We start from the raw sequence: 72,089 nt of genomic DNA on the forward strand, positions 1-72,089 counted from the left end.
TTGGAACTTTGGGGCCAAAGGGGTCCAAAGAAATAAGTTTTCTCATTAGAAGTTTTGGAAACCAAAGCTTACTATTAGATTTTCTTTCAAGTTCCACAGAGCTTTTACAAGTTAATTAAATGGTTGGCTTAACCACTGGTTCATGTTTCCAGCAGATGAAGTGGAGTGAGATGGGGGAGGAAACAATTGTATAAATGCAAACTTGGTAGCAAGATTTGTCCCAGAAAACAATACCTTATCAGTAACATCAGAGATTTCTCTTTAAATTATCAGGGTGAACAAATAGAATTTGCGTTTCTATGGAGCGCTCTCCTTTTTATTGTTCCCACTGTGTTCTCACAACACTCCTAAGAGTTAGGGCACATTTTATTGTCATTTCACAGACGGAAAATCCATGAAATAAAGTGAGCCGTGATTTGGCCAACATCTCATGGCTCGTGTAAGAATCAGAGGCCAGGCCCCCCGACTCTCAGCATAGGACTTGCTCTCCACTGGACCTCCCAGGTTGAGATGGGTTCAATGTGGATGACAGTCCCCTGGGAACCAAGTCGAACTAACTGCTTTTGAGCCCAGTGTGGGTAACGTTTCATGCTTGGGTATCTTACAGGGTAAAAAGTAAACTAAGACACAGTCCTACAGTCCAACAACAACCAGAACACCAAGTAGGCTGGATGGAGGAATTGGGATTTCAGAAAAGAGAGTAAAATTATGTAAGAAAACTGTCTTATCTGCTCAGCACCCCTCCCTTATTCTTCTGAAAATATATTCCCCTTTCTTCCCCTATTCCAGTCATTTGAGATTGATTCTGGATATGGCTGTTAGTGATAGCATCCTACACCTTGGCCATTAGTGGGCATGAGACTTGTTCTAGCCAATTCGAATCCTTAGTGGGGAAAAAAAGAACTGGAACTAAGAGAAGGAAGCAGTCCTGCTTGCATGAGACTGCTGGTGGCCATGGGGCTTGCTTCGTGGAAGAGATTGACTGCGAAAAGGCAGCTGAGATGAGTGATGGGGCAAGAGAGTTCTGGTGGCATTGGGAATGTGGTTCCAGCTGCCTCTGCCTCAGTGGTTGCATTGAGCTAATCATTCTCTTTTCCAGTGGTGGTCAAGTGGAGCTCGGGTCACTGGCAAACCTAGTCTTGCCTAAGGCAATAGGTAGAGAGGGGAGGGGAAGCCACCCTCTCTTAGGCAGAAGCTACTAAAGGAGTCTACAGGGAAAGTGGGAAGATGCAAGACTTCTTTGGGAACATTGAAGAAGGCAGGGTCTCTAGGGATGAGGATCTGCATAAAGACAGAGTGAGATACCAAGCTCTGAGCACATTGAATTTGAGACTAGAGTGGAAAGTGTCCATGGAGACACTGAACAGGCAACAGGATGTGGAAGTGGGTCTACAGGGAGAAATTAAAGCTGATGCAACTCTAGTGAAAAGAGTGCTGCACTCAGAGTCAAAAAGCCTTCAAGGATAAAGGGCTTTTGTGCTGATTAAACCGGTTCGTGAATTTAAGAGAATATTATTAATTTGGGAGCTCTCTGCATGGAGGTAACAACAGGAGTCATAGATGTAGAAAATTCTCGAGGGAAAGAAGGGAAGAGTCTTGGATAAATGCTCACAATTAGTCAATACAATAAAAGCATCAAAGAATTAAGAGAAAGCAGGGTGACAAAAGCCAAGTAAGCAAAGAGTTTAAAGAGGAAGAGGTGGAGCAGTAGTGAAAACGAACCAGTGACGCCAGTAAGGAAGTTGGTGAGAGAGAAGTCTGTTTGAATTGGAGGGGCCGGAAGTTATTGGTGAAGGAACTTCAATATGGCAGAATGCCAGCCAAATGGTGGAGCGAAGTTATGGGTAAGGTCTTCTGCTGCCAGTGCCCACCCCCATTCCTTTCATCTTCCATTGGGCTCCTGCTGACTTACCCGTGTGGAATCTGCATCTCTGAGTCTGAGGGATCTTTCCCCCAGAACCGCAGAAGGCTACTCTGCCTGTGAGGCAAGCCAGAAGTGGTAGGGAATTAACAGCTCTTGGAAGCAGCCCTTGGACATAGAGTTGGTGTATAAACACCCCACCTCTCTTGCCTTGCACCAGGGGTGGGGCGATTCTCAGGCTTGGATTTTGCACCATTTCTCAGTTTCCACCAAGATTAAGCTCCAGGTGCCCACTGTGGTGGCTGGCTTCACAGTGCGCTCTTTATTAGCTGTGCTCTTTTTCCCGTCTTACTTCTCTAGTCCCCGAGCAGCATGGTCCCTGCATTTCCCAAGAAAATGACTTGTACTTGAATCCTCGTCTCAGCGTCTGCTCTGAGGGAAACTGAGCTAAGACAGGAGCTCGTGTAACTTATAGCCCGAACTAGGACACCTATGAAGAGTGAAAAGGAGGGGGCGAGGGGGAACACTGTTAATAATGATGCTGGAACAAATGGGCAAAGAAGGATTTTGCATACCTGGAGGTCTGGCCCCCTGGTTCCCTGCCTCTCCTTTGAGAAGATGCAATTCAAATGTTAATTCTTTAGAATAACAGGGAGTGAAGATGCCTTTTCTTTAGTGACCATTTGTGCTTCGTGCCCCTTTACCTGGAGGGCTCTGGAAAAGAATATGTCAGCTCGAGAGTGGGAAAATATCTCAGGAGGAGAATGGACCATGAGAAGTAGGTCAGCGTCTAGCCCCCAGGAAAGCGAGGCTTGTGCATTTCGGTGATGCTGGGCTCCAAGGCTGCGAGCAATCCTGTCAACTGCGGTCCGCAAGATGCTCACCTCCCGGCATCACTGGACACCCCCTTCTTGCTTCCTCTTGCCTTCCATTAGTCATGTCAGTGCGCTCCTCTCTGCAGCTGCACAGATGGACAAACCTCCTCTGACAGCGCCTCAGCGCCCTTGCTGCTGGTGCCCACAGCCCCGAGGATATCGTCTGGAAACCTGGATCCTTTAATACCCCAGGCCTTCCACTTCACATGCTTCTACATCTACCCTTTTATCGTGTCTCCTCAAAAAAGAGATTTTTTTTTTTCTGCCAGAAAACCTTTCAAGGAAGCCACTCCATTTTCTTGCATGTTCGAAGAGCTGCTGGATGTGATAGTGTGGGAAAAGGACAAGACACCAACATTTTTTCCCTGCCCTGTGCACAAATTCATCCCATGCCTGGATTCCCGATGGGAGTTGCTGCGTGAGGTCAATGGCACAGGAGAAGTGTCTCTGCACGGGAGGGCGTGGGCCCTCCAGGGCCAGGTGTGGAGCTGGCTGCTTCCTGTGCTCTCAGGACACCCCTTCCCAGGAGATGCAGCTCATCCCTCTGGATGCCTGTTCTTGACAATCTGGCTCCCAGCTGCCCCGCTTGAATTTGGAGTTGATATATAAATAGATAGATCAACACGTGCCGTGCTAGGCCCCTTCTAGATGTTAGCTCACTCCATCCTCGAGATTCCATGAGGCAAATCTCGTTATTCATTCTGGGTTACAAGTGAGAGCAGAGATACAGAGAGACTAAGTAGCTTGCCCGAGCTCTCAGATAGTCAAGTTTGCAGTTTGAGCATCAGAAAACAGAAAAGCCTGTGGGGTATTCCATTAGACAAACAGGTAAGATGGGGCTGGTCGGCTGGGTTGGCTGAGGAAGGGACTGCTCTGTGGGGTCTCTGTGCCACAGAGTTCTCATTAGCTTCACAGATTAAAATCCTGTTCTGTAGCTACACTCCTATCCTAGACCTCGGGCCTGGGGTTGTGATCCCCCATGGACAGCCCAGGGAGAGTTTATCAGGACACCAGATTGTGCTCCTTGTCTCCAAAATGCAGCTCCTTCCCTACTCTCCACCGCAAAGTGGGTTTTTCTCCGGAGAAAAGCTGCCCACTTGTGGCACAGACTAAATTCATTACCTCCTCAGGAAGGACCCTGAAGACCCTTCCACCCTCCCACTGCCCTTAGATCTTACACACCTGCATCCTTCTCTGCTTGTCTTTTGCACAGAATTTTGCTTGTCCTCCATCATGGCAGACGGTAGACCATGGGTATCTCTCAGCTAGACGAGCACTAGATGAACAGGCTGCTCACATCTCTATTCAGAGGGCTACTTGCTGAGCCAAGCTCCTCGATGCTCCTAAACACACTCGTAATGTCCTGCCTTGATGGCTTTGCTCATGCTGTTCTCTCTACCACGAGTGACTCTTCTCTGACTGCCCATCTGATAAGCCACAGTACCATGTAGCCCCTGCTTGATGCCTTCACTGAGCCCCTCGCTGGACGGCCTCTGAACCTCTCCTGAAATGCTGTAGGCTTTTGTCTGTATCCCTCTCAGCTCACGCACGTGCTGCCTTCTTCTCTGAGATATGCATATTTATGTTCATCTTTTCTTTTCCAGGCTATGGGTTCATCAAAGGCTAAACCACAGTAATTCAACTGTGTTTCTTCAAATTTGCTTAGCAGAGAGCCTGGCATGTGGGGTGTTTTTGAATGAAAGAAAAGGGTAGACTCACACAGACAGGGAAAAAAAGCAATGTCTGGTTAAAAAACCTTTGGAAATTGCAAATAACGTATTTGCCGAATAGATGATGTACCAGATGCATCAAATAAAATAATATTTATATTCCAATTCCTGTTCTTTGGACATGGGGTCCAGGGTAATTCTGAGAACCCAAACAGATCAAATCTCCACTTAAAAGAGTAGTTCTATCAGGCGCCTGGGTGGCTCAGTCGTTAAGCGTCTGCCTTCGGCTCGGGTCATGATCCCAGGGTCCTGGGATCGAGTCCCACATCCGGCTCCCTGCTCTGCGGGAAGCCTGCTTCCCCCTCTCCCACTCCCCCTACTTGTGTTCCTGCTCTCGCTATGTCTCTCTCTGTCAAATAAATAAATAAAATCTTTAAAAAAAAAAAGAGTAGTTCTATCATTTAATTATATTAGTCACGAGAGGGGGCTTGAGAGAGGTTGTCTCGGGTGGACGTCCTTAGCTTCTCTCCTCACCTTCTATCTTCCCGTGGAATGTTGACAAACCAGCTCCAGGGTTTCATACTTTCTCGGTAATTTTTCTTTTAAAAAGAGTCTGATACTGAATTGGAGACATAAGATTTATAGCAGGGTCTTCTTCATTCCTTACTTTTTAGAAGCCGTGTACCTTCTGAGTAGATTTGGAGGTTGTATCTAGTAATGATCATAATGAGAGTACCAGTAGCACGGTAATAGCTGTCAAGCTCTTTACAGAACTCCTCGCTCAGGGTATCTTTGGCACACTCATCCACCAGCCACTGTGAATGTTGGTTACAAACAGTGCATAGCTGTCCCCTTCTCCAAACAATTGGCCTCTGCCAACAGGAGTCTCCTCACCTGGGGGGTTACCCTCCACCTCCCAGCAGCCCAGGGCCAATGACTGACTGCTTTGGGGGTCAAAAAAGGCCAACCAACTTGCCTCAAGGCAGGATTTGCTCTGGAGTGCAATTCACACCCACAGCCACTAGGCTGAGGTTAGACCCCTGCTGAGAAAGCATCTTAGCTCTTTCCCTGACCCATCCTGCTTCCCTCACTTCCTTCCAGATTTCTCCTGAGGGCACCAATAATCCATATGCCAAGAGGCCCCACCTGAAGCTCTGTTTCTAGGGACCCCAACCTAAGACCAAATGGCATTGGGAAGCCCACAGAACTGAAAGAGGACAAGACCTACAGGAGCCCTGGGGGGCTCTGGAAAAGGAACTGAAGTCTGATCTCTTCAGTCTGCATGTCTCAGGATGAATCGACTCCAACCATTTTCAAGTTTTTTTTCTGCCTGTTGAAGATTCAGATTTAAAAAAAAATCCATATCCTGGATCACATGCCCACCTTAGTGCAAGGGTAGAACAAGGCATGTCCTTTAGTTGTCCTCCCAAACTATCCAGTTTCCTGGGTATTCTGGTACCTTGAGGTAACAAATACCATCTCACTCAGTCCTTAGAACAGGTGTGAGGTAAATCTGTCATCTGTATATCTGTATATCTGAAGAAACCGAGGCACAATTCAGGAAAGACCAAGGAGCACATGCAAAATTTTTTGATGCAAAAATCCTACTTTGTAGAGTTGACTTCCCAGTATCTATTCTATCCCCGTGTGGGTAGTAAGCCCATCATGGCAATCCCATCCCCCTTGACAGTTACTGGTTTAAGATTGGGCATGTGTCTGTGTCCCAGCCAATGAGACAGGAGGGAAAATTTTCTGGGCGCTTCTGAGATATATATATCTCCTTGTTCCTTAAAACAAGACCCAAGAAGAAACCATGCCCAACTCTTCCTCTGGACATTGCTAAGTCTGGATCCAACAGCCAAAAACTTCCTCAGCCACCTTGTTCACCTCCCAGCAAGACTGAAAGACTCACAGAAACATGAAGCCAGTCTGGAGTCTGCTATCGTCCGGTGTCTTTGATATATGACAGAATAAAATTCCCCTATTATTTAAGATATATAGCCCAAGCTGGGGATTTCTGTTCCTTTTAGCCAAATGCAACCCAACTGATGTACTCACTTCCGTGGACTAGAAAGATGCCAAAGGAATGAGGACATTTTCAAAGATAAGTCCTGGGACAGCTCATGATTTTGAGAATTGCCATTTACTAACTGTGTAACCTTTGACTAGCTGTCTAACCTCTCATATGTAAAATAGAGATAATACTTGCATCTACTCCATGGTATGGTCATAAGGATTAAATAGGGTCAGGTATTTAGAAGGAACAACCTACCACCGGGCACATAGTGGGTGCCCACTAAATACTTGGCTATTAGATATGCTCTTGAAAGAAAAGTTGAAATAGAATAAAAAATTAATTACAAGGGGCGCCTGGGTGGCTCAGTCAGTTAAGCGGTTGCCTTAAGCTCAGGTCATGATCCCTGGGTGCTGGGATCGAGCCCCACATCTGGCTCTCTGTCAGCGGGGAGTCTGCTTCTCCCTCTCCTTCTGTGATCTCTCTCACTTTCACTCTCTCTCAAATAAATAAATAAATTTTTTTAAAAATTTAAAAAAAAGAAAATGAATATTGATTGCTTTTACATAGCTGGTGAATATTTAACAATTTTTTTCCTAAACTCCCTCCAGATGGTTCCTGATGTTTATCCACATGCGGACCTGACTCAGCCACCGCATCCTCTCCTGTCACACAGGATAATGCCATCAGTGTGCCCACTGACAGGTTTGTTCATATTTGAACTGTGAACTTCTAAAAGGCAAAGAGTCCTCCTGCTCTGTTTATTTGAATAACATTGTTCCAGGAACATGGGAACACGATATAGTCTTAGCTCAGCAGTTTCTAACCACAGGTCAGAAATCAAATGGGACTGCATTGGTTCTTAAACATTTTGGGATCATGAACCCATTTCGGGAATCAAATGAATGTTGTGGACCAACTCCCAGACAAATAAACAACCAAGCAAAATGTCTATACACTGCTCATCTTCTCCTCCCCCGGGCCTGAGACTCCCTGAATTAAAGTCTTTAAAATAAACCAAAAACAAAATAGTTAATAAATACTGCCTTGGGCCAGGAGCTTCACAAACCACATCTTATTGAATCTTTGGGAAAAATGCCAAGGTGAAGGGCTTCCTCCAGCCTTCCATGCAGGTTCAGAGATGGCAAGTATCCTGGGTGAGGTCACACAGCTAAGTGTTCCACAGTCCTGGTGTATAGACCCCCCTCGTTCCTTCAAAGGCCTGCCATAGATCACCAACCAAATTTGTAGGCAGGAACAAACATTTTCACGTCAGCTCCACTGTGAGGAAACGGGGGCATTCTGAGGAGAAGGCCTTGTGGGACGTAGAGGTAGTAAGATGAGATCCACCTAGGTCACCTGGGTTCTCTCCTTCCTTCATTCTCTCAGACATTGGAGCATTGGAGGTGCCAGGCACCGTACCAGGATCTGACACATGCAGCATTATAGAAGGGAGCCATGGCAAGTAGGCCTGGATCTGGATTCTATCTCCAGCAGTTAGTTGCTGGGTACCTGGAGGGATCTAATTAATGCTCTGAGCCACAGTGTCCTTTTCTGTAAAGTGGGGTTAGTGGTGGGGGTTGTCCTACAGATCAAGGGGACCTGTGTCAGGAAAGCAACCTGCCCAGGGCCTGCACATTGTGCATACTGGACGGAGGTCACTTGCAGACACGTTGGATCTATTTTAGAGTTGTCAGATGAGAAGCCCTTAGAGGAAAAATAAATAAATAAAGTCCTGCCCAAGAGAGGGACCCAGTAAAAAGGGCAGAGCAGGGACCTGCACAGACACAGGGAACATTAGCTTCCTCTTCTCTCCAGACCACTCAGCTGACACGCCTCTTTGTTTTCATGATGCAAAGGGAAAAATATTTTCCTGGCAGCTGGAAGCAGAGTTTTTCCATTAATCTTCCCTTTGCATGTTGTTTCACCAAGGTCCAAAGTGACACAAAACAAACCCCAGAATTTCACACCAAGGAGGGTGGAAAAATACACCCTTGCCAGGGCTGGACACAGCTGGTTCCAGGCGAAGGAGCAAGGGGCCATTTCATCAGGGGAATTATCAGCACCCCCAACAGCTGTACCCCAAGAGCATGCACAAAAGCAGCTTCCCACAGACCTCCCCAAATATTTGAATGCAGTCTTGAAAGAGTGCTTTAGACATTTCTGGACATCTAAATAAAAATGACATGCCTAGGCAATATGAGGACTGCCACTGGGGGGCCAGCCAACCACATGAGTCCTGTCTTCTGGCCCAAAGTCTCCATCAGGGGCTAGACCTCAATTTTTATATTCAGGGGCTCATCGGTTTCCTTCCAGCCATGCCAGATGGTATTTAAAATGGATTCCTGTGGGGTGCCTGGGTGGCTCAGTTGGTTAAGCGACTGCCTTCGGCTCAGGTCATGATCCTGGAGTCCCGGGATCGAGTCCCGCATCGGGCTCCCTGCTCGGCAGGGAGTCTGCTTCTCTGACCCTCCTCCCTCTCATGCTCTCTGTCTCTCGTTCTCTCTCTCTCAAATAAATAAATAAAATCTTTAAAATGGATTCCTGTGGCCAGTCCAGTCTGATATCCTGTCCAGATATGGGCACCCAGATATGGAATGGATCCCTGCCACACATATAGAATGAAATAAACAAGGAGAAGAAAACCAAGCCAGATGCTGGCCCAGAATCTAACCAAGATTGACTAGAATATGCCTTGAAGTATTCTCAGTGTTTGGCAGAAAATCAGCCTCCTTGATCAAGGGGATGGTTGTTTTGCCACTGAATAGCTAGCTATTGATTGTGCCAATGGGTCTTTTCTTTCACACCAGGGTGGGGCTGGGGTTGGGAAGGTCAGTCAGTCATCTGGATATGAGCGTCTTGGCTCTGGACACCGTCCTGCTACTTGGAGGTTGCTGGGTCAGCAGGGGAATGAGGGGAGGGAGTAAGATGCTCCTAACTTGTGCATCTCTCCCTCCATGGTCACGCGGAGTGGTGGAGCTGGTTCCTGTCCAGGCTCTATAGCTCATGGCTGTGTGTGTTTGGGATGGAGGAGGGGGACAGACAGCAACACAGTCTCTCTCTGGTCCATCTTGAAGACCCCTCCCAACCCTTTCCAAAGAAACTCATCCTTCTCCCTCCTTCAGCCAAAGAACAAAACCTTTGTGGATATTGACCCAGGGATAGGCCTTCAAGAAGTCACAACCTACCAGTTCCACAAATAGCCAGACTCGAATCCCAGTGTAGGCTCCGCTGGAACACCCCATTCTCTTTGAACCCGAGCCACTGCCTACCGTGGTTGAAAGCACAGCTACTGTTCACATTGATCCCTTCATATGCATCTCTCCATTTAATCTTCACTCCCACCCTAAGAATCTGAGGAGGAAACAGCAGTAGGAGGTTGATAACTACCCCAAGGTCACTTAGCTAAGAAGCAGAGAGCAGGGATTTGAACCCACCACAGCTGAATGCTCTCCCAACATGTTCTGCTGCCTCCCACTGGCTGGATGAACAAATGGCCCCTCTGAGGTGCAGTTTTCTCATCTGTAAAATGGGTTATTCTGACACTTGCATGAGTTAATGTTTGTAGAGCCTCACTTTGTATGTTGGGTTCATAAGGCCTTTTTCTCCAGCCAAGTGAGTGTGTGAGAAGTGGTGGAAGATGCGTGTTGAATAAGAAAATTTTCAGGAAATTTAAGTATGTGAGATGGATCTTTTCTGTCCATAGATAGCCGGCCTTTTGTGAACACATTTTACTGGTCCCTCTCACTGCTCACTACCCTCTCCCCCTAGATGGCCAGCATTTTCCTGTATCCTGCTCTCCTGTCACAGAGGGAAACATCTAAGATGTCAATCCTACTGGGGGTTGGAGAATTGTGCCATGTAGGAGGTCTGGGACATTTGCATTCTTTAAAAAGTCATAAGGAGAAGAATGCTTCATGTAACAGATATAATTACTTGTGGTGGGATTTGAGGCACTGTGGTATTTGGGGTTCTGCCATTTAGATGACCTATTCATAAAGTTGATCCTCCAGCAGCCGCAGACCAGAAGCATTACTGCCCAAGAACCAGCAATGGCCACTGGTGAGGCGCACACATCCAGATAGAAAGAAGGGTAGAAGGGTTGGCTCTAGATTACAAAGCCACCCCCACTCGCAATTAGTAAAGATTCCAGGAAGGGAGAGAGAGAGAGAAGTGGGACCCATCCCGGGCCATGAAGCAGAGGACTTGGGTTCAAGTTCTCCGTGCCTACTCCAGCCTGCCAGGTTCTCCACGCAGTGTTGCACTAACATCACACATCCAGCCTCACCTCACCCCCACCAGCCTCTCCTCTTGAATTGTCCCCAGCACCCCCTGACGGACTGATCTGGAAGCCCCTGAGTCATCCCTGGCTCCTTCCGGCCCTTGGCCTCCCCATCTTACATCCACAGGGTCTCAGACACATTCAGTCACCTGTTCCCTCAGCGAACATGCAATGAGACCTAACCACAGTAGTGAGGGGCACTACTGTGACTCTCCCTGCCCTCCCTCCCCATCAAGGCCCGTCTTGAGCGACAGGTCTCCCCACCTGCATTCTGTCTGCTCCTTCTCATCTGCCCTGCAGCTGCCGGGGTCGGGGAAGGGGGAAGAATCTTCCTAAAGAATTGCTTGGATCATATTACTTGCTCCCTCCCTCTCAGTCCCAACATTATTATCTGTAAAAACTCAGGATAAGCACCCTCACAGCACTGCAGTGAGGAGTGAAGGAGATCATGTGATGTAAAAGCTCTCAGCCACACAACAGGTACTCAAGAACAATTTGTTGAACTGATCTGACTTGTTTGGCTTTTGCCAGGTTAGCTAGCTACCAGTTACCGGGGGACTATCTGGACTCCAGACACTGAGCCAGGTAATTTATACACACCCTCCTTTATCACCTTCTCATCAACCCAGTGATGAAGGGTCTTTTATTATACCCATTTTGTGGCTGAGGAAACTGAGGCCCAGAGAGCTGAAGTAATCTGCCCATGGTCTCTTAGAGGAAGGGCAGAGCAGAGACTAAAATACGGGTCTAACCGTCATGCCATAGAGCCTCTCTCAATGGTTTCCTTCTTTGTAAACACAAAGCTGGGTGTTCTCCCCTCCTCACAGAGATACTTGGAGAACCAAATGAGTGATAAACCCAAAACAGTAGGCCTGGGAGGGCCCTCAGAGATCATCCTGTCCAACCTCCTCATTTCATAGATGAGGAGACTGAGGTCTAGCCGGGAAACTCAACTCAAGACCCAATAGCTATTGGCAGAACCTGGAACCACAGGATTCTAACCACTCTTTCTTTCCTTGTGGGAAGAGAGCCTGCATAGAGAAAATAAAATGGCTTAATGAAATATTTAAAATGAACACTCTTGAGGGGCGCCTGGGTGGCTCAGTCGTTAAGCGTCTGTCTTCAGCTCAGGTCATGATCCCAGGGTCCTGGGATCGAGCCCCGCAGCGGGCTCCCTGCTCCATGGGAAGCCTGCTTCTCCCTCTCCCACTCCCCCCTGCTTGTGTTCTTTCTCTTGCTGTCTCTCTCTCTGTCAAATAAATAAAAATTTAAAAATAAATAAATAAATAAAATGAACACTCTTGAATCACCAGTCATGCCAAAAAATAAAACATTCCAGCACACCAGAAAACCCCCTCTCATGCCCCATTCCCCATCTCCCTCTTAAAGATAACCACTGTCCTGATTCTTAGGAGAATCATTTACTTGCTTGTCTTTATAGTATCATCACTGACGTATGCACCGCTAAACACTGCAGTTAGTTTTTCCTACCATTGAACTTAATAATGTAAGATTACAGGACATACTCTTTTGTGTCTAGCTTCTTTCACTAAATACTGCATTTGAGAGTCTTGTCCATATTGTTGCATGTAGCTGTAACCCACTCATTTTCACTTCTGTATCATATTTGTATGGGGTAGAACACTGTCTCCCAAAAATTCATGTCTACCTAGAACCCCAGAATGTGACCTTTCTCTGAAATAGGGTTTTTTTGCAGATGTAATCAATTAAGATTAGGTCATACTGGATTAGAGTGGACCCCAAATCCAGTGATTGGAATCTTTATAAATAAGAAGGCCATTTGAAGACACAGAGCAAAACAGGAGAACACAAGTGAGGACAGGCAGAGACTGGAGCAATGCAGCTACAAGCCAAGGGACGCCAAGGATTGCTGGCAACCAGCACGGGAGAAACACAGAACAAATTCTCCCTCAGAGCCTTCAGAAAGAGCCAACCCTGCAGACATCTTGATTTGGGACTTTTAGCCTCCCAAATTGTGAGAAAATAAATTTCTGTGATTTTAAGCAGCCCAGTTTGTGGTAACTTGTTATGGTAGCCCTAAGAAACTAAGATAGTATTCCAGCTTGCTTATAAATATACCACCATTTCTTGATCCATTCTGGAGTTAAGGTAGTTTGGATATTTCAGGTTGGAAGCGATTATGGATAATGCCTCTAGGAACATTGTTGATCATATGTCCTGCTGTAAAAGGACATGTGATTCTCTGGATGGCGTGCCTCCAATGCACCCTACGGCTACCTGAGTGGTCATCCTTCTATGGCTATGGCAGTAGAACTTTCTGGTCCTGGTCAGATGAAGGCAAATAGGACAGCAGTGCAATCAGCAGAGCTCTACTTGTGATGCACCCTCTAACCTGCCCCAGCTCCAGTCCAAGCTTCAGAATCAGGGGCCTCTCGACCTTTCCTGCCCAAACCCTCCCCCATGCCTCCATCCCTGACATTGCTGTGGCCCTGACCCAGTCATCACTTTCTGTGTTCAGGAACACCCCCCCACACTGACTTTGGCCTTTTTGGCCTTGCACCTGTCCCCAGCCAGAGTCTCTGAACTCCCTTCTGGTCCCTTTCTTCTTTTGCTGGTTGACTGGGTTTAAGACTGGACCCTACTCTACTCTTTGTTGTCCACTGGGCTCAGCCAATGCATCTCAGACCAAAAGTCCTTAACCATGGGCCCTCCATGCAAGGGGAGTCTTCTGAAGTATTTTCTTTCCATCTACCAGAAATCCATTGGCTTTGGGGAACAGCTACTCCTAAGGACAGAGAAAGGTTGAGGACAGAGAATACAGACATCATGGGGCAGAAGAGGTAAATGGTGTATGTACTAGAAACAGAGATGCTGGTGTATATGGCTGCAATAGCATCTTCCAGTGGCAAAGTCACAAAAAAAAAAAAAAGAATGTTTGTGTCAAACTCCAAAGGGCTGAGGCAAACGGTTGCCTTCACTCGGTGCCCATTCCTCAAGATGAGTCACTTCCTAAAGTTCCAGTGCTATGAGTACAATTGTTTATCTGACACGAACGTTGAGCTTGTTTTCATTGCTGCAATACTATCCCAAAGCATATTGGGTTGCCTTGTTTCTGAGTAACAACATCCCCTTATTATGAATTCTGTATTTCATTTGGACCTATCTTCATAGCATTTGTATTACTCTATACAACTCGTTCTGGGAAATTGTGAAAATAGCAATTCTAAGGTGGATAGAATTCTTTTTTTTTTTTTCTTTTATTTTTAGGGAAATCCTATTGCTTTGATTTTGAAATCTGATGACAAATCTGTGGTTAACTCCACCCATCAGTGCTCTGAAGCCAAGAGTTGAATGTTTTGTTTTGTTTTGTTTTTTTCTGTGAGGATTTCAGCAGCCAATATTCATTCACTCTTTCTCAAAGTCCTTCTACAGAGAAGTTCTGGGAAGGTGGTGGGTGAAGGGGAGGTGCAGTTGAGAGCCAAAATGCCTATAGTTAGGGTAAATGCAAAATTTTTAAAAAGAACCATGACTTTTCAGTGATGCCAATGTCTTCCCTCCCAACTCATAAGTTAATTGGGAGTTGAAGGTATATCAGTAAAGGTTCAATCAGGGAAGCAGAACCTTGATGAGTAATGCAGAAAAACACAAATTTGGTATAGGGGTTAGACCTTGAGTAATGGTGAGAGCTAGTGAAGATGTCTGTGCAGAGCTATTATCTCTCATTTGGTGGGGGTCAGTCCTGAAGTCGCTGTAGGTTGGCAGGCCTGGAATGGAAAGAAGGTAGGACATGAAGTGGAGGAAAGCAAGGGCAAGATTACTATAACCTCTGGAAACAAACAGTAATCTACAAGGACAATCTGAAATCCATGAAGACCAACGGCACCACATATCTGTCTCCCATCATCTCAACTTCTACTACATGGAAGCTGGGACCCTTCATCATGGAGCTGCACACACACCTGGCCAGGGTTCAGAGAAGCTGCAAGAGGAGGGCCAGAGGGAGTGGGGGACATGCAGGCCCACTGCTGCCCTGCACCAGCTGAGTCAGCCTGTAGATCAATAAATGAGCTACAGCAACACCCTACACTAACCTTCAGAGCATGGTGGCTGAAGCTTCACCTCCAGCTTCCAAATCTCATGCAAATTTTTCATATGGCAGTTCTAGCCCAGACCGTATAGGAAAAGGGATTCTGGGAAATGTGGTTCTGGTAGTTAGGTTAACATAATACAAAACCATCACAGAGGTGCAGTCAGAAATACCAGGCAGATGTTAACTACGGTGCTCCACTGGGGAGGCACCACTCAGCTAATATCTCCGTACTACTTAGTGCCAGACACTCTTCTAAGCATTTACATATATTGATTACATATACTCACTTAAACCTTTCAACAACCCTATGAAGTAGTTGCTTTCATTATCCTTATTTCACAGATGAGAAAACTGAGTTCTAGAGAAAATCACAAAGCTAGTAACTGAGAGGCAAATCCTAACACACAGCAATAATGCTAGGCAGTCCTTCATTCATCCTTATTTTTCTATGACCTGCCATTCGTTAATCCTGAATCCTGCTTTTGTTTACTTTTCTTTTTTTTTTTTTTTTTTGAATATATTTTTCCCTCTCTCTGAGAACTGAAGACCTCTGACTGTGGTCCATGAATGTATTATCCTGGTATGATTATAGCTCTCCTCTTCTCTGCAAACCATCTAAAAAAGAAACCTATGTATTTTCTCATCTCGTCTTCATTCTAGGGTAAAAATTCTTTGCCTGAGAAGAACTCACCAGAATATTAACCAGGTTCATTTCTCAAGGTTATATAAGGAGGTGATTAAGAGTCCAGAATTTGAATTCCATCTTCACTGATGGTACCAGCTGAGTGACCTTGGACAAATTATGGGCAAGTTGAGCTAATATTATTAGTAGTAATAGTAGTAGGAGTATCAGTTAGTTATTGCTGCATAACAAATTAACCCAAATAGTGGTTTATTTCTTTTTAAAGATTTAGTTTATTTATTTGACAGAAAGAGAGCACACAAGCAGGGGGAGCATCAGGCAGAGGGAGAAGCAGGCTCCCTGCTGAACAAGGAGCCCGATATGGGACTCGATCCCAGAACCCTGAGATCATGACCTGAGCCAAAGGCAGATGCTTAACCAACTGAGCCACCCAGGCGCCCCACCAAATAGTGATTTAAACAACACTGATTAATTTTTGCTTGTGTATCTGTGCGTCTGCAGATCTAGGCTGGCATCAGCTGGGTGACTCTACTTCAAGCTGAAGATCCAGCTGGGCTTCAATCTTCACTGATTTGGGGCTTATGTCTGTTGCATGTGTATTGTGTTGCTAGGAGGCAACTACTGAGCACAAGCTCTTCTCCTGGTAATGGAAGAGGCACAAGAAAAACAAACAGAATCTGGCACTGGCCCTTTAGACCTAGACTCAGATCTGTCATACCATCATGTTTATTCACATTCCATTGGCCCAAGTGCAAGTCAAGGTCAGGGAAGTACAAATATAGATGGCAAATATAGATGGCAGAGGGTATGGACAAAAAGAGGGGAAAGAACCAGAGCCAATAATTTATCATATTTAACAATATTATTATTATTATTAAAAAGCAAACAACTCTTCTTAAGTTCTCCTTTAAATACATTTCTAGATCTCAGAAATTTAACGTTCAGAAGAAAAGCAGAAGTGAGTGGATATTTCCAATTTGGACAGTTGACTAAATGGACAGCATTCAGAGGAGAATTTCAGGCTTGTTTCTCTGCTCTCCTCCCAACACCTCTAGGTCAAATTCTGCCCCATGATATCCATTGTAAATTCCTGTGATCCACGGGCATGGGTCCATTGGTTGATGTCATCTCCATATCGGGATCCTTCCCAGCATCAACTGCAGGCCTCAAACATGATTAGGTGAACTTGAAGCCTGACCTAGTGGACAGAGGGCCCACTCCAGGGTCTCACCGTCTCCTCCGTTTCCATTCTAAACATCTTACCCAAGGACATTTCATCCCCGACATATAAAATTAGGGCCATGATTCTCAAGAATTCTAGGCACAGATCATGCCTCCAGGGAGAAAAGTCTGTTCCTTCTTTGTGATTCAGTTACGGCAGAGGTACGCAGCTCGAACTTCCTTGCTTCTACATGTCTGTATCCAGTAGCTTCTTATCTGCTTGTTAATGTGGCATTTGTTTAAAAAAAAAAATGTTTTGTTCCCATGGTGGGGAGTATCATCCATATTGACTCTCCTGGGTGAGCTTTCTTCATTTATTTCTTCTGGAAAAAGAATAAAAACATTTTTTTGGAGCAGAATGAACATCAGTCAGCTGAGTTCCCTGTAATTGGGGCAGCCTTCCCCCGGAAGAAACTTTTACTTGCAGAAGTCTTAACAACAACAATAGCACCAAATCAAAACCGACTCCCATTGCCAATTCCCCACCATACTACAGACTCCTTGAAGAAAACAAGTCATGTTGTCTTCATATTTAAATTTGCACAAGGCCTGGCACAGTTGGAATTCAAATTATCTTTGTTAATTAAATAAGTAAATTCCAAACCTCTGTGACAAAGTCCTTGTGGCAAGTCTTCTGAAAACAAGAACATTGCCATGTTAAGTTGCAGTGGATGTGGAAGGTATTTTATAGGGATGGATCCATTCGAGGCAAAATTATGACTTGGACATATAATTCTCTTCAGATCTCAGAGTCTCAGTTCTGTAGGGCTCACTCTCAAAGTCCTCTTCCCCTACCTTTCTCTGGTTCCTTCCCCTGGTGCAAAAATATAGATGGGGTTTAAGGCTATTTGTTTAGTCTGATTCACAATGATTTCGTGAGCATCTACTAGAAGTCAGGCACTATGTAGGGTTTGAGAGATTAAAAAGTCAAATACGGCATGGTCACTGCCCTTAGGGAATTCCCAGTTTAATGGAGGATATAAATGTGTAAACTGATTATCATACAGCATGACAAACTCCCAAATGCCCTAGGAATACAGAGGCAGTACCTCTAGTCCTTCCCGGAAGAGGTGACATCTGAGCCGATTCTTGTTGCACAAATAAGAGTTGGGGGTGGAGTGCAGCTCTAGCAGAAGGAACAGCATGTACAAGGGCTCGTGTTGGAGAGCAGTGAACATTCTTGGAACACCACGGAATTCAGCATGACTGGGGAAAAGGGTTTGAGTTCGGGTGTGGCCGGAGCTATAGCCAGAGAGGGAAGCTGGATCATGCCTGCCACCTCTTAAGGCGTCTTGAGAAGTGTTGATTTATCCTGGGGGCAATGGGGAGTCACCGAGAGTTTGTAAACAGGAAAATGACCAGATTTAAAAAGATACAGATGTGACTCAAGGAAACCAGTTACGAGACCATTGCAATTATCAGGCAAGAGAAAGTGACCCTGGTTAGAGGCCCCTGCTCAGTGACAGGTCCCAGTTGTGATGCAGAGTTTCACCCTACGATGCTCTGCACAGACTTTGGTCTATGTGCCTTTAACACATTACAAGCTTTGGCTCCTTGATTCGCACTTGACTTGAATTTCCTTGTTTGGTGGTCACTTCATCCTGCCAAGTTTGAAGTTTACGGCCTAAAACGTTTGATGGCTTTTCAGTACATAGTTTTCAGACCTTTTATTTTTTCTTTAAGTGGAAAACTGTGGGGATTTTTCACGCTTGAAACCCAGGAGTGCATGAATGACTTAGTTCAAACTTTTCCCAAAATATTGACATTGGGTCAAGTCCAAATATCTGAATTTCAGGCCAGAGCTCAGTAATAGGTTAGATATCTTTGTTGTTTCTTCTTTTAAAGAGAGAGCGAGAGAAGAGGCAAGAGAACAGAGGTTTCTCATTTCATCATTTGAAGAATTAGCATCTGAAAAAATAAAATAATATCCCTGTAAACTTCTCTGATTCTATAAAAAATGGCAGTATCGAATTCTGAACCTTTAGATGGAAATGTCAGACTCAGTTTTCCCCATCACACTGAACCCTCTCCTGCCGTCTTCCTTCCCTCCTGGCTGTCCCTGCAGCCTCTTCCTAAATTGTCACCAACACCAGAGCAGGATCCCAAGCAAGAGTGGCCTGGGCCACTTGTAGCTAGGATATAAAAGAATTTTCCAATGATACTCCAAAGAGAGGTAATTACCAAGTACAATTAAAAGTTTGATTTCCATTTTCTCAGGCCTAGCTACCTGTACCTGATGCTGAAGCTCTACTAAGGCCAAGTGTAATGCAATAGGATATAACCCACTTGCTGTCCCCTCAACAACTCCTTTACACCAGGGTTCTGAATGCTGTCGAAATTTAGGAGCTGTTTTGGTTAACTACTACTGCACAAAACCACCCTACGTCATAGGGACTTAGAACAAAAGAGTTTCTTATTACCCACAATTCTGTGGAGTGACCAGGGGTTGCATATGCCTTGCAGGTGCTGCCTGGGATACTGGGATGGTTGGAAGGTCCGCAGTGGCTTCATTCACAGGACTGCAAGTTGGTGCTGGCTGTCAACCAGGAGCTCAGCTGAGGCTGCCGGCTGGAGACCTGAGTTCTCATCCACTTGGGCCTTTCATGTGGCTAATCGGACATCCTCACCTTGAGGCCGATGGGTTCCAAGAAGCGATGTTCCAACAGGTGAATGAAGAAGGAAGCTGCTGTTCTCTTACATCGAGTACTTCTGCTATGTTCCTCTGGTTAAAGCCAGTCGCACAGCGAGCCCAGATGCAATGGGAGGGGGAAGAGACTACCTCTTGCCGAAGAACCGGCAAGGGAATATTGCGTAAGAGCACGTGGGATGGGAGATACAACTTCGGCGTCTCCGGCGGGTAGAAGAGGAAAGCCAGTTCAAGGAGACTGTGTGCACGGCTAACTTCGAAGTGCTTAGACCTGGATGGGAACAGTCAGACTCAGTGGTCCCTGGGGAAGGATCGGTGAGTAGCTAAGCCCTAAACCCTATATAAAGAATAAGCCCCCTCATAGGCTTGTTGCCTGGGAGGTGGTTATAAATATCCATTCTGTGAAAATGCTCTTTAATTCAGTCTTTGTAATTCTGGCCCAGCACACAACTGATCCTGAGGAAAGTAGTCATTGTAGTTTCCTTCAAAATAAGCTGCCAAGGGGCGCCTGGGTGGCTCAGTTGGTTGGGCATCTGCCTTCTGCTCGGGTCATGGTCTGCGGTCATGGGATCGAGCCCTGCATTGGGCTCCCTGCTCAGTGGGAAGCCTGCTTCTCCCTCTCCCTCTCCCTCTGCCTGCCGCTCCCCCTGCTTAAGCTCTCTCTCTCTTCTTCTCTCTCTGTCAAATAAGTAAATAAGATCTTTAAAAACAAACAAAAAAATTAGTTGCCAGGCTCTGGGCCACAGGTGACGGACCCAGGGGAGACCAGCAGCCAACGAGAAGACCTCACGTGAAACTCTGTCCAATAGGACCGCTTCTTATTGGCAGTGAGGAAACAGCTACCAGGATGCTCAGATCCTCACCCTAGGGAAATTTTAATGCAAAATGAGTTGAGAGAGGGACTGTGGAGCAGAAAGCTGCAAAGATGAAACAGAGAAAGAAAGAAGCAGAGGCAAAAAAGCAGCTGAATCACAGGGTTCTGATGGACTCAATGGGGCAGAAAGAAGTGGACTCCCAGGTCTGGGGAAGAGATGCTTGGGACACCGAGCAACTGTTGGGTTGGAGAGTGAACACATTAGTTCTCTATAAGTCTGACCTCATCTCTTAGCCCTCACCTTCACTCCCAGTAGTCCAGATCCACTGGCCTTTGCATTCCTTAAACTTGCCAAAGTTCTCACTTAAGGAGCTTTGGACCAGCTGAGCCCTATGCCTGAAACATTCTACCCCAGCCCTTCTCCCAGCTGGCCCCCCTGGAGCTCTCGAAGCTCGGTTACAATGCCACTTCTTCAGAGAAGTCTTCCTGGTCCATGCAATCTGAACTAGCCTCACACCCTTCTCCCTTCTCCCTCTCTATCACATCACCAGATGCTTTTCTTCATAGCACTTGTCTTTTTGTCCTATCTGTCAACCCTCCCTTGAGTGGAAGCTCCATGCAGGCAGGAACCTGATCTGTCTTATTTGCCACTAGAGTCCCCAGAACCTGGCATACCATCTGACATGGTTGGTGCTCAAAGAATGTTTGTTCAGGTGAGCCTTTCCTTCATTCCTCACAAATTAAAAGAGCCTCGCACAACAAGGCAAGGGCCCTGACACCCGCCATGGTAGAAGACTTTGGAGTGAGGGACCCATCATGCTGACAGCAAAGTAGCCAGAGTCATAGAACCCATTTGCATTGATGAATATTTAAGTTCCCTAAAAATATAACAGAAACTATTCCCCAAATAAAAGTGAAGATAAGGCCATTTTGCTCCCTTGCAATTAACAATATTGGATACTTTCCATTCACACTCAAGGACAGTCAAGATGAGTCAAGTAATTTCTGCTCACTGGAAACTTTTGAGGATCTTCCTTCCCTCAACAGCTCACCATCTGCCCTCCCACCCCCACAAACATACATTTTAAGGTAACACTTATAAATACGTTTGGGTTTGCAGATGATATGCTAAACCTGTGTGCCGATTTTTCTGAGTCTGGTCTTCTAAGCAAGCATTCAATGTCTGGGGCGTTTTAGCCACTGGATCTTATAGGCAGAGCATCTAAGGCCAAAAACTTTTGAATGCTCTCGAAAATATCTGACACCTGAAAAAAATGATATTGTGTTTTTCAAACAGAATAAATATAACTCAAGAAATGCTGAAGTGAAATGTATGCCGAACATGAGACAATGTCTACTTGTCCACTGCACTACGTTCCTGTGTTTCCGGGGGTGGGGGGTGAGAGGGGTGTCAGAGAACCTTTTAATATCTTTGGGGGATGGGGATGCTATGTGCCAAGCATTGTCGAACCTCTTTAAATGGCTCTCCCACTTTTTGGTGTGTCTAAGCCTTGACCGGCATGGCCTCATCTACACACACACCTGTACGTGAAATCTTTGCCACACAAAAAAGGTCTAGAGAAGTAAACTGGCATGTACTTGATTTTTGAGTTATGGCTTAGTATGTGATCTGTGATTAGGATTCCCAATTTTCTGGGAGAGAACCAGTCTCAAATACATCCCATTTTCCCTAAGGACAAGTACACTTGTCCTTCGGAGATCCATGTCCTTGCTTTAGTATAGAGGACAAGGATCTCTGGGTGTTACTGGGAGAAGGAGGAGGGCAGTGAAGGGAGTCTCGGGGTCAAGGTTCCCCTTGCTGCCTCTCCAGGTTGCCTCTCTCATCCCACTCTCCTGCCTCCATGTTTCCCAGCAAATGCAGCAATAGGGGATTATGGACCCATCAGGAGAGTCTTCTGGAAGCTTTGGGAACTGGATGAGGAAGGAGATCAGGAAGTGAAGAAGGAGAGTGGGCAAAGCGTGCAGAGATTACAAACTCTATTATATATTTAATGGAGGTGGGAGGTTACTTAATGGCAAAAATCCTGTCAGTCCTTGAGAGGTAGATTTTGAACCTCCATTTCTGTGGTGGTTGTGATTTTCCATACAAGTTAACTCTCAGAGATTCCCTGCCAAATATTAATTTCCTTCCTCCACATTGGAACTCTAGTGTCCCTGCTTGTTGCAAAGCATCTTCAATATGTGTTTAATATTGTTTGGGCAACTGAAGAATGTGGTGATTTGTAACAAATCTAAAACAGCTTAAAATCAAGGGTTTGGTGTAAATAAAGAGTTTTGCGGTTGTCATGTTTTCAGTTTTTTCACAGGCTGTCATTCCAGACCATTCCAGAGGGAAGAAAAGTCATCCTATTTTTAAAGACCTCAAAGTGCATTCCACTGTCTTCTTTCAGAGCCTAGTCTGGTGTCTACCAGCTCTCAGCACTGGCAAGTCCTCCTGGGGCTCTAACTAAATTCTGCCTGCAGAAGAAGTTCTGGCCACCCAGACATGGGAACCAGAGGAACCTTCCACCATCTTTGATATCATCTTCCTCAGGCCTTCCAGAAGGTCAGTGACCCTTGTAGCCCTGATAATCCCAAATTCCATAGCCTTCTTTGAATCTGGAGAATCTGTTGTTCTAGAAGCTCAGTACTGAATATCCCCCCTCACTGAAGAGGTCTTTTCGCCCGCTGGAGAGAAGGAAAGCAGCTCCAAGTAGCGCTGTGAGCAGAGCTTAGTTTAGAAGGTGAGTGGGTGAGGGAGCAAGAGGTCCCTGTGCCCGCACAGGCCTGCCTGCTCCTACTCCTAGGCCTGCCAGATGCTGTCAACTGTGCGCCAAGTCAGGGGACTAGTGTCCCTCCCCCGTGCGTGTCCCCTGCTCTTCAAGGAATAGGGGCCAGAAGGGTCAAGGAAGCATGGCTTCGCCCCAGAGGAAAAGGAAGCTCAAAAGCCGGGTCAGAGGGTAAGATACTGCTGGGTCGTAGGATGCATCTGGCCTTAACATTTCCGAGGAAGGAAAGGAGGAAAGAAATCAGATCCTAGTGGCCTTCTGAAGGCTGCTCAGCCTCTGAGATTTTTCCCACATGCCTCTGATTGCCCAGACTGAGGCTTAAAACTGGCTTGAGAATCTCTCCAGCTCACATCCTGACTCCAATAGAAGGGCAACACAAGAAAGAGAATGTAGGTCACGAGCAGGAAGGTTTGCCATGCTATACAATTCCAGAGGGTACTATTCACACAGGAAGGTGGAACCCTGAAAAACAAAGATGTGTGGGTAAAAGGTGAATGGGGGCGCCCTGCCTATATTGGGAGGGTGTCCCTGAATAAATGCACAGTTTAGGAGCCCCCAGACTCCCCATGGCCAGGGTTCACGGTGTCCTTCAGAATGCGGCTGATAGTGACATGCACAGTCGTGGGTGGAAAGAACATTGGTCCTCAAGTGAGAGGCCTGAGTTCCAACCCCAATCTCTAGGGAGCCACTGGGGGTCTTAGATTTTTCTGGGCTCGATCAGTGGTTTCCATAGAGGCTACCCATTTTGTGCCAAAAAATTTCAGACAGACCTCCACATGACACATCTTCCATGGTGAGTTGGGCTCTAAAGATAAAATAGAGGGTGAAGGAGCGCCTGGGTGGCTCAGTCATTAAGCGGCTGCCTTCGGCTCAGGTTATGATCCTGGGGTCCAGGGAGTGAGCTCCACATTGGGCTCTGCATTGGGCTTTGCATCGGGCTCCGCATCGGGCTCCTGCTCAGCGGGGACTCTGCTTCTCCCTCTCCCACTCCCCCTGCTTGTGTTCCCTCTCTCGCTGTGTCTCTCTCCAGCAAATAAAATCTTTAAAAAAAAAAAAAGAGGGTGAAACTATTGCCATATAAAAATGCTCCTTTAAGATCCTTTAAATTACACACAAACACAGAGATACACTTATTTTGATAGGCATTTGTTAAGATCAGAGACCCACTGAGGGGAAGTAGTCACATCTAGCACTCATGCTCAGCCCGGGCAGCCCCTCATCAAGAGGAACAGCAGCCAGATCGCCAGCGTTATTAAGTGGTTATGGGTTTAATTTTTGTTTTGCTCTTGGTGAGTTTGTTTGCTAAGCCCATCTCATCAAATTTGCATAGATTCAGTATACTCACGGTGCAACTCTATCCTAAATGTGTTTAAAAATATTTGTTGATTTAAAAAAATACTTTGTGATTAATGTGACTAGAAACTCAGAAAAGTTTTTATATGAATTTGTGTTTTATTTATTGCAACAACATCTATGCACATTTGCAAGATTTTTAAAAAGATGTACAGGTGTGGTGAGATATGTGAATTATCCAGGGATAAAGGGTGCTAGATGCAGATGGGCTAGATGGCCCCTGGCTATCTGGCCGAGATAGGCAGGTGGGAGCCAAGTTAATGAGATGGGCTAAACTACCCACAGCTTGAAATCTTAACGTGTCTAGGCTCTCTAGACAAGTCCACGCTGATTGCCCCAGGAGGATACCTTGGCTTTCAACCCACATTTCAAAAAACCAGTTTTGAAAAAGGGTAGTTGGACTTATGTTTATTTAGCCCCTGGATTCCAATTATACCCTACATGCTGCCTTGTCATTTTGAGGGTGTTCATGTGCCTTATTATCTATGGATCTCTGAACTGCCCTGGGAGGCAGGCAAAATGAGTATGTTTCCCATTTTCCAGACTCAGAAATCAAGGCTCCAAAATCCAGGGGTCTTGTCTGAGACCCAACAAGCTCAATAAATGTTAGAACTGGAACCAGAATCCAAGTTTTCTGGTTTAAAGACTGTCTAGTTTCCAAAACATTAACCTAAAACACAAACTTTATCACTGTGTTTATCTGGAAGGGTTTGTTTACTCTTGCCGAAAACAGAGGCATGTCTGTGTGACCGCTGAACTCTCCTTCCAACCCCAGAATCATTCTTTAAATTCTCAGCCTGAATTCTTCTAGATGGGCGCTGTTCTCTGGACCCTGTTCATCTGCCCCCCTCTGGTGGCCGTTACACAAATAACAGGTCAGAGAGCAGCTCCTAGGGCAGTGGTGGCTTTCTCGCTCATCAATCAGTTGTGCAAACAGCACCTACTATGTGCCAGGCTCTGCACTAGGTGCTGGGCATACAAAAATAAACAAGCTAGGGCGTTTCCTTCATAGGTGGTAGACAAACAAGTGAAAAGATGATTACAAAATACTGGGGCAAGTTTCATGGGGAAGTATGCAGAAAATGCTGGGAGTGTACCAAAGAGACCTGGGCTGGCCTCCTGGGGGAAAGAGTAGATAGCTAAGGAAGGGAAGGCAGTGCTGGAGCTGAGTTCCCAAGGCCAAATAGGAGCAGGAAATGAGAGGAGGCATTAGGAATTCAGGAAGCTACCAGGATCTAGTTCAAGATGGTGGAATTCAGACCACCAGTTGCAAGGGACAAGGACAAGAGGTGGGTCAGAGGGATTGACTGGGGCCAAAGCAGGAAAAGCTTTTTATGTCATGCCAGCATTTGAGCTCAAAACCCCTAGGCTAGTGGTCTCCGAACTTTTTTTGATCATTTTCTCCATCGATAAAAATATTTGAGTGAGGGGGCGCCTGGGTGGCTCAGTCGTTAAGCGTCTGCCTTTGGCTCAGGTCATGATCTCAGGGTTCTGGGATCGAGCCCCGCATTGGGCTCCCTACTCAGTGGGAAGGGTGCTTCTCCCTCTCGCACTCCCCCTGCTGTGTTCCCTCTCTCGCTATGTCTCTCTGTCAAATAAATAAAATCTTAAAAAAAAAAAAATATGAGTGCGCATCCCCAACATGCGGGTATTTGTTTAAACATTTTATACCCAAGCAGTGTAGTGTAGTGATTAAGAGCACGAGGTATAGAGCCAAACTGACCGGGTTCAAATCCTGACCTTGCTACTTATTCACGGTGTGATCTTGAACAAATAACCTCTCTGTACTTCAGCAGCCTCATCTGCAAACTGAGGAATAGGAAAGCCCTAACCTGTAAGATTGTGGGGAGGATTAAATGAATTAATTCAAGGGGAAAATTTAGGATAATGCCTGACACATAGTACATTCTGTATTAGCTAGTAGTATTATACACGTTTGCAATTTGGTGTTATTATAAAAGTGCAGGTGGGATTTACAAGTAAGGGCCCCGTTTACTCCCGGAAGGTCTGTTTTAACATAAACTTAATTCAACATGTCAAGAATTATTCTAGTCTTTAAAAACTGCAACATGGGGGCGCCTGATTGGCTCAGTCGTTAAGCGTCTGCCTTCGGCTCAGATCATGGTCCCAGGGTCCTGGGATCGAGCTCTGCGTAGGGCTCTCTGCTCGGCGGGAAGCCTGCTTCTCCCTCTCCCACTCCCCCTGCTTGTGTTCCCTCTCTCGCTGTGTCTCTCTCTGTCAAATAAATAAATAAAAATCTTTTTAAAAAGTAAATAAATAAAATAAAAACTGCAACAGGAAGAGCAGACCACTCCACCCCCCCCCCCCACACACACACACCTACCTAAGACAAAAACAGCTTTGTTACCCCTGGATCTTACTTATGCCCAAACTCCTGCATGTAGGTGACTCCTCCATTTAACTCATATTTTTAATGGAGAGCAGGCCAGAGAGACCCAGGGGATGATGCTACTGGTCTGAGCACTACTCTTTGGAATTTTAAAAGGAAAATATAGGGACACCCGGGTGGCTTATCAGTTAAGCATCTGACTCTTGATTTCAGCTCAGGTCATGATCTCAGGGTGAGCTCAAGCCCTTCCTTGGCTCCGTGCTGGGCGTGGGGCATGCTTAAGATTCTCTCTCTCCCTCTGCCCCTCCTCCCTGCCCGCTCATGCTCGCTCTCTAAATAAATAAATAAAGGAAACTATAAATATCTAATAAACTACCTTTTTTAAAATTTTAATTTATTATGTTAGTCACCATACATTACATCATTAGTTTTTGATGTAGTGTTCCATGATTCATTGTTTGCATATAACACCCAGTGCTCCATGCGTTATGTGCCCTCTTTAATACCCATCACCAGGCTAACCCATCCTCCCACCCCCCCTCCCCTCTAGAACCTTCAGTTTGTTTCTCAGAGTCCTTTTAAGAACATTTTCATTTTTTTAGACGAACCATGAGAGACGATGGACTCTGAAAAACTAACAGGGTTCTAGAGGGGAGAGGGGTGGGAGGATGGGTTAGCCTGGTGGTGGGTATTGAGGAGGGCACATTCTGCATGGAGCACTGGGTATTATGCACAAACAATGAATCATGGAACACTTCATCTAAAACTAATGATGTAATGTATGGGGATTAACATAAGAATAAAAAAAATCAAAAAAATCAAAAAAAAAAAAAGAACATTTTCATTTTAGGGACACCTGGGTGGCTCAGTCAGTTAACATCCAACTCTTGACCTCTGCTCAGGTTTTGATCTCAGGGTCATGAGTTCAAGCCCTGCTTTGGGCTCCAAGTTGGGTGTGGAGCCTACTTAAAAAAAAATTTTTTTTTTCATTTTAATTATTAGGATAGAGGCTATTTTTGCTCTCTCTAAGAAAAATGTGTTTTGGCAAAGGTAAAACTTGCTTGATTTTTTTTTTATAATCTCAGTTTAACACTCTGTAATGTGGCCATTCAAAGTTTTCATTCCAAATTCAGATTATTCCAGTACTTGGTTTTGAAATAACTGAAAAGGAGCTTCACCAACATGCATAGATATCAAATGCAAGAAGTGCTTTCTGGATCATGCCTAATGAATAGTGATAGTCATCTTCCTGTTTCCTCCACCAATTATGCAAATGTATTTGTTGAAATTTAGCTGACAGTTTCCATTTTTCCTGAAGTCAATCAGTTGTTCTTGCAAAATAATTGGGCAATTTTACCTTTTCAAACTGTTAACAAATTAGTTTATTTTAAAAGATTTGTGTATATAACACTAGAATATCCTGTTTCCAAGTTTTTTAAGTAAGTAGATAAATGAGCTTTTATAGGCATCCCACTTACATAATTTTCAGCCTCAAAAGTCACATAACTCTGGAAAAATTTCCACTATCCATTTTCAGTGTAAACCCATGCTCTCCAAAGCATGAGTTTATTTTGAAAAGCTATTACTCTCTCACACTTTGTTACAACATAACCTTTGCCTCCACAAGACAAGTGTATTTATTTTTTCCAAATATCTTGTAAGTACATTTTACTGACACCACTTTCGTCATGGAAGAGGTCAGCAGATTTAAAACATTGTCTATTTATAAAAGAAAGATTCATAACAGGTTTATGTTTGATAACTCTTTTAAGTACTTTGCCCCAGGGAAACCCTTTTTACCTCACCTTGTATTGATTGTAAGACAAGCTGTATTTCTCACCCCCATTTTTTTCTCCTTCTGGTTGTGCAGCTGTACTTTGTTTTTTTTCTTATTATTAAAAAAGTTCATATATACACACATATATAAAACAAAAAGCCCTCACTGGGCCTACAGATGAAATACGTAATACTCCTGCCTAGCATAATTTTAATCCAGTGGTATGCAGTTAAATGTTTAACAACCAGGCATCTGAAAAGAAGACAAGACCCTGATTTGTAGTATTTGCCGACTTCCACGGTTAAATATTCTCACCGTGGTCAGTTTCAAGCTACCGACACGCTGTCCCTGATCGCAGAGTTGGGAAGAATGCACAGCAGCAGACCATTATATAACATGTCCATCATCCAGCTGCAAGAAATGCAAATGACCTCAAGAACATGCTTAATAGCAACATGTAGTAAAATAATTAGGAAGTGGTGAGTATATTTAAATATGCATTATTTTTGTTTTTAAAATAATTTAATTATAGGTTTATATACTTTATTTTTAATAATGGCTGTGCTTATCAACCAGCTCACAAAACTCCTGCAAATTTAATAATGTGCGGGGCGCCTGGGTGGCTCAGTTGGTTAAGCGGCTGCCTTCGGCTCAGGTCATGGTCCTGAAGTCCCGGGATCGAGTCCCGCATCGGGGCTCCCTGCTCAGCAGGGGGTCTGCTTCTCCCTCTGTCCCTCCCCCTCTCATGCTCTCTCTATCTCTCTTTCTCTCTCTCAAATAAATAAAAAAATCTTAAAAAAAAAAATTTAATAATGTGCTCTCATGGCCCATTATGAAACTGTTCCACACACCACTTTGACGGTGTTATGCTAAAAGAGAAGGGTCCCATCTGTATCTATACACGTGCAGGTTTGTGTATGTTCCAACTATAAAGAGTCTTTACTTCTGAAGGAGACATTTTATATGACAGACTTCTGATTTTTTAATACAAAGAGCTTTTGAAATTAAATATTTTTTAAAAGAATAATTTGGTCAAATTCTGACAAAAATGTTAATAATCTGTTTTACATTAATGTTAAATTGTTAATAATCTGAAATGACATATTTAGGGGATTGGTTTGGGAATAATCAGCATCTCTTCAATATTGACTTCAAAGCTATAAATGAGCATGTCTCTGTTTATTCAAGTCTTCTCTTTGTCTCTCAATAAAGTTTAGAAGTTTTCCTAGTTTTGGGCCTTTTTTTTTAATTTAATTTAATTTTATTATGTTATATTAGTCACCATACAATACCTCATTAATTTTTGATGTAGTGATCCACGATTCATTGTTTTCGTATAACACCCAGTGCCGTTGGGGCTTTCTAAAAAGTGTGCTACTTGGTAATATGTAATTCTAGTTGCCATGGTAGATAGAATGGGTTTTTCCCTGATATTTCCAAATTGGTTATTGATACTATATGTAAAAACCAACTGATTTTACATATAAAAGCTATTGCTTTTTATATACTTATTATATAAGCAGAGTTCTTATTGGAAAATATCTTTAGCTTTTCAACAGTGTGCAGCAGGGCTCCAGAATCAATACTTAGAATCTCAAGCAGGCTCCAGAATCAGCTTGTTCAGGTTGGAATCTCTGCTCCACCACTCACCAACTACTTTACCTTCTGGAACTTCATTTCTTTATCCATAAAATGGAAACAACAGTAAATGTGTCTCAGAGTGTTCTTGTAAGGATTAAATGCGATATATTATATATTATTTATATATTATATTATTATATATTAATTAATTTATATATATAATAATTATATATTAATTTATATATATTATAAAATACCACTTGACAGAGAGCCTGGCAGGCAGGAAGCACTTGGACAATAAAAATTATTTTATATTCTTGGGGCACCTGGGTGGTTCAGTCGGTAGAGCATCTGACTCTTGATTTCGGCTCAGGTCATGATCTCAAGGTCCTGAAAGGGAGCTCCACAATGGGCTCCTTGCTCCGCAGGGAGTCAGCCTGAGATTCTTTCCTCTCTCCCTCTGCCCCTCCCACTCCATGCTCAATAAATAAATAAATACATAAATACATAAATAAAATCTTTTAAAAAATTATTTTATATTCTTGAGCCTCTTGGATTTGCCATGTATATTATCACACCTATATATAATAATACTTTCACATTCCTTCTTAGCAACACTGACATTCTCTTTTTTCTCTCTCTTTTTAACTAAGATTCCTGGGTTCTTTTATTTCCTATTGAATTGGATTGACTACAATTTTGAAAATGTTAAATAATAATCATGTTATTGGCCTCCCAAGTCTTATCCTTGACTTTGTTAAGTAATGCTTTAGCCTTTCATTGTTAAGTAGGATGATGACAATCAGCTCCTATTTGCCAAAAATATTCCCTATTTACTATTTATTAAAGGAACAAGTAGAAGGTAGTTTTTCTTTTTTGGCTATTAATGAGATTAATTATTATAAATTATTTGTATATGATTCTTTTATTACTTTAGTTACTCAAGCAATATTTGATCGTATTTTCCTTATAAAAATGTTAAACAATACAGAGCAATACAGAAAACAAAAGTTGAGGTGCCTGGGTGGCTGTCAGTTAAGTGCCCAACTTTTGATTTCAGCTCAGGTCATGATCTCAGTGTCGTGAGATCAAGCCCCACATCAGACTATGTGCTGGGTATGGAGCCTGCTTAAGAGTCCCTCTCTGCCCCTCTCCCTTAAAAAAAAAATGAAAAATTTTAAATTTTAAAATAGAAAAAGAAAAGATAAAAGTTATATTCTTTGGCCCCCATTACTATCTCCATTGACCCCATTCTCTTCTCTTGAGTCATCTTCTCTAGAAAGAGCTTCTTTATATTAACTTACAAACACATGTATAGATACATAAATACATAGTTCTATTTTTAAATATTAATGGGATCATTCTATACTATAATTGAGCCCACAAGTTTTGTTTTGTTGTGTATTTTTACCTAATGTGTCAAAGATTTTTCTGTTTCAGTACATATAGAGTAACACATTCTTTTTTAGTAGCTGCTTCGTACTCTTTAGTATGGAAGTAACACTGTGATTTTAGTCATTCCCTTACTGATAAATATTTAGGTTGTTTCTCTTTTTCTGTAATACCAAAAAAAAAAAAGAAGAAAAGAAAAGAAAAAACCCACTACAGTAAACATTCTTGTAGACATTCTTGTGCCTATATGAGAATATTTTTTAGGACACAGCTATAAGGGATATTGCTGAGTCACAGATTAGATGCATTTCTAAATTTAGTAGATACTACTAAGTTACCCTTCCAAAGGGCTGTACCAATTTATTCTTCCACCAACAATGTCCAAGATTTTTCTGTTATAGTCATGTATATGTTATATTTTCTTAATCCTGAATAAATTTTGATCATTTGTCTTTTATTAGAAAATCATTCATTTTACCCACAATTCACAACTTTTAGTACAGAGTTCAACATAATAATCTAGATAATAAAATCTGTAAATCTCTCCTTTATCTGTGGTTATGTTTTTCTCCTCATTCTATGGTGTTTGTTTTTCCCTCTTCTTTTTCTTGATTAACTTCGCAAAAAGTTTCTCTTTTCTTCTTGTGTTTTAAAGAAACACGTCTTTGATTAACAACTGACCCTTGAACCACATGGGTTTGAACTGCGCGAGTCCACTCCTACGCAGATTTTTTACAGTATAGTACCGTAAATGCATTTTCTCTTCCTTATGAGCGTCTTTGTTCTAGCTCACTTTATCATAAGAATACAGTCTATAAAAAAATATAACACACAAAAGACGTGTTCATCGACTATGCTATCGGAAAGTCTTCTGATCAACAGTAGACTACTGTTCGGGTGGTTTAAGTTGTATGTGGATTTTCACTGTGTGGGGGTTGGTGCCCCAACTCCCATATTCAGGAGTCAACTGTACCTAACAAACTTAATGATTTTCTCTTTTCTAACCACTAATTTCTGTTTTAATCTTTATTGATTCCATCTTACTTTTCTTAGTCATATTTTCTTGGCTTTCTTTTAACTTCTGGTTGAACGGTTTATTTTTATTCTTTTTTCTTGTTTAATTATAAAAGCTGTTAAACCTCCTAGTGGGTCTATGTGCACAGCCTTGGCCTTCTCGCGTATGTAATGTTCTTGTTATCATTGTTTTCTAAATAATCTTTAATTGCACTTTTGATTTCTCTTTGATCCAAAAGTTATGTAGGAGTATGTGGAGTTTTTTTTTTTTCTTTTTTAAGTTTTGGCATTAACATTTAGTTTCTCTGCCTTGTAGTCCAAGATTGTGGCCTGAATGATTTCTTCTCCCTGGAATATGTTAAATTTTTTTCTTGTGGCCTGATCACTGATCACGCTTCACAAATGTTCCATGGGCTTCAAACAGAGGATAGACTCTCTGCAGGGAACAAAGTGTGACATAGATCTGTAGTTGGGAAAATATTTCGATACAACCTCATTCAAGTCAGTCAACTGAATCACTGAATGGAGTTTTTAACTCACAGAAAACAAAGTGCTTTTTTTATTGTAAGGGCCTGCTTTTTTTATTGTAAGGGCCAAGCTTTGTTGAAATTTTAGAAGAAGGAGAAGGAGGAAGATGAGGAGGAAGAGCAGGGGGAGGAGAGAAGAAAAGAAAGGAAGAAAGTTTTCTCAGAATTCTAGCAACCAGGGTTTAAAAACCAATTTTGGAAGACTAGCTACCTATAGAGATTGGTACTGTCAACCTTAGACTTAAGAAGGCACAGGAAATAATAGAAGCCTAATTTTCTACCCTCAAAGGGATAAGTGCATAAGGAGAACAATTGGAGAGGGGATAAGAAAGTTAGATATGGGTGAGTGTTTCTGAGTGGAGACTGTGGTCCTGCCCCTCCCAATGTTGAAGCCCTGGAAGAAGGAAGGGAGGATTTGGGTTTGAGGATCTGAAGAATGCCCTGTTTCTTCCCTGAGGCCCTAAAAGAAGGGACCCTCTCCAAGTGTTCTGTATGTGACCACCATGGAGTAGAAAATGGTGGCAAGGCTGGCCTAAACAAAGAGAGGACCCCAGTGGGTCTCTGATGAGAGGGCTGGTAGGAGAGTTCACCAGGGCAAGGGGTGCAGGGACCTGCATTAGAGGGCCAAAGGCTTAGGTTCCAAAGTCACAGACAAACCTCAGCAGATCTGCCAGAGCTGAGATGAGGATCAAGACTCCTGGGACCCCTGGGCACAGGTCTGGCAAAGAAAACAGACTAGGTATGTCCTTTGGCCACCAAGAAAGGAGGTTACCACCAAAGACCAAGTGGGATAAGAGTATGCCGTAGAGGCCGGCCTTGTCTCACACATCCTCCAAACCATAAGGTCATCTGAGCCTCTTAAACTCAAAAGAAACCCAGAGGAATGGGAAAGGCAACTTTGAAAGAAGCAAACTTTCTTCATATTTTAATATCTCTGGGATGGGAATGTGAGTTACAATCAATGGCCCCTTATAGTTGCTCCCAGTTGGCCAGTTGGTAGTCATGACATAGTTGCGATTGTCTATTTATGTGTGAAGATCAAAAATACCAGTTTCAAAACTTGCAGAATAAATGGGTATCAGCAACTTGGAAGAAAATCCCAACGTAATAGGGAAGCACTATTACCCTTAGGAATAAAATGATTGTATGGAGGGATGAGAGAAGCAGTCAATAAAACACTCCCAAAACTGGACCCAAAAGTAAAGGTTGCCGGCTGGGTTCCCCAGTAAGTAGACACTGATATGGAGAGAAACATGCAGAAGTTTTATTAGGGAATGCCCTTGGGATCAAAATCTATGGAAGAAGCAGATTGGGCAGAGAAAGAAATTGAGCTGTGACATAGTCACAATGAAGGCCTCAGCCCAACCCATGGGGAGATCTGAAGCTGGCTGACCCTTTACAGCAGTTCCAAGTTGGGGCAAGGGGCCAGACCTTTATATCCCTGTGTTGGCCAACTTTCAGGAGAAACACCTTGGGCAAGGTGGCCCTCTTCAAATAAGCAATCCACAAAGAGAACTGATAAGTAAAAGCCATCTGCCAGCAACATTCTCAGCAGCTGGGGGAATAAGAACTTCTTGGCTGAAGGAGAATCTGGGTGGCACATCACAGCTTTCACCACAGCAGGCTGGCTCTACCTAATTGAAAATTTAACTTAAAAAGCACCCAACATCAAAAGGCTTTTAGGTTTTTTATGGATTCATTTTAAGAAATGCTGTATCACCAAATCTCTAGATGGCATAGAGGACAATATTGTGCAGAAAACACAACATCAATGACTCTGAGTCAAAAAAATGATACCATTGGATAATGGTGCTGCATAAGGTTGGTACAGGCGTGAAAGGCAGAACCACACTCAGAATAGGTGCCCATTGCTGTGAGAACAAATAGCCACCAAGTAATCAGCTGGTCTCCTGGAGGAGAAGGGCCATATCAGGGGTGCAGCATTGGTCTCTGCTGCTGGCAAGTGGGACATTCAGAGGGGGCAATAGCTATTTCAGTTTTTTTTAAGTAGGAGTCCATGCAGTTAGGTCCATGTGGAACTTCTTTGTCTGCACCATGGTCACTCCATTCATGAGTCCATTCAATAATTTATGATGCCAGTTCTGGGGAGAGCTAATGATGAAGTCTGGCTGATGGCAACTTTGGTTTGGTTGGGCACTTTGTCTACTTGGATGTTCAATTCCTGTTCTGTGGTGGATGATTTATGGTGGACATGAACATATCATGCAAAACTCTTCACACTTGATCACTCCCACTGGTTTGTCTACTTGCCTCTACCCCAGGACTTTTTGTACCAAATCTCCCAGTCCGTGTCCTTCTAGGCCTCTAAACAGTACATCAACTCTTTGACCATGGCCCATGAGTACATAAATACTCTGATCTTGGGCTACTTGTATTTCCACACAAGGTGGATAGCAGGGGCACTCCCTGTAGCTCCACGCATCAACAAGCTTCTCCCTTTCCACTTTCTTTCAGGGCCAACTCTGAATGTGGTTGTGATACAGTAGCTTCGTTTTCAGCTTTTATCCACATACTGAACCAACACAAATGTAAACCAAGTTAAGGTTTTTCCTCTTCCATCAACTGGTCTTATGGGATCCCTCGTGTGGCTATAAAGGTAAGCTGACAGAGGGGTACAAGTGCACACATGGTGGGTGATAGGGGGTTCTGAGCCACCTACCTTCCCATGCAGTTTGTTCATGCCCTCTAGCCTTGCTTAGGCTCAGTTCCAGATGTACCATTTCCATCTTACAGTGGATTGCCGCTCAGCTCAACCAATTTATGACTAAGAAGATCCAACAGTTCTGTATGAGAAATTTAATTTCAGTGTCAAAAATCAAAGTCAGCAGTAGCTAGATTTTCTCCTTCTTTGGATTTATAATAAATAAATATAACATTTAGAAAGATTTCCCAGGACCTCAAGTTTGCAGAAGAAGCAGAAAAAATGGGGCAGGAGATGATTTGGTTGTGAGGTAGCGATCCATGATGATGGAAATCTGGGATTTGGGGAGCAACTTCTGTGGCAATACAGACTAGTTCCAAACAGTAGTCCCTGTTCAGGGACAGAGTTGGAGGCAGAGAACTTCCTAAAGTGAGTGGTTGACTGAGATGAGGGCATTTATCAACAATGGAGCTACATATTCTAGGTGCTCATATATTTAAGGTTCCTTAAGTACCTCTTTTATTAAGCACAGAAGATATATGAAGCACAGCAGAAGGGGGAGAGTACCTGTATTTGGTTATGTGATAGATTAAAGACAGTCACAAATTCTTTGCCACTCCTCCCAAGATAGAGTCCCCTCCCCTTGATAAAGGCAAGCTCCATAACCTGTTTTGACCAATAGAATATGGTAGACATGCCACTGCTGTGCAACTTCCAAGATTAAACTCTCAAATCACCATACTGTAAGGGAACCAAGCCTCTGGAGAAAGAGGCCATTTGGAAGAGCACAAAGGCACTAGCGATGTGCACGAAGCCAAACTTGATGCTGGGCGCAGCCTAATAAATGATCCCAGCTGACATCACCAGCAGCAGAAGGACCAGCCAGCTCATTCCCACCTGAATTCCTAACCCACAGAATTGTGAACAAAATAACTTGTTGCTGTTTTAACCAACTAAGCCTTAGGGTAGTTTATGATGCAGCAGTCGATAACTACAACAGGTTACTACAGTGTTCAGTGATAGTGGGCTCACCTGAAACCATCATCTTGATGATGACTCTTACCCCTTTAGATACAGTAGAAATGAAACCGACAGCAGTCTGAGTGAGGAGCGGTGGAGAGAGAATTCAGAGACAATGACTCAGGAAGTCTGTCTCTTTAAAGGAAAGTCATTTTCTATTTGGTTTTCCAGGGCTCTCTGTCATAAAGGAGACACTGGCTTTATTATTAGAGCAGCTCATATGATTAAGCTAATGTTTCTGTATTCCTCCTCCTCAACCACACCTCCTTCTCCCCACCTCCACCACCACCACTGACAACAACAAAAATCCTTGCTTGAGGCTTATTCTGCAAGTATGACATATGTACATAAAGTCATCCAAATAAAAGAACATTTTCAATAAAATGAATTTAGCCCAAAAAAATTCTTTAGAATTTTTACAAAGCTTTCTTGACCTTGATGAACAAATGAATGCAGCAGATCCCAAGGGCATCTGTCCACTCAGCTCTGCTGAGAACTGCCTGGAACTTTTCCCTTTAAATCCACTTATCAGTGAAAAAAAAAAAGCCAGGAGTAGATGGTGGTATGGGCTCTGGCAGGGGAGAAACTGATCTCTATTCCCAGTTGCCTCAATAATGTTTGTGACTTTGAGTAAGCCTCAGATTTCTCATCTTTAAAATGGAGTGTCATTCATTCGACAAGTATTTGTTGAGCTCCTACTATGTGCCGGCCACTATTCTAGGCATTGGGACACATTGGCACACAAAACAGACAAAGAAGACAAAAATACCTGTCCTCTTGGAGCTTACCTTCAACTGAGGAGAGACAGACAATAAATGCGATAAGTCTGCAAATTATATAATAGAAGGTGATAAATTCCATTGGAAAAAATAGAACATGGTGAGGAGGAACAGCATTACAGGAGGAGGGGAGCAGGTTTTAGTACTGAATACCCCACGCGCATTGGGGTAGATCTCATTAAGGAGATGACTTTTGCACAAAGACTTGGAGGAGAGGGAATGACCGTGTGGATACCTAGGGGAAGAGCATTCCAAGCAGAGGGACCAATGAGGGCAAAAGTTCTGAGGTGGGAATATGCCTGGTGATTCAAAAACAAGAAGACTATTGTGCCTGGGGAGGAGAGAGGGTGAGGAGACACTAATAGTTGGTGGGACAAACATCAATCATGTAGAGCCGTTAGCCATTGTAAGGTTTGCCTTTACCTCGGATTGAAGCGGAGGCCATCGGATAGTTCCTAGCAAAGGAGTGACATATTCTAATGTGCCTTTTCAACAGAACGCCCCTGGCCTCTGAATTGAGAATAGACTTGCCGGGAGTGAGGAAAGAGGGAGTCTACTGCAATAATCCAAGAGAGAGATGAGGATCCATGCCCTGACTCTTTCATTTGCTTATTGTGGGGTTCTGTTGAGTAAATGGCGCCTAAAACATGGGGGAAAGAATGAAAGGAATGTAAATGGTGTTTCCTGTTCTTTTTGACATACTGACTCTGCACTGGACTATGGCTGGAGGCTGAACAGGTCCCAGCTGATCTTCTCTGGGGGTTATGACAAATGTGATGGAGGTCGTGAGGGAGAAAGGAGACTATTTCCTTCCAAGTGTGTTGGCAACTGCTCATCTTAGAGGAGTGGCTGGCCAATCCAGAGAAATCTGATCCTGGCTTGATGTGTATTTTGGGGAACTGAGTGTTTGTGCATTCTTTGAACAGGAAATTCAGCCAGTCAGTTGGTAATGGCTGAGTTTTAAAGACTGAAAGCACATCTCAGCTAGGAGCACTGGCATCCAGGTTCCTTCCAGAAGAGTTGGAGGAGGAACTTGCAGCCAAATATGCAGCAGGACATGGGGGCTGGGAGGACAGTAGGTTCTCCTGGGTTTTTGATCTTCTATTGTCACTTCCCTTTACATGTGATTTTCACGGAGAATCCTTTGCCTGCCGCATTCAAGGGAGCGTACGATGAATGATAAAAAGGAAACTGTCTGGAAGGATTTAGCCCCAGAGCTAAATTCATCCAACACACACATCAAATACTTGGAGTGAGCTGATTGCCTTGTGACTCTCTTATTCCTCTAAACACATGATCATCCCCAAACAAATCCACTTCATCCAGGGTTCTTCTCAGTTGTGGTTTGATCAATCAAAACTTGCTGCAGTTTATAAAGTTTAGGAACTCTAAAGAAACTTGAATTTTAAAAGGTGGTTGATTGTATCTTCCATTGTCCCTTTTCTGTACATGTGGCCTCTTTTTCTCTTTTTCCTCATCTCAGCCCCAAGGCTCGCACTATTTCTTTCAACCAGCGCCTATTGGGTACCTCTGATGTACCAGGCACTGAGCTCAGCTTTATAGGTTCAGAGCTAAATAATTCAAAATCCCTGCCTTTCAGTTGTATTTGCTGTAGAAAGTAGAGGAACTGTACAGAACCCTGATGCACTGTGAAAAAGGACTGTGACTAAGTACCCCAAAGAAGGGTTCAGTTAGCCTCTGTACTAGGTCTTGGACTGTGAGGTAAAGAGAGAAAAGTATATTCATAGCAAAGGAAATAATAGCTAATAATTACAACCGGCTTCCCCTGAAAATATGTGTGTATACATATAAATTTATTACAAATCTGTTCATAGGAAAGATGTATAGCACACAATTTACAAATAATAACAGAGTACACAATACTCATTATTGCAAATTCCATTAGTCAATTAATTCTCATGAAATGTTCTCACTGATTTTTGCTGAACTATTGTATCCATAACCAACCTATGGTTGCAAGTGATAGGAATATTGGTTGATATTCTGTTTATGTTAATGAGTAAGATAAAAGTGAGATAAGAATGCATATTAGAAGTTCACTCAGTGGTTGGTAACATGAGCAACTTTGCTGAATCAGATAATGGTTTCAAATATTGGAAGAATATTTTCTTGGGGCGCCTGGGTGGCACAGTCGTTAAGCGTCTGCCTTCAGCTCAGGTCATGATCCCAGGGTCCTGGGATCGAGCCCCGCATCGGGCTCCCTGCTCAGCGGGAAGCCTGCTTCTCCCTCTCCCACTCCCCCTGCTTGTGTTCCCTCTCTCCCTGTGTCTCTGTCAAATAAATAAATAAAATATTTTTTAAAAGAATATTTTTCTTGAGTTTTTATACTATCCATAATATAATAGCTATATTCACTGCACATTTTTAAATTTAATCTGTGTTATTAACATGTATCCATCATTTTCTTAAGTCTAGGCAATCAACAAGACAATGCATCAAGTCCCAGTTTGTAGCATTTGCTGATTTCTGTGGCTGCCATGGCCAATTTCAAGCCACCAGGGTGGCAAATAGATGCACGGTATTTCCAACATCCAGAAACAACAGACACAACCTCAGGGGCATAAGTAACAGAAAAATGTAGGAAAATAGAAAGTGATGAGTTTTGAGCATTTATTTCCCTTTTTAATATACTTTATTTAATTATAGGTTAACATAACTTAATGTTTAATAATGGCCATGTTTAACAAGTGTCTTGCAAAATTCCTGAAGATTGGACACTTGGCTCTCGTAAACCTGTCCAAACCACCTCCAGCACACTACTGGACTTGGCACACAGCAGGAATGACAGTTAATGACAGCTGACTTGCCTTCTTTTATTAAGGAACAGAAAATAGAAATGGATTAGCTAAGGTGGGTAAAAAAAATGATTGGCATGAGTCCATGAAGAAAGGGCTTTCCAGAAAGCATTGGTGATGTTTGCTCCTCCTGTGCTGAGAGCTTTCTGTGTCATTTTCTTCCAGAAGTGTCAGGCCCACTTTGCTGTGAGGGAGAAAGATCTCTGTGGAATGACCCCCATGTGTCAGTCTCCCCGCTGAGCAGGCTGAGTGTGATGGGCTTCCCCACAGAGCAGATAATGTTCCCGCTTTGTGTCCCGACAACGGCCTTCACCCCTGCCTGACCTCACACGCTGTGTCAAGTGACATGGATAGACTGTCTCCAGCGGCTCAGCCATCTTCACGACCAGCAAGATCTGGAAATATTTATGACTGTGGCATGAAGAGCATTTCTCAAGTGTCAATCAGGAAAACACTCCGTCCTTCTGAAACTCATGTGACAAAACCCACGGGGAGTAAGCTGGCTAATATTGAAACAACAAAATCCGTATGTTCGCTGACAGCATTTTGGGTTTTAAAATACACCTCATCATCTCTGTGAGCTGGTGCTTAACAATCCCTCTTCAGACTCCTCCACCAAGCACCAATGGGCTTGCTCTTAGGATGGCAAAGAACCAAAGTGTTCCAAGTGATGGTCCGAAGGGCTTTGTAAAATGTGATGGTACCTTTTACTGGGAGCCCTCGGCTGGGTTTCCTTTGCCTACAGGCTGGAGAGTGGGGACAAGTAAAGAGGAACAGAGAGCGCTAAGAGGAAGTCATGTCTCCAAGCTAAGCAAAGTTCCGGTCAAGCTAGTAATCAATTCCCATTTCCCTGGTTGAATGTCTAGGGATGCCTGCTCCATCTTCTTTCTCAAAGACCACAAGAGATGGCAGAGAGGACCAGCCACACTGGACATCTATTACTTTGTCCTACACTGTCCCTACTTCTTGGATCTTGCCTTCCTATTTTCTAAGAATCAAGCCACGTGGTTTCCGAGGAAGCAGCCAGTTTGTGCAACATTATCCTGCTCCTCTAGCTACAAGTGATCAATTCAGGGATAGTCATCCAGCCCGATTTAGGCTAATCAATCTTATCTCCTAGGAAATTTTCACTTTGGGCTTTGGGAAAAGGATGGGTCTCTCTCTAGGATGTTGAATCTGCCACATGTAAAACTTTGGTCCAGTTGGTGGTCATGTTCTTCTGTGTAGATTAGGTAGGAGACAGAACCAGTCATTACAAAAGAGAAAAGACAGCAGAGAAAGGCAGAGGCAAGCCACGGTGAGAAATCATTTCAAGTCCATGATTCCATTGGGATCCTGAGGCCCAAATGCCCTATCTCTAGGTCCATATCACTTCTATAAGGCTTTCAAGCCCTAAATAAAGAGCTAGCTTTCCAGAAAATTCTGTGGTGGCCAGCAGTGTCCTCTGATCAGTTAATTAGTCTACCATATGACTTCCTGTCTGCTGCTATTTTTGAACTGTCATCAATGGCAATAGTAATAATATTTATGAAACATTCACAGGTAGCAAAACAGTGTGTTAAGAACTATACATGAAGAGGCGCCTGGGTGTCTCAGTCATGAGGTATCTGCCTTGGGCTCAGTTCATGATCCCAGGGTACTGGGATCAAGCCCCACGTTGGGCTCCCTGCTCAGCAGGGAGTCTGCTTCTCCCTCTCCCTCTGCCCCTCCCCACTGCTTGTTTTTTCTCTCACTCGTTCTCTCTCTCAAATAAGTAAATAAAAATCTAAAAAAAAAAAAAACTGTACATGATTTAGTTCATCTAATCCTCCCAAAAAAACATGATCCTGTACAGATGGTATTATTATTATCCCTACTTTATAGATGAGTAGCATTGAATATTTGAGATTTCCATGATTAAGTGTCTATATCTCATGCTGCACTAGAATATCTGAGCAGTTTTGTCCCTTGTGCACTCCTATTTGTCTCACTAAACATCCTGATTTTTGTTTCATAAATATGCCTGTTCTATTCATTTATTTATTTATTTGTCTTTTGTCTTTTTGAGGAAAGAATTTGAGGAGGACTTCTCTAAAAATATATATATATATATATATATATTGCAGTGCAAAATAATAAGTTTTACCAAATGCTCAATTGGGACAAAGATAAAGTACAAATAAGAAGATCTGAAGACTGGGGGAATAATGACAGTGCAGCAAAAGCATCAGATGCAGGGTAATATGGAAGACACTGATCACAGCATTGTTTACAATAACTTAACATTGGAAACAAAGCATGTGTACCCCATGAAGAGACAGCATACTTTGGGACACATCCGTTTGATAAAATGTACCAAAAAACCAGACTAAGGACATAGGAAAATGCCCACAATGTATTTTTTCATTAATAAAACAGAATGTGTGTTGTAACACCAATTTTGTAAAAATTTAAGGGAGATAAGAACAGTTCTCAGGCCACAAATTCAAGTCTGCAAGAAATAATACTTCTTTACTTTTGTAACTTTCAAGTGGTAAGAATGTAATCACATAACAGCAACTCACCTACCCAGAGGTCTGCACACTGTATCCTGAAAACGTGACTGGGCCATTCAAACCCTTCCTACCTGTGCCTTCTCCCCATTTCTTCTGTTCCCAATGACATAGACACTTTGGCCACTTGAGAAAGCCCAAGGAGGAACAAAAATTCATTCGAAGAAACACATGTCAATATTATCATAAGGTATGTGATACATTGAATTATTAGTCCACATTTGTCACTCTCTTGGAATAGAGTTATCCACACTCTAGCTGTAGATTCATAGAGGGTGAGTATGCACCGTGTGACATGAAGAGTCCTGAAATGTGTTTGCATGGCTGAGCCACTCTCTGGAGCTCTCGGATCCACTATGAGAAAAATATACTCCAATAGTTGCTGCCCCTCTGGCCTGGGCCCTTGTGGAGCTGACCTGAACCCAATCTGAGACTGGAGTCTGGAACAGAATGCTGACCCAGCTAGGTTGTAGCTGTCCCATGGAACCGTGAGCAGAGACTAAAGGACTGTTCCAAACTTTGGGATGCTTTGTTACACAGCATTGTTGTGGTGATAGCTCGCTAATGCATGTGCACCACCTCCCTCCCCACAGCACTTCTGCGACAAGAAAACCACTGGATCCTACCTTTTTGAGAAGAAGAATGCCTAACAGAGGAGTTTATCCAATAAAGTTATTTGATGTAAAACAAGTATCCTTGTCGTCTTTCTGACTTGGTGTCTGGAAAGAACTTAGCGAGGCTGCTCTCTGATATTGCTGCCTCAGCATCCGTATTGTTTGGCCAAGCAGCCTGCATGGACCTGCAACTGACAGTAGTCACATCATGCAAACACAGGCCCTAGATAATAGCCCACAGAGCCACAAGCAAATGTAAGTTCCCGATATGACTCCAACAACACCTGTGATAAACAGTCTTCCTCACCTCCTAGGGCCTTCTGCCTGTGTTCCCCTGAGATAAGACCCCCATGGAGCTTACCAAAACTCTGCTCTCTTTGGTTTGAATTGACCAATCTGGCCTTAGCCTGGGAACCCCAAAGCATTCCACCCATGGACCCTGTAAAGTCATGTGCCCCCGGGTCTGTGGCTCTCTCTGTCTGCACCCTGCCTTGACCTCCCATATGGCCCCTGGAGGCGTGCTGTGTACTTCCTCCAGGACCCGTGAGTGATAAACCTATTTCAGTTTCTCTTGTGGTCTATTGTTGACCCACAGCTCGCCATCCTGGACCCTGTGCTTCCCTTAACAAATGTTAACCTAACAGAATCCTAACAGTCTCCTTTTCCAGTTCATGGGATCTGTCTGAAGTGTGTCCAGAGAGAAAACAAATGGATATGGCTCAGGATGACCTCACCACACAGAGTCAAATGCCAACTCCAACTGTTCAGGTGAACATCAAAACATTTGCTAAGAGACCCCAAACCCCAGGGTATGTTTCCAGCGTGGAGACTGATTGTCTCTCATCTAGAGTACATTGTCCAGTATCTCCAGGGATGAAACAAAATTATGTGTGTAAAGCTTTGTCAAACTGTGCTCCCTGGTGGGAGTCCCAGGCATTCCATATTTGAAGTAGGAACAGAAGGAGGGGCTGATCCTTGGGCATGGGCCAGGCTTTCAGCTGAGGGAGAAACCAGTCCAGCCAAAGAACTGCATTCAAAATGGCTCATGGGGCGAAGGGGGAAACCCCTTTATCAGAAGCTGGAGGGCAAAGACAAATGTGGCAAAGCAGCTAAGAATGCAGAAGCAAGAAGCAGTAAGTCATCATAGGTGAATGGGAGGTGGTCTGCAAAAATTCCGGAAAGGGGGGATTAATTCTTAGGACTGGAGGCTCCATGCTCCTTCTGAGGATGCAAATGACTCCCTGTAGAGGCATGCTATCTGACTGAAAAAACCAAGCTTCATGCTTCATTCATAGTAGATATTTTTTTCTATTTATTTATTTTTTTGATGTAGTATTCCATGATGCACTGTTTGCGTATAACACCCAGTGCTCCATTCAATATGTGCCCTCTTTAATACCCATCACCAGGCTAATCCATCCCCCCACACCCCTCCTCTCTAGAACCCTCAGTTTGTTTCTCAGAGTCCATAGTCTCTCATGGTTTGTCTCCCCCTCCGATTTCCCCCCCCCTTTATTTTTCCCTTCCTACTATCTTCTTTTTTTTTTTTTTTTAACATATAATGTATTATTTGTTTCAGAGGTACAGGCCTGTGATTCAGCAGTCTTACACAATTCACAGCGCTCACCATAGCACATACCCTCCCCAATGTCCATCACCCAGCCACCCCATCCCTCCCACCCCCCACCACTCCAGCAACCCTCAGTTTGTTTCCTGAGATTAAGAATTCCTCATAGATGGTTAATAAATGTTTTCTTCCTTTCTTTGATCTCTCTTCCTCTATGGCTTTTCTGAGTACTTGGGGATCTCCTTCTTGACTCCTAATATTCAAGGGATCTTCTGCCTCTTTGACCCTCCAAGTCCACTAATCATCAGTTTTGTCCAAGTCTTTAGACTCCAGTTTCTCTCTTCCACAAACGCAAGGTTTCACTGTATGTCATAAAGGGCTGCTTATGAAAAACAAACAAAAACCCATTCGTTTGTGTCCGTGAAACGTTCTAAAGAAACAATTAAAATGTATAGTTTCTTGAAGTTAAATTAGCAAAGAGCAGTGCCAAAATTTGGGAATTGATTTCTTTTTTCCAGCCAAGATGTATTGGAGAATATTCAGAAGCTCATGTCATGGGGTGAGTTCTCCTGATTTAGAAAGACCATATCTCCTATCTGGGTCTGCACTGGTTTCCCACCCCCACACACAGGCTTATATATCAAGCAAGGAATGTCAGTGTGATCAATTGATTCTGTAAGATGATAAGCCCAGGAAACCCCAGAAAGAAACACTGCTATTTCCAAGTTTTGTGGAGGATGGAAGGAGGTTTCAGCCCAGGGAGCTGCCCAAAGAAGGTCTGACAGAAAGAGAAGTGCCAAAGGGCTGATGGGTAACGAGGTATGAACAGTCATAAGTAATGGTGTTCCCTGGGCCACCCAAATAAACTAATGTCCCTCATCTCCTCTTCTTGGGGTCTGCTTCTGGGAGGTCCAAATTAAGACATGAAGATTACTCAGATGCTCTTCTTCTTGTAGAGAGACTGTCTTTTTGATACAATCAGCTCATAATCTGGGTGTCTTAAATAACAGAAATTATTGTCTCCCAGTCCATGATCAAGGTGTCAGCAGGATTGGTCCCTTCTGGGGCTGTGAGGGAGAATCTGTCCCATTCTTCCTTAGCTTCTAGAGGTTTGCTGGCAGTCCTTGGGATTACTTGGCTTGTAGATGCATCACCCCCATCTCTGCTTTCATGTTCTCCTGGTGTTTTCCACGTGTGCGTGTCTGTGTCCAAATTTCCCCTTTGTGCAAGGATACCAGTCATGTTGGATTAGGAGCCCATTCCCATGTGACCTCGTGATAATTTAACTACATCTGCAATGAACCTATTCCAAATAAGGTCACATTCTCAGGTACAAGGGGTTAGGACTTCAACATACGGGATTAGGAGAGGGGGACAATTCAACCCACAGCCATGGGCTGAAGTACAGTATAACAGTTAAGGCGTGGAAAGGAAACTGACTTGGTTTGAATTTTCAGTGTGCCATTTCCTTGCGCCATCACCTTGGGAAACTGCTTAACCTCCCTGAATGTGAGTTTCCTCATCTCTAAAATGGAGATGCTAACAGCAATCACCAAGAGTTGTCGGCAGGATTAAGTTCCAGGATGAATCTAAGTGCAAATAAGTGAGAAAAAACCCTTCCTGTGACTGTTCATAGCTTGTTGCCTATCAGCCCTTTGGCACTTCTCCCTCTGGCAGAGTCTCTCTGGGCAGCTCCCTGAGCTGACGCCCTCCTTCCATTCTCATTACAACTTGGAAACAGCTGTGTCTCTTCCTATTGTTCTTCCAGGGGTTGCCAAGGCTCTTTCTTCAGAGTCAATAGATAACATTGACGTTCCTCACCTGGCATAGGAGGCTGTGTGAGGGAAACAGTGTGGTGGGCCATGGGAAAGTGAATCAGGAAGGGGGAATCTCCAATCGAGAGTGTCTGAGCCGCGGGCAACCTCCACGGGCAACTGGAGCCTAATCCCAGGGAGGAACTCCAGGAAACAGAACACAGGCCTCAGAGTTATTGCTCAGAAGGATGGAGCAGCAGGGTATGATATGTATGTATGTATGTATGTATGTATGTATGTATGTATGTATGTATGTATGTATTTATGTTAGTCACCATGCAGTACATCATTAGTTTGGCACATCAAATCCCATTAATCCTGGCTGAGAGCTACTCCCGAGGAAGGGTAGCATTAATCTCTGGATACTTCTGGGCTACAGTGTGGACAGACAGAGAGACCTCCCATGGTTTCAAAGAAAGCCCTCCGGCAAGAGTTGCAGGTACTGGTAGTTGAAATTAAGCCTTCGGCACAATGATGGCCCTGAGAATATGGTAGAGACACTCCTATAGATTTTTACTCGTGTCCAAACCAGCATCCCAATGGGTTGGTGAACCACGTTGTTGAGAAAATTAAAGTTGGGTGTGAACGGCAAATGATCCAGGACCAATACCATAAGAGCCACCAAATTAAAATTAAAATTTCTGGAGAACATTCATTCTCATTAGCAGGAGCCCTGCTACCATACAGGCAAACTCATTACAAAAGCAGTCCAGTGAGCTCCATATGAGATTAAGATGATTAATGTTAATAAATCTGGTGCCAAAAACCAAGTGCCAGTAAATCCAGGGTGTTGGTCCCTTACTCTCTTGAAGGCAAATTTAGAGCTTAGTATTGTCTGGGTCAAAGGGGCCTGGGCTAATTACAGGTAGGTGGCCAACTTTATTGTTCCCTGCATCCAGGGAAATGCTCTACTCACAAAATAAACTTCTGGACTTGTGTTGGGACCCTTTCTTCAATCCCTGAAGTGCCTTTTTCTCTGTCTGGGGCAGGTCAAGTTCATCACTTCCTGCCCATTAACACTGCACTATGCACTTGGTCTGAACTTTCACTCAGAACACTTGTCAGCTCTGGTAGGTAACATCAAATGAAGCAAGAGGCTGCCCCAGCTGAGACACACAAGGCCTTCATGCTAGCTAGCCCTCCTTAAAATGAGGATGGGCTGCATCAGAACCCTCTAAAATCTCTCCCCTGTCACTTATGTTATTATTTCCTTCTATCTTTTCTTAATTCTCATTATTATTCAGATATCCCTGCTTGTTTTGTCTCTGCAAAGCCATCATTAACTCCTTGAGGACAGAGATGGTTAATTCTATGGGTTTGGGGTACCCTATATAGCTTATTCTGCCTTCTTCCTTGCCAACAGAACTCTAATTTTTTTCTTATTTTTGAGAGAGAGAGAGAGCAGGGGGAGGGGCAGAGAGGGGGGAGAGAGAGGATCTTTTTATTATTATTATTATGTTATGTTAGTCACCATATAGTACATCATTACATTTTGATGTGGTGTTCCATGATTCATTGTTTGAGTATAACACCCAGTGCTCCATGCAATACGTGCCCTCCTTAATACCCATCACTGGGCTAACCCATCCCCCCACCCCTCTATCCTCTAAAATCCTCAGTTTGTTTCTCAGAGTCCATAGTCTCTCATGGTACGTCTCCCCCTCCGATTTTCCCCCCTTCATTTTTCCCTTCCTTCTCCTAATGTCCTCCATGCTATTCCTTATGTTCCACAAATAAGTGAAACCATATGATAATTGACTTTCTCTGCTTGACTTATTTCACTTAGCATAATCTCCTCCAGTCCCATCCATGTTGATGCAAAAGTTGGGTATTCATTCTTTCTGATGGCTGAGTAATATTCCATTGTGTATATGGACCACATCTTCTTTAACCATTCATCTGTTGAAGGCCATCTTGGCTCTTTCCACAGTTTGGCTATTGCAGACATTGCTGTGATGAACATTGGGGTGCATATGGCCCTTCTTTTCACTACATCTGTGTTTTTGTGGTAAATACCAATAGTGCAATTGCTGGGTCATAGGATAGCTCTATTTTTAATTTTTTGAGGAACCTCCACACTGTTTTCCAAAGTGGCTGTACCAACTTGCATTCCCACCAACAGTTTCTCCACAACCTCTCCAACATTTGTTGTTTCTTGCCTTGTCAATTTTTGCCATTCTAATTGGTGTAAGGTGGTATCTCAATGTGGTTTTGATTTGAATGAGAGAGAGAATCTTAAGCTGGGCATGGAACCTGATACGGGGCTCAATCTCATGACCCCAAGATCATGACCTGAGCCAAAATCAAGAGTTGGATACTTAATAGACTGAGTCACCCAGGTGCCCCCAGAACTCTAATTTTGTTCAGGAGGCAAGGTGTCCAATTTTGGACAGTGAGACCTGCAAATAAGTCTGTTGTGGGGGCTTCTGGGAAGGCCTTTGCCTTCAATACAAAGAAGCCAATAATAGTGATGCTGTTCCCCTTTTCTGCTTTGTTTTGTTTTGCTTGGAATAGAGATGTGATGGCTGGAGCTGAAACAGTGGCCTTGTAACCATAAGGGAAAGTCTGAAAGAATTGCACAAATGCTGATCCTGACTTTGCTGAACTCATGAAACAACCCAGTGATTGCCTACATCCAAACTTCTTGTTATGTGAGAAAAATAAGACCCTGTGTGTTTAAGCCACTGTAGATGAGTTGTTTGTTGCTCGCAGCTTCATAATCGTCTTTGATGAAGAAAGAGCAGAAACAGTAGGAGCACAACCTCCATCTCACTGTGTTCATTTCTACTTCCCAAATCCCACAGAAGTATATCCACTTGGCAAAACTTGTGTCTCCTGTGAAATTGGAACTATAAACAGATATCTGAGATGTAGGGAAATATCTGGCTTTCTAGTGTTTAGATTGCCTACTACAAAGGGGTCGGAATGGAGCTGAGTGAGCTAGTCTGCACTACCTCCCGTACCATCCGTGATAAATAGGGAAATGGGAGCCCCCTGCGGGCATTCCTAAGCCATGCCTGTTGTATCAAATTAACACACTAGCTGTTGTAACAGACAAACCCCAACATCTAAATGGCTTAGCACAAAAGAAGTTTATCACTTAGAATCCTGAGTCCTGCTAATTGTGGAAGGAGGATGGGAGTGCCCTGTACTATCCAGTCATTCTGGGATCCAGAATGACTTCTTCAGTATTCAAATGGGAGACAGACAAAGAAAGAAAGTGAAGAGGGCATGCTCACTTCTTAAAAAGTCTTGACCTGGAAGAGACACGTATCACTTCCGCTCATATTCCATTGATGAGAACTCACCATGCCACTTCCATCTTATAAGATACAAGGGACATGTTCTCTGGCTTGGCAGCAATCGCCCTACAACATTTCTACTCTCCAGATGGAGAGAACAAATCTTTGGTGGACAGCTAGCTATCTGCCACCAGCTAGACTTGATAGAATCACTTTGGATGGTTTCATCCCTAACATAGGGCATTGGGGCTCAGTCAGCTTTTAGTAGATAAATGGATGAATAGATGAATCTTTGCATCTCAACTCAATTATTCAATTTAAAGAAACTAAAATCTTTTTAATGTCAGTGTCCATAAAAATCATTTTTTCTTAAGAATCATTTTAAATTGTTGGTAAGTCTTTTGAATCAAGGGAAATATTTATTAATAACTTGAATATATCATTTTAAATTCATTTTATGATATTGAGGTTCCTTTTTTTAAGTTTATTTATTTATAATCTCTATACCCAACGTGTGGCTCGAACTCACAAGCTCCAGATCAAGAGTCACCCGATCGCCTGAGCTACTGATGAGCTAGCCAGGTGCCCTGATATTGAGGTTCTTTTTATTTTTTTTATTTAATTCCAGTATAGTTAACATGTTATATTAGTTTCAGGTGTACAATATAGTGATTCAACAATTCTATACATGATTCAGTGCTCATCGTGATAAGTGTGCTCTTAATCCCCTTCACCTATTTCACCCATCCCCCCACCCACCTCCCCTCTGGTAACCATCAGTTTGTTCTTTATAGTTAAGAGACTGGTTTTGGGGTTGTCTCTTTTTTTAACTTGTTCATTTATTTTGTCTCTTAAATTCCGCATATGAGTGAGATCATATGGTATTTGTCTTTCTCTGACTTATTTCACTTAGAATTACACTCTCTATGTCCATCCATGCTGTTACAAATGGCAAGATTTCATTTTTTTTTTTATGGCTGAGTAATATTCCAGTGTGTGTGTGTGCACGTGTGTGTGTGTGTGTGTGTGTGTGTGACCTCTTCTTTATCCATTCATCTATCAATGGACACTTGGGCTGCTTCCAGAATTTGGCTATTGCAAATAATGCTGCAATAAACATAGGTGTGCATATATCTTTTCAAATTAGTGTTTTTGTATTCTTTGGGTAAATACCCAGTAGTGGAATTACTGAATCACAGGGTCATTCCATTTAAAAATTTTTAAGAAACTCCCTGCTATTTTCCACAGTGGCTGCACCAGTTTGCATTCGCACCAACAGCACACGAGGGTTCCTTTTTCTCCACATCCTTGCCAACACTTGTTGTTTCCTGTGACATTGAGGTTCTTAACCTAGGAAGTCTGTGGCTAGGATTCAGAAAGTTTGTACTTTGGATAGGAAAAAAGTAACATTTTATTTTCCCTAATCTGTAATTGAAATTTCACATTTCCTTCAATTCTGGGTGTAGGTAACCCACCATAGGAACGTTAGCAACACCTGTGACTGTCACAAAGCAAAATTAAAGACATTTGGATGTTATTTTACCATTTCTGTAGCTATCTTAAATTATTGCTAATGCTCATCAGTGCTTTGAAACTACTGCAGTCAGTGGCTCTGCCACTGGATCTTGATTGCATGTTAGCAAAGAAGCACATTGTCTTAAATATTTTGATAGTTGTACTTTAATAACATAGTTGTACTATATTTTATGCATTTAAATTTTTCTTCTGCAAGGGGGTCCAGAGGCTTCGCTAGATTGCCAAAAAGACCCATGGATCAGGTAAGATTAAGACCCCCTGCTCTAGACTGTGCAAGACTATTAACGCAAACAACTTCCCACCACCCTTTTAAGTAATGGTTCTTTTTCTTTTGCCCCTCCCCGCCCCCCCAGCCTAGCCCCCTTCCTCCAGGTTTTTGGGATCTTCGGTTGTCCAGGTCTCAGAGGCTGGTGGGAAGCCTGTGGTTGTGCCTGCAGAACTGGATAGGGTGGGCCAGACAGTGCCTCCAAGGAAAGGGGGAAGCAAGGGAATGTGGTCATGTCTGCTTCCTCAGTCTCACATCAGATCACTGTGCCAGACTGAACCGTGTGGACCCTCTCCGCGAAGACCTGAGGGCACCAAAGCAGCCTTTCCCTTTCAGCCTTCTTCTTCCCTCCCAGCAAGCCGGGGGCTTTTGCCTGATCAGACAAGCTTTTGCAATGAGGTGCATAAGGGTTGCTTTCCTCCCTGGCAAACATTCACAGCTTCCTCTGGCACCATTCCAGGAGATGTTAATACGTGCTATTAATTGGGGCCTGATTTGCATACGTTATGGACTATTAGCTCTTTGTAGCTAATGGGGACCAAAGCTTGCACATACAACCCCACCCTGCTCGCGCCTGCAGGGGCCTAGATTACCCCAGTCTGCTCTTCCAGGCTTAGTGAGAACGGGGAATAACAGGTTTAACATGCTAGGGCCAAGGACGTCTCTAGAAATGGAACCGACACACTCCCCCAACTCCAGCATGACACAAAGGAGGCCCTTCCACTGTGCAGGCTTGGGAGGATGGCTGCATGACTTTTGGGCTGTGCTGTGTGATTTAGTCCGCGGTAGGAGATTTTTGCTGGCACCCACGCCCCCAAGCCCTGCAATCACAAGCAAGCTGGCACTAGAATTTTGAAGAGGTTTTTTTTTTTTTTTTCTTTTTCTTTTTCTTTTTCTTTTAAATCATAGTCTTTAAGCGCTCTTTGTGTTTATAATTAGTCGTAAGCCCGGGGATGGCTCCATTCGCTTCAGTGTGCCGGCCCCGCCCCCCTTGCTTGCCCAAGTGCCGTTAATTAGCCCTGCAAGGAGCGGCAAGCCTGATTGGCAGCAGGTTTTGCAAAGGTTCCCAGCCCTCTCGAAAACAAAGAAAAAACGTCTGAGCATCTTGGCGTTATAGCTGTCACCCGAGTCTTTGCTTTTTCCGTTTTGCCACTGCTGAGGAGCTCGTGGACACATTTTACTTATTTTGAAATGTGAGCACCAATGTTTTGGTAGAAATTTGTAAATCTTGCGCTTGAGAAATAACGTCATGTTTGAGATTTGTCACAACTGTAAGAAGGGATGGAATGGGGGCAGGAAATTCATTTTTAGATGAAGAATAGGGCCAACAGTTTAGAAGGCTGCTTGGCAGTGTCACTAAAATCTAAACACAGACACACGCCCGGACCCAGCGATTCCACTCCTGGGTAGTTAGTTCCCACAGACCTGCCCTGAGTACTGCCCCAGAAAGCACTGAGATGCTCCCGTTGACTGTCGTAATAGCCTCAAACTGGAAACTGCCCAAATGCCCATCGACGATACCGTGACTTTTGGAAATGGGGAGAATTCACACAATGGCCCAGGATTCAGCAATGAGAATACATACTGCAGCTACATACGACAATATGGATGAATCCCAGAAATATAAAGTTGAGCTAGACACAAAAGAGAATATACTGTGTCATTCTGTGTATAGAAAGAACACAAACTGGTGAAAGCTGCCGTATGCTTTTAGTCCAAAGAGCGATGAACTTTGAGTGAGAAGGGCGGTAGTGACCAGAAGGGTTTCCTGGATGCTGGTCATGTTCTATTCCTTGACCTGTGGGTTGGTTATAAGAGATTGGTCAGGGGCATCTGGGTGGTTCAGTCAGTTAAGCGTCTGCCTTTGGCTCAGGTCATGATCCCAGGGTCCTGGGATCGAGCCCCGCATGGGGCTCCCTGCTCAACAGGGAGCCTGCTTCTCCCTCTGCCTGCAGCTCCCCCTGCTTGTGCTCACTCACTCTCTCTCTCTGACAATTAAATTAAAAATCCTAAAAAAAAAAAAAAAAGAGCTGTCAGTGTATGAAAATGTATTGAGTTGTAAACTTGTGTGTGTACTTTTCTGCATGTATATTGTACTTCAGTAAATTTTTTTTTTTTTTTAAATGGGGCTAAGCTGAGGTTACTTTCTCAGTAGGAAGCTTTAAGGTTGACCTGCTCATTTAGTAATTTGGAGTAGGCAAGGTTGATTTTTCTCCCTGGCCAGCTGAACCCTGCCTAGGATATGGTATTCTAGAGTTCTGGGGCTGCTTTGAGGACAGGTCTCTTGACAGTGGACTGTGGTTCTGAAAGCCTAGGAAGTCATCCTAGTCCTGGGTCAAAGAAAACCAGGTAGCTGACCTGAAGAACTCTAAGTACAGAGGGGAAAGACAGGGATGGAGACAAAGGGATGTGACCGCATGCAAAGTTGACCAAGGTCATCCCTTAGGTCCCCTAGGCATGGTGTCCAGGGCCTGGGAGCATCTTAAAACCCTATGAAAAATTTTGAGGGCTTAAAAATATGTGTGATGATTCCAAATAGCAAAATAGAAAATCATCTGATCAAAATCAATAAATAATTAAATGTCTCCAAAACATAACATTATGTAAAGTAATTCAGGGTTTCTCAAACATTAATGAGCATATGAAACCTCTGGAGATCTTGTTTGAACTCAGATTTGGATTCAGTGAGTCTGGAGTGGGGCCTGAAACTCTGCATTTCTAACAAGCTCCCAGGTGATGCCAATGCTGCTAGTCCAGGAACCACACTGAAGAGCAAGGAAATAGCTAACTGCCGCTCAACCCACCTCTTATAGTTGGGTTGTAAAGGCAATAGACCAAAAATGTAAAATGAATATTTTATTTCTACAAAACTCAAAATAATAATTTTTATTGTGGTAAAATATACACAATGTAAAATTTACCATTTTAGCCATTTTTTGGTGTACAGAGAGGCATTAAGTACATTCACAGTATTGTGAAACCATCATCACTACCCATCTCCAGAACATGTTCATCTTCCCAAACCAAAACCCCATACCCATTAAACAATAACTCCTTGTACCCGCCTCTCCCCAGCCTATGGTAAGCGCTATTCTACTTTCTGTCTCTGAATTTGTCAGCTTATAGATTTGACTTTGAATTTAACTATCAGTTATATCATGTAGGTGGAGTCATACAATATTTGTCTGTTTGTCTTATTTCACTTAGGACAATGTCCTCCAAGTTCATCCATGTCATAGCATGTATCAGAATTTCATTCATCTTTTAGACTGAATAATATTCCATTGTATGTATACACCACATTTTGTTTATCTTTTCATCCACTGATGGACATCTGGGTTGTTTCCACCTTTTGGCTATGTGTCTGGGTGTGCAAATATTCATGTCCCTGCTTTCGATTCTTTTAGGTGTATACCCAGGAGTGGAATTGCTGGATCATATGGTATTTCTCTGTTTAATTTTTTGGAGAGCCACAATAATAATTATTTTGAGATTTATGGTAAATTGTCATTTTGGTGACCCAGATGAACATATCTCCCCATATTTATGCCTTGTGTGATTCCCTCCCACATTAACTGTGGGCTGGGCCTGTCACTACTTTGAGTAAAAAAAAAAAAATGTAAAGGAAGCAATGCTATGCCAATTCCAAGACTAGACTTGAATTGATCTGGCAGCTTCTGCTTCCTCCCTCTTAGAAGGCTTACTCTTAGAACAGTCCTTCTTGGAACTCAACCACCATGCTGTGAGGCAGTCCAAGTGTCCACATGGAGAGGCCCACTCAGAGAAAAACCAAGGCCCCCAGCTGACAGCGCCAGCTGAACTCCCATTCAAGCTCCATCTGACTTCAGATGCCCAAGCATTCCAGACATTTCAACCTCAGCTGAGCAACTGGTCAAGCCTTCAGACAATTACAGTTACCTGCTGTTCCAGCTAACCCCATTTGTTTTTTGGTTTTTTGGGTTTTTTTAGATTTTATTTATTTGTCAGAGAGAGAGCACAAGCAGGGGGAGCTGTAGGCAGAGGGAGAAGCAGGCTCCCCGCTGAGCAAGGAGTCCGATGCGGGACCCAATCCCAGAACCCCAGGACCATGACCTGAACCCAAGGCAGACACTTAACTGACACTTACCACCACCCAGGTGTCCCCAGCTAACCCCATTTGGTGGCGTGATCTGCTGTTGTTTGAAGCCCCCTTTTGAGGTGATTTGTTACACAGCATTAGCTAACTGAAACAAAACCCTTTCAAATGTTCTAGAGCAAGAGCAAAATGCATTTCATGTGAAATTTGGACAGAATATAAGATATTTGATACAGAGTGAAATCAGCCCAGAAACCTCAAAGATCTTAAATATCCCAGGTCCTAACAAAAGCAAAGATGCAAGGCAGCTGGTGGGAGTCGGGCTCCTGCATAACTCCAGTCCCTAGAACCGGCCGCTACTACAGGATTTTTGGAGTTGTCGTGGCTGTTGTTGTTTTGTTTGAGTTAAAGGCCCGGCTGGCCCAGATCGGCCTGTCACTTAGCTGCTATCATCCTTACAGCAAAGAAGGCAGCTGGGGATTTTTCCCACATATGTGGCCTGGCATATGGCTTCAGGGGGATTTGAACTCTTAATTAGCAGCTCTCTTTTGTCCAGAAATTATTGTGAAGCTGAGCGATAAGAATGAAATCAGCCAAGTCTGATCTCAGATTCCCATAAGCACAGCAAATAAGCAGACTGCACAGGAAGCCTTGAAGGCAGTGGCTGGGATGTGATGATCACTCACCCTGCGCCCGAGTCCCTGAGCCCTCTCTCACTGCCACACATGGCAAGGAAACCAGTTTCTGCTTTGCTCTGTCCTCCCAGGCTGGGGCCCCATGACCCACCCCTGCAGGAACTACCCTGACCTTAGGCAGAAAGAATGGTGGGCAGTGGTTCACTCATTATCCGGTAATTATATTAAGAATGTCTTATGCGCCAGGCAGGCACTGCACTGGGCGTATGTTGGTCGATAGAATAGATATGGTCCCTCCTGTGGTGGGGGTTGCAGCTCAGGGGAGGAGACAGATGATAATCAGGTAAGCACACAAATACCATACAAAGGCCACATCCATTCCTGCCTCAGTGGTGCTTTGCGTGTTGTTCTCCACCGAAGTTGCTCTTTATTCTCATACTTTTGTTGTCAGGTGTCAGCTTAAACATAACCTGGCAGGGGTGCCTGGGTGGCTCAGTTCGTTGACCGTCTGCCTTCAGCTCAGGTCATGATCCCAGGGTCCTGGGATCGAGCCCCACATTGGGCTCAGCAGGGAGCCTGCTTCTCCCTCTGCCTCTCTCTCTCAAATAAATAAATAAAATCTTTAAAAAAAAAAAAACAAAACATAACCTGGCAAAGGCCTTCCCTGCCACCCAGTCTAGTCCATCCCTCTGATTTCATTCTTTGAGTAGCACTTACTATTATCAGATATTTTCTTATGTGTTTATTGGTTTATTATCTCTTTCTCAAACTCCAAGAGGAAAGGATCTCGTCTATCTTGTCCCCTGCTATGTCTGGAGCCTGAAAACAGTGCCCAGTATGTAACAGGTGCTCAGTAAACTTGAATGAATCAATGAATGAACCATGACATAAAGTTGGCACCTCACCTTTACCCCACCAAAAAAGTTTTCTTTTTTATCATGTGCAGCTAAGTTTTCATATAAAAGAAAGAAAGAAGATTGTGATAATTTGCACATTTTTCTTAAAGGACAAGTATGTCCTGACAGCCAACTGTATCTTCTCATGAAAAGCCTGGGGTCATCAGAGAGGATTAACAGAATTCCAGCCAGAAACCATGCAAGTGGACATTTTAGTCAGGGGGGTTCTTAACCTGGGTAAATGTGTTACATCCAGCGGGCCTTTAGAAATCTTGAATAGTGCCTAGGCCCACATTATGATTGTCACAATAATCTGCAGGTGGGCATGACTGACGAGCTTCAGTCAACACGGGAACTCATTATCAAGTATTTCAAGATCATTTCAAGGGCACCTGCGTGCCTGATGTGGCAGAGGCGCTGTGTTAGACATGGGTCTACAGAGATGAACAAGACATAGTCTCCGACCTCAAGGTGTTCAGACACCTATGGAGGAGACTGAGACCAAAGCCAGTAGGCACTGAATGCTGCGATTCATGCAGTGATGGAGCTGGGCTGAGGAGCACACCGGTAGGACAGCTAACACAACCCGGGAGGGTCAGGGTCAGGGGCTGCCCGGAGGAAGCCTTTCCCAAGTTGAATGTCAATGAACAGGGAAATGGAATGGAGATGGTGGGACAGAAGGGACAGAAGGTATGGGCACAGAGGGGAGAAACAGCCTGAGAAGTCAGAGAACAATGAGTAGCAAATGGTGCTGGAGCAGAGGAGGGGAAGGCAGAAGGTGTGGGAGATGAGCTTAGCCAGACAGCAGGAACTCTTTGGCCCAGTGCTGGACCCCGGTTCTGATAATAAGATGCTATGTTGGTCCTTCTGTCCTCCCTGTCTCAGCATCCCACCTGGGACCGAGTAACCTGCCGTGCAAGAACGGGATCCAGATTGTTGAAGCGCAGCATGAGCATTTTTGTCATTGTTGTTGATTTCTTTAGGAAGACTTTTTCTGCCTACATTGGAGGGTCTGAAGGTAAGCATTTTTCTCTTGTACTTCTTTTTGCCCCCTAGTAACAACTAGCTTTTAAGAAGTCAGCATATGTCTATTAACTTTGAAAAACTGCAGCAAAGAATCCAGGAAATTTCCATTGTTTGGGCAACTGGCGAGGAGAATAGCTCTCTCCCAGCGGCAGGCCACTGTTTCACCCACACTGCAGTCAGAGAGAAGGACAGACAGCAAACTGGAGAGAGAGATTAGCATGTAAAGGAACCTGATTTTTTCTGGTTTCTTAGAAACCTCGGAGACCCGAATTTTGCTTTCCTCTTCCACCATGAAAACGTGAATATTTCTTGTCGTTCCTTCTACTTTGTTAATCAAAAAAACTTGGCCACTAAAACAGGAGCCGTGGTGCTGTGAAACCCGAAAGGCCAATTTTGGAAGAAGCCCTACAGGAGGTTTCCAGCTCCCCTCCCAGACTGTTCACCAAGGGGCAAACTAAATCCCTTTTAACATGAACCGCTCAGCAAGAAATGTTTTGCCCACATTTAAACCAATACCTAGAGTTCTCTTGTCCTCTTAGAATCTGTCCTGCTGGATTTACATACACTCACATCAGGAGACTCAGAGGGGTAGGGGCCAAGTGCTGTGGAGCCCTCCAGAGAGGGGCAGAGGGACCTCAGATGAGGGTGTGGCATCTCCTGCGACATGCTGCCCCTGCAGCTGCCTGGGGCTGGTGGCACTGTGGCTCTGGGGCCTGGGGGACTGGGGACAGAAGGCAGAGAGCAGCAGGAGAGGGTGGTAATTAATGCCAGGATCATGGCCACTGGAAAGGGCAGGAAACCCCTTTGGCCCCAAAGCAACATGACCCTCAAGATGATGACAGGTTCTGGGACAAAAGGGGAGTGTGAGAGATCAATCTTTAGTAGAGTTTCCAGATTTAGCAAATAAAAATAGAGGATGCTCAGTTAAATTTGAATTTCAGATTAAAAAAAAAGAGAGAGATCCTTTTTAGTGTAAGTCTATCCCAAGTATTTCGTGGGATAGTCTTATACTTTAAAATTTTATTTTTCATTTCTGAAATGAAATTCTAATTTAATTGGATGTCCTGCATCTTATCTGTGAACCCTGACTTTGTGGATCTGTAGCCCACCGGTTCCTACACCTCTCTGGTGTGCCTTCTTCCTCCTTCTTTCCCATCAATACAATAAAGGATCTGACAACAGGTCCCAAATAACTGAAGCTCATTCAGTACCAGTATGTTCTCTTGCCTCAATTGGCATATTTTCTTTTTCTGTGGCTGTCAAAAGTCTAAAGACTTTATTCCCTGTGGAGGTTGCCCAAGCAATATGCAGCTGATGAGGGGAGAGAGATGGAGGCAGCCCTCCTTAATTCAGGTAGACCGGAGGGCTTGAGCTGTTCTCACCAAGCTCTCTACTATGTCAACATCTCCCCTGAGAAATTCAGTTCACAGCCTGTGGACCCAGTTGTTGCTACCGAAGCCTGTTACTGCTTGGGAGTTTTTGTTTGGGGAGCAGGGAGAAAGGGAAAGCTCTGGGAAGATCCAGGATCTTTGTTGTTTAGTTTATGTGAGTGTCGGAGTTCACGTGTGGGGTGATAATTAAGTGGTAGGTGGTTGCTGGGAAAATTATCAACATGGAGGCTGATGAAAGACACAGGCAACCTAAACAAATCAGCAAAGTTAAACGGGTTTGGCTATGTAGAAGGAGTACTAATTACAGTCATTTTGGTGAGCCTTCTACCAGGGGCGCCTAACCAGTGCCATAAACTTACGTGTATCATTATGTATGCCTTCCACTAACTTCGTTATAAGGTGTAATTTCATTAGAACAGGAGACTCAACATGTATGCAACTGAGTCTGCATAGTCTGTTCGTCACGCACAATGGATATCTGCTACTCTTGAAAATTTAGTGCAACTGGGGCCTGAGTCATGGTGAGAAAAGCAACTGTGGTGGGCAGCCTCTAAAATGGCGCTGGCTCAGAGGATTCCCCACTTCCCAGAACTCCCAGGACTCGGGCTTTCCTGTCATCCCTTCCCCTCCAGTGCACACTGGACAAATAGAATACAACAAAAGTGATGGATGTCCCTTCTGAGATTAAGAAAACGCCTGTGACTTCTGTCCGTCTGGCCGTCCCTCATGCTCTCTTGCTCTCTGGGAAAAGCCAGCTGCCATGTTTTCAGCTGCCGTGTGGAGGGACCCACATGACCAGGAACTGAAGCAGGCCTCCTGCCAACAGCCAGCGAGAACCTGAGACTGGCCAACAGCCACGCAAGTGGGCTTGGAAGAGGATGCTCCCCCAAACTGAGCTTTGAGATGCAGGCAGCCCTGATGCACCTTCCTGCAACCTTGAGAGACGCTCTGAACGGCAAGGGAAACTGCCCCACAGAAACAGCGAGATCATGATAACTATGATGATTATTAACTTAGTAATAATAAATGTGGGTTGTTTTACACTGCTAAATTTGGGGGTGATTTGTTATGCAACAGCAGATAACAAATACAGTCGCTGGGCATAGAACTTACTTAAAAAATAATGTGATAGGTATGCCATCGAGAGAGGTGGTTGAAAGTGTAACCATTGTATTCTACAATGCAGACACAGCAACGAAAGAGGAGTGTGTGTGTGTGTGTGTGTGTGTGTGTGTGTGGTGGGTGGGGACTGGGTAGGAAGAAAGACATGGAAACTGGTGGTTTACTGCATCAGTATTGCCAAATTCTTGTAGCTCTAGCAGGACTCCTGCCTGTCACCAAACAATCTCGAGATCTTGATATTATCACTCAGACCTGCTGATTCCTGTTTGCAAACTGAATCTCCAGTCACGGGCTGGGCCCCAAAGAGCTGTCTTCTGTTCTTGGATCAGCCCGTGCCGGCCAGGTCACAGGACACTTCTTTCTGTGACTCCTTGGATATTAATTAACTCTTTGGGAAGGTATGCCAGTTATTCAGAGCTCTTGTCTCTTGACTTCAAACCCACCCTTCTGTACTCAGCTTGGTGACCCCGGGGGGTCTGGGACTCCACACACTAAATTCCTGCTATGTCAGCGGCTCCTTGCCAGGTTCTGCCAATAGGGGGTGCTAGAGGGCGCTTGCACGGCTGAAGGAAGAGGCAAACGCTTGTTCGCTCAAGTTTGCTTCCCCTTGAGTTCCTGTTCCTATAAGCATTGCCCCAGCTATAGCACGTCCTGTGGCTGCAGCTGAATACAGTTTGCAATTTCTTCAACACTGTACAGCCCACCTCAGGGGGCCCTCAGAGACACCAGCAAGCTCTGAGTGGCACCCACTTCTCAGAGGTTGGGGTCCCAGTCCCCAGATTAATAATGTCAATCTCTTCTTCAAGCCCCCCCAAAGCCCGAGGAGCGGCGGCTACTTCCCGTAGTCACTACCTCCATGATACCTTAGAGTGCTTGCCTTTTCAACGACCTAATTAACAATTATGTCAATCTAGTCCTCTCTTGTGAAAACAAACCGGTGTAATTTCTATCTCCCGATTGTGCTCTGGCTGATACGGGGGCTCCCCTTCTACTCCCAGCCTCTGACCAGCCTCAGTGCAAGCTTCCCGTCTTACCACTCCAAAGAGACCCTGCAGGTGCACCAGCCTACCAGGGACTCTTCCAGAAGCTGTGTGCCCTAGACTCCTGCTGGCTTCACCCTAGTCCCAGCCTGGCCTTTAGGAGAGAGCCAGGAAGTGTGGAGCAGAGACGCCAGCCGACCTCGGAACCAGACACAGCGACAGTCGGGGAGGAGAAGAGAGGTCAGTATAAAGGAACCAGAGCCCAGCTCAGGGATCACTGGTGCCTCCTACAGATGGTCCCTGACTTAACTAATGACGGATCGACTTAGATCTTTCGGTTTTTGATGGTGCAAAAGCAATATGCATTCAGTAGAAACAGCACTTTGAATGTTGAAGTTTGATTTCTGGGCTACTGATATGCAATCCCATCCTCCCTCGCACTGCTGGGCAGTGGCAGCAAGCCGGGGCTCCTGGTCACGAGGGTGCACAGCCAATACATTCACAACCACTCTGTGTTTCACTCTCAGGACAGTATTCAATAAATTCCATGAGATACCCAACACTTTATTATCAAATAGACTTTGCGTTACGTGATTTTGCCCAACTACAGGCTGATTAGTGTTCTGAGCATGTTTAAATTAGGCTAGGCTAAGGTTACATGTATTAGATGCATTTTCAATTTTCAATATTTTCAACTTATGAGGTTATGTCAGGACATCACCCCCATCATAACATGAGGGAGATCTGTATGTCTAAACTCAGCTGGAGTCACAGATGACAGCCAGGAGCAGGTGGTTCTGAGGAGCAGTGCTGGGCCATCCGGTCTGAGTACCATGTGGGGTGCTGGTTTGCCTGCTAGTGACTGGTTTTACCTGTGTATGCTACACCTCCGTGGTTGGCTCTGTCCTTGCTTTCAAAGGGTCCAATGTCACAAGTCTCCAACTGACAGGTGGCCCTGAGACCAAGGAAAGGATTGTATTTTTAAATATTTTTGTGTAAGTCAGGGAGCCCTTTAAAACACAATTGCTAAAGAGAGGAGGCGAGAATGTGAACTTGAATTTACATGTGAAACTCAGTATACCAGGCAGAGTCTAACCAGAAAAACCGAACTCAATCTAAGTATCTGAGCAGACGGGGATGTAATGCAGTGAATTGGTTACACAGGCAATGGAAAATCTGGGCAGCCAAACGGGCATGGTGGGGCCCCCCAGAGATCAGCACCGTAGGAAGCCACTAGGCTTCAAGGCAGGAAGGACAGGGGGAAGAAGTGGTATTGTAGGTTGGACTCTCCAAAAGCAGACCTAAGCATAGTTTGGGGTGTAAGACCCTTACTAGGGGTCAACCCCTGGGAACGGGAAGGAGAAGAAGCAGGACGTCAGAGGAAGAAAGGGCACTGCCTTGCAGACTAAAGCTCAGCCAAGTCCGGGGGGAGGGGGGTTGCCCACTCGAGTGTCCCGCATCAAGCCAACATGGCGAGGCATTGACTACCCCATCCCCCTCGGTCGCCAGCTGTGGGCTGCTTTGGAAAGGCATGACCTCCAGCCAGGCTGACCCTGCGGGAGCTGACGACTGAAAGCCAGCTGCTGACTGCATCCCCTGCCGTGGGGCAGCAAGTCCTTCCTTGAAGGAGATCTGAGCATTTGGCGTTTACCACAGTACTTTCACCAGAGCCCAGGGGCTCCGGAGATCCTGCCCAAGGCTCCTACTGGCCTGGCCAGAAACAGCTAACACCGAGCCTGAGGCGCTCCTACAGAAGCTGGAGGAATGCCGCCTGCAGATGTCAGCTGGGGAAGGGAAAAGGACTCTGCAAGCAAAGGGGCCCAGGCCATCAACTTTTCCTCTTCCTTTCTCTCCAAAGGCCACCTATCTCACCTGTGATAAGCACTGTGCGGGCCCACCCAGCACCTTCTTCAGGAGCAAAGGATTCACCCCCTCAGCGGCTGAGAGTGTGTCCACAGCCAGCCCTTCAGCTGTGACCCTCCTTGGGGCTGGCAATGGCTAAAATACACTGCTGCACCCAAGGCTGTACCCCTTCCTGCGTGGCTGGTACCTGATGACTGACTGAGGCGAGGCAAAAAGGTCGGGCCCCCTCACTCCGATTTGGGACCACTCTGAAGGGTCATCTGGCTTCAGAACTCCCAGGGGTTGATGGACACCCCCTCTGAGACTTTTCCCTCTGTCCAGTCTCGCTGTCTTTCCCCACAAGTCCCTTCCTTTCCCCTCATAAACCTTCTACGCACTAGTCTCTGGGGGCTCTTCCTGGGAATCCAAGCTGGAACATCCATGTTAGGCTCCCAAACCGAGTTAGCTTTGTTTTGATCCTTTTGGCCTTTGGGGAATCCTCCTGTCATACCGGGGAGTGAGGAGCCCTCTACCTGGCCTCCCTTGGTCACTCATACATCCACGGCTGGAAAGTTCTTCCCAGACAATCAGCAGCCTCAGTCCTTTACCTCCTTTAGGTCTCTGCTCAAAAGCCATCCATCTGTGAGTAATAGCTTTCTCCAGCGCCAGATCCACCTCACCTTTTCTTTCCGGCACTTATGGCACCAAATCATCTGACCAATGATTTACGATTATGTGTTGACTGTGTCTCCGCCCACTCAAGAACAGGGAACTTGGTTCTGTTCATAGCTGTTTAGCACAGTGTGAGTTCACTTAAACTGGCTAATGAATTCAACCATTCATTTCGTGAGTTCCAAGCCCTGTGCCGGACACTGATGGAGCCTTTGGAAATTTCTGGGCTAGTGGGGAGATTAGACAAGTAGGAAAATCGCAATGACACAATGTGGCAAGGGCAGGAACTGAGGCTTAGCTATCAACCGACAAGAGCAACTCAGGCTGCGAGGGCAAAGCTCCAGAGAGCAGGCCATGAGGGATTGGCTCTCCAAGGAGGGGCAAGGAAGACAGGTCCTGGAATGGGTGAGCTGTAGAGTGGTCCGGGCACACAGGTGGTTGACAGCCAAGGTCTCTAGGACATCAGGGTCAAAAGGGCAGTGGGACAGGGATGGCAAGGCATGCCCTGAGATCCAGGACTGCTTCTTCTGGAAACTTGTTTCTCAGAGCACTCTCATGAATGTGCAAAGATTAATGTACAAGGAGGATCACTGCCATGCTGGTTACAGTGGTAGAAAATAAGGAGCAACATAAATGTTGGTCAAGAGGGAAATGGTTAAATAAATCAAGGAAGCTCAGTACCTTGGAGTACTGCAGCTATTAAAAAGAGTTACATGAGTCTTTATGCACCGACTTGGAAAGACTCTATGTACATGATATAATAGTAAATGGAAAGGAAGATTATGGAAGTTCGTGCCCATTTTGTTCAAATATACACACACACACGCATATGTGTGTCTATGTAAACAGAAAATCATCTCGAAGGAAACTCAGCTGTTGACAGTGGGACAATGGGATGGGAACAGACAAGGGGAGGCTTTCATTTTGGGGTCTTATTTGAGTTTGTTGAAACTGGCATGGAGTCACTTTCAGATTAATAAAAGGAAAGGAAGAGAGAAAAGCAAGTCCTAGGAGCTTTTGGTCACCGGGCAGAAGGGACAAACGGAAGGTCCACGAATATAAAGAGGTCAGGATCATTGATCAAAGCAGGTCAGAGGGGTTAAAGCAAATGAGAGCTAGGAGGCAGGAAGATGAGCTCATTGAAGACCAGGTCATGGCAGAGCAGTGGGGAGGAGCAGAGACCTAGGTGACCTGATTCCAGGAGCAGCATCATTAACTCTCTGACCTCGAGGCCACTTCCTGCAGGCTTTACGTGCGTGCAGCTGGCCTCGGCAGTCAGAAAGAGCCACCCCCGGTTACACTGTACCCAGAAAGGGGCAGAAATAGCGGAGTTCAAATGATGAGGAGGCTCTCCTAAGGCAGGCCCAAGCCTTCTAGCTTTCTCTAACCAGGCCTACCTTGCTCTATCCCTGAGGACAGAGAAGATGGAGCACTTCTGCCTTTTCGTACCAGCTGCTTTCACCAAAGGTCTTTTCTTCTTTGCTCATTGCAAGACTTCGCAGAGCCTTTAGGAAGCTTTTTTGTTTGTTTGTTTTTCATTATGAATCTCTAAGAGGGGATGCTATATACAGACAGCATTTCCAAAAAGTATCTGGTCCCAGAGCACTCCTTCATTAGGTAATATATTTTAATTGCCATCAAGTTTTAATTAAACAAGTATTGTGTGGGTGCCTTCTCCTTGTAAAGAACTCCAGGCTACCACGCTGGAGGGAAAGACCACGTGGAAAAAGAAGACCTGGAGGATGAGACACCACATGGAGAGAGAAGCCAAGAGGGAAAGGCCCGAGGCACGGCAGCCGGGCGGGTGAGGCCATCTTGACCCTGCAGCCCAGGGCAACTGAATGCAGTCACTTGACAGAACCAGATGGTTCTGTGTGGAACAGAGACAAGCCAGCCCTGCTGAGCCCCGCTTGAGGTGTTGACTCAGAGAATCACGAGCAATTGATTTTTGTTTTAAGCCACTAAGTTTTGGCGTGATCCGTTACACAGCAATAGACAACAGATACATTCTCTCATCCCATCCCCGGTGTCAAGCTCCCCTTTCCCCAAGGAAGTATTATCTTGCAATTTGTTTTTATCATTACTTTGCTTTTTAAAAATAGTTTTGTCAAGTATTTTTTTTGTAATCTATTATGTGATTTGCAGCTGTTTTTGAGCATTATAATTATAGACTCATGCTTACGTGGGAGAATAGAATCGTAGACTCACCCAAAGAAATATTATTACAACAGTGAAAATGAATGTTGCCACACACAAAACATGAATGGATGAAGCTTAGAGTCATAGTGTTGCATGAAAACAGAAAGTTGCAGAAACTGTAATGCAGATCATTCATCTTTTCACATGATTATTGGCCGTTTCTTCTTAATTTTCTAGTTCATTTCTCTTGTCCACTTTTCTTTTGGGTTGTTTGTCTTTTTCTTACTGATATATTGGACTTCTTTATAAGTTTTAAGAAGTGCCCCCCAAAAGTAGAGTAGTAGGGATTACTTGAATCTTGAGAAACATTTCCAAGAATAGAGTTTAAAATTACCAAACCAAACCCACCAACAAAAACCACCCTGGAAGGTACTGAAAAAAAAAAGAATGGACAAACTTCATGACAAATTACCAGGCTCTTTGACTTCAGGGCTGAAATGTCAAGGATCAGAGACCCAAAAGAGTTTCGGGCTCCATTGCCAGATAAGAGGCTATTTATATAAATCCACAGTGCACAGAGGTTCTATTTCATATTTTCTTTGCTACCAATAGGAAATGCATCATTTAACTTGAGATATGGCCCCCCTTTTACACATTTCTTAGGATAGACCAATGAATTACTATTCCTCCTAGCAGTGAATTTATATTGCACTAAGGAGAAATAGACTCCTTTAACCCCTGAAGAGTCACATTTCTTTCACTTAGGTCACTTGATAGGGCCATTATAGGCTCAGATAAGACATGTGGGACTCTGTTTAATATCGGGCAATTTTCCTGTGCCTCTTCATTTATTACAAGAATGTATCCATTAGCAGTCATTAGTACATTCTGTCAAGATGAGGGCTAAATGATCCTCAATGGCTGAAGAGAAACTGCTTTTTGAAGAAAAATAATGGCATTAATTGCTCGGTGGAATAGATAGGGCTTTCTTTGTCACAACCTCTCCCTCCCCGCCTCCCCTCCCCTCCAGCGCAATCGGACACTGCTTACCTCTGTGAAAGATCCAGGCCATTTTCTCCCTACCCTGTGAGTCAGCTCCTTGCTCCAGCCTGTGGCCTCTCCAGCAGCAGACCGCTATCCACAGGGAATACACAGAGCTCCTTAGCCCATCACAGTGAGGAACCTTGACTGATTCCTCTTGCTCCCTAATTCATCCAAGGGTGAAAGAGGAAGGAGACGCCTCACTTAGCAAACAATCTCATTTGAAGGGACTCCGTTTTAGCTACAGGAAGCAAATCACATTAGAGAAATAATTGCCCTCCTGTAGCTCCAAACTGAAACCCATCTCCTTTTTGCCCTTTCATTTGGAACGTACGCTCTCTGGAATATGTGGTTCGAGGAGTGAGGGTGTAGGCGTGTGTGTTTGTGTGTGGTATGTTTTCATAATCACAACACGTTTCCTACGTAGCTTTTTTTATTAAAAATCTCAAAGTTTAATTAGTGAAAAGCTTCCATCCCCTAAATATGGGTGTATCTCCAGGCTTTGTCTTTCTCTTACTCCCTCCCTCTCAGCTCACGTCCATTCTCACGGACATTAGTAATTACACCTGTTTCAGTTGAGATATGTTCAGGGGAAGGTAATAAAATACCAGCTAGCTGTAACGTAAGTAATGAAGGCATTTAATAAACTTATGTGTAACAAGAAGGCTAGGTGTAGGCAATTCCAGACTTTGTTCGGCAGACCAACAAGGACACCAGTGACCAAAGCTTCTTCTTACCATCTTTCCCCTTTGTCGCCATCCGCGTGGCAGCCATACCTCTCAATGTGCCAAGGCACATCTCTCCAACAATCCCATTCTCTCCTGATAGGATCACAAGCAGGAAGGAAAGAGATGGAAGCAAATTGGCCTTCTCATGGTGGTCTGTTTTATCAGGAAGAAAATCCTTCCTAGAAGCCCCTTGGCCATTGGCCAGAACTGCTTGACCAACCAAAGGGAATTAAGTTATCATATTTGGACTTTGGCCAGTCATGACTTATCCTCTCCATCTGGGCCATTGCAACCCAAACACAGGTGGGATTTTACTCGGAAGGAAAGAGAAATTGAGGAGGCAACAGCTCCCAGATCTTATTTCCAGCCGACTGTTCTTCTCACCTCTAGTCACATCTTTCCAACAGCCTGATGGGCAGCGTTACCTCATTGTCCTACTGTCACCTCAAACTCAGTCGTTCAGGAAACAGATTCCTTTTCTTATCCTAATATTGCCTCCCCTTTTTGCATTTCCTGACTTTTCCAGTGGTAATTTCACCCACACATTATGGAGGCTTGGAGCCTTAGGATCACTTTTGATGCCCTCTTAATGCCTTTCTTATCCAGTTGGTCCCCAAGGGAAGTCAATTCTTTGTCCTCCTAACATCTTCGTTCATCATTCCCACTGTTCTTGCCACACTTGCAGTCATGCTGTTCCAGCTGCACATGGACCACTTCATGTCATCCGAAATGGGCCCCAGCCTCAGGGTCGTGCACTCTGCAACCAGATTCACCTTCTTAAGGCCTGCAGTCCTCATTCCTCCCATACCTAGGACCACACACCTATGAGAGAAAAATCCAAACTTCTTGGTTTGGGTTTTAAGATTTTCTACATTACCTTGTGAAAAAAATTCCCCATTGTTCTCTACTCTGGCCAGACTGGTCAATTCACTCTTCCCTGAAATATGCTTTATGCATTCCCTTTGTCCACACCATTCCCTTTGAAAAGAAACTCCAGGGTTAGATAATTAGGCAAATGTAACTCTGGCCATATTTCCAGTGCTTTGCAATGTGTCAAAATAATAGTTGCATGGTAAATAATGATATAATACTCATTGGTGAATATTGAGGAAAGTTTGTAAAATATTCCATTCTAATTATTAAACTTCAGAAAGTTCAGAGCCATTTTAAAAGATAAAGGAAGGGGTGCCTGGGTGGCTCAGTTGGTTAAGCATCTGACTCTTGATTTCAGCTCATGTCATGATCTCAGGGTTGTGGGATCGAGCCCTGTGTCAGGCTCTGCACTGGGCATGAAGCCTGCTTAAGATTCTCTCTCTCCCTCTCCCCGTCCCCACCCCTCTCTCCTTCTCTTAAAAGTGAATAAATAAATAAATAAATAAATAAATAAATAAATAAATAAATATAGTAGCACTCTAAACCAGGACTGCAATAGATTCTTCAAAAGAGTAGCAGTAAATCTATACAATATGATGTCATCCCTCACTGGAGAGACCATTCATTTGTTCATTCATTGGTAATCAGGAGATTGCAATTTTATAGCCTGACAACTGCCACCAGAATTCTTGGCAGGAGAACTCCCAAGATGTTTAGCAAAATATCTTGACAAGTTGCTTGGGAATACAGAGTGAGGTTCAGACAGAATTTGACTACACTATTTTTATCGGGGTGCCATGCTCACGTCTAGGGAAGGGAAAGACTTATCTTCTTAAGCATTTCTTCATAAAGAAAAACCAAGCCACTTCAAGAAAAAGGGCAAGGTTATCAAGACAGAACCTGCGTCAAAAACCAGGAGATACACCAAACTATTTTCTGTTCAAATATTTTACAAGAACTACAGCAAAAAAGTAGGAGGCCTAGGGCTTAGCTGCTAAGATTAGGTGAAGGTAAGTTCAGATACCAAGTTGCCCGTAGAACTTTTCTGAAGGAAGTTGTCAAAGGACGGATTTTTGTGGATAGCTCAGGTTTATACGCCCAGCAGGAATGCTAAGGCTATGTCACTTCAAAGCTTTGTTGAAACTCCAGGAGCTCATCTCTTCATTCGGAAGATAGGAGGTAGGGGTCGGGGTGGCAGGACACTATACGCCACCCAGGTCTGCTTTCCGTTGTATTTCCTATGCACATCTACACGTTTATGTTAACCTGACTTCTCATTTTTCGATTCACATTTCTTTGGTAAAATCGTCTATATCAGTAGTGATGCTTTCGGCAGAAAGTGACAGAAACTCCACTTCACCGGCTCACACCCTAAAGGGGGATTTGCTGGCCCACGTAACTAGAAGAGTCCAGATGCTGAGTGGCCATCAAGTGTGGTTCCATCAGCCTCCAAAGTGCCTCTCTATCATTTGCTTGGTCCGTCCCTCTTTTCTGGGTTGGCAACATACTCAAGCCAACAGCAAGGTGACCATAGCATCTCCTAGCTTTTCAGTCTGACCATAACACTGTCCACAGGAAGAGGGACCACTTGGCTCAGTAACACCACTCTTAAGACCGAGACCCTCTTACCCCAAAACTCCTGCCAAACCTTCCATTTCATCTCATTGGCCAGAATTTGGTCAGATGCCCCTTCCTGAACCAATCCCCATGGCCTGAGGAATGCCACACACTAATTGTCTCAGGTCTGGATTCCTCGTCTAATGAATCTCTGTGGCAAGGGGGCAGGATTCTCAGACCAGTCAAGCCCACGCTGTTGCAGTGTGGAGGTGACTCCCTAAACCTCAGGCCGCATGGGCCTGAGCAGAACTCCCTGAACAAAAATCAGGGGGCTGCCAGAAACAGGCAAAAGGAAATGGATGCTGGGCGAGCATCTTCAAAGTTCCTTCTGTACAAAACTGTAGAATACCTATTTCATCTCATACCACTGAACAGGATACAGGCATGTCTGATAACCAGAGGCTGTAATGTTCACAGAGTTCAAGTCTGCCAGATCTTTATCTAACAAAGTCTAAAAATTTCCACAAGGAAATGGGAAACATGTAAACAATTACAGCTCTGTGGGTAACTGTACACCAGTGTACGTGAAACCAATTGTTTCCACTCCATATGGGATACTAATCAGCTTAATTACATGGAAAAAAAAAAACAAACCCAAGAACCAAAACTGCTCCAATGTTTCATCAGAGGAAAACCAAAAAAGCTGAAAAATACGCTTTCTTCGAACAGAAAAACAGGTAAAATGTTGGAAGGGATCAATCAAAAATGAGTCTTTAATTGCTTTTTTTCTCACCAGAGGAACATAGAAGACATTGGAAAATATATTCTTTTCAGATAGAAAAATAGAATGTTGGAAAAGATCATTCCGAGACTGAGCGGTTTTTAGTTGTCAACCATTAATATCCATTTTTATTCTGCCACCGAGTTTACACTCAGCATTTACATATTATCTGCAAGATACTACGTGTGTCTGTTTTGTGCGTGTGGTGAGCAGTCTGTCAATCTCACCCTGCTTTGGGCTCAAACTGACTTAGAAGTACAGTTGATCCATTCTTCCAACAAAACATCCCTTGATGGCCTCTGACGTACCAGGCTGCCCTGAGCCTGCTGCTTTGTCATGTGCTCAGCCAGCTGCCTTCCTTCCCTTTCAGAGGAAGAGGGTGCTTCGGAGGCCATTGTCCAGTGCCCTTTCTTTGAGCGCCCTGATCTTTCCTCTGATGCCAGCTCAGATGGGTCACTGATTTATGGGGCTCCCGACACCAAGAAAGAACCTCCAAAAGACTGTATGGGAAGATAAAGAGAAATCATTGGCATAGCTCTTGTCCCTGAGACCCTCGCAATGGTTCTGGAGATAGAGCAGCACCAGGAAAGAAAGAAAAGCCCA

The 72,089-nt window shown here is 44.2% G+C and overlaps 1 long non-coding RNA gene across 1 annotated transcript; it reads right to left on the reverse strand.

The window, feature by feature from the left end:
- Positions 1-16,789: 16,789 nt before the first annotated feature.
- On the reverse strand, positions 16,790-19,959 carry LOC118003333. The gene is made up of 2 exons (XR_004677318.1): positions 19,059-19,959; positions 16,790-18,546 (listed from the first exon to the last, which is right to left on the reverse strand). It is a non-coding gene; the product is annotated as an uncharacterized LOC118003333 (long non-coding RNA).
- Positions 19,960-72,089: the final 52,130 nt, after the last annotated feature.

Source organism: Mirounga leonina, unplaced genomic scaffold (assembly GCF_011800145.1).
Source record: "Mirounga leonina isolate KUSES-001 unplaced genomic scaffold, KU_Mleo_1.0 Mir_115, whole genome shotgun sequence".
Taxonomy (NCBI): domain Eukaryota; kingdom Metazoa; phylum Chordata; class Mammalia; order Carnivora; family Phocidae; genus Mirounga; species Mirounga leonina.